The sequence below is a fragment of the Pseudorasbora parva genome, chromosome 4 (assembly GCF_024679245.1).
Source record: "Pseudorasbora parva isolate DD20220531a chromosome 4, ASM2467924v1, whole genome shotgun sequence".
In the NCBI taxonomy this organism is placed as follows: Eukaryota; Metazoa; Chordata; class Actinopteri; order Cypriniformes; family Gobionidae; genus Pseudorasbora; species Pseudorasbora parva.
Window position 1 is genome coordinate 20,930,505 of NC_090175.1, and position 60,948 is coordinate 20,991,452.

At 38.9% G+C, this 60,948-nt stretch overlaps 2 protein-coding genes across 3 annotated transcripts; both read right to left on the reverse strand.

Annotated features, from left to right (window-relative positions):
• Nucleotides 1–34,787: 34,787 nt before the first annotated feature.
• cpz (carboxypeptidase Z) lies at nt 34,788–52,389 on the reverse strand. Of its 2 annotated transcripts, none has more exons than XM_067441252.1 (11): nt 52,036–52,389; nt 51,399–51,428; nt 50,336–50,710; nt 50,037–50,252; nt 47,771–48,006; nt 46,830–46,991; nt 46,442–46,603; nt 46,219–46,354; nt 44,173–44,312; nt 35,884–35,983; nt 34,788–35,753 (listed from the first exon to the last, which is right to left on the reverse strand). In XM_067441252.1, exons 1-11 carry the CDS (start codon nt 52,175–52,177, stop codon nt 35,407–35,409), a joined length of 2,046 nt encoding a protein of 681 aa, XP_067297353.1. In that variant the 5' UTR covers nt 52,178–52,389; the 3' UTR covers nt 34,788–35,406. The 2 variants fall into 2 exon arrangements, with proteins under 2 accessions (XP_067297353.1, XP_067297354.1); XM_067441253.1 differs by having other exon boundaries at nt 47,810–48,006; nt 52,036–52,388.
• A 1,144-nt stretch (nt 52,390–53,533) lies between these two features.
• gpr78a (G protein-coupled receptor 78a) lies at nt 53,534–55,779 on the reverse strand. The gene is made up of 3 exons (XM_067442670.1): nt 54,801–55,779; nt 54,594–54,707; nt 53,534–54,111 (listed from the first exon to the last, which is right to left on the reverse strand). The coding sequence occupies exons 1-3, from the start codon at nt 55,469–55,471 to the stop codon at nt 53,847–53,849; spliced, it is 1,050 nt and encodes a 349-aa protein (XP_067298771.1). The 5' UTR covers nt 55,472–55,779; the 3' UTR covers nt 53,534–53,846.
• Nucleotides 55,780–60,948: the final 5,169 nt, after the last annotated feature.

The window sequence follows — 60,948 nt, forward strand, 5'->3', positions numbered from 1 at the left end:
TCCTAATAGTCTCGGCCAATGTTAACTCATTTAGTTAACAACAGAAAAAAAAATGAAGAAGAAAACAACAAAACAGAAAAAAAATATTACACCCAGCAATCATTCAATTTTTAAGTTTTATTTAAGTAATATAGGCTACACTTCCTCAGCTTTAATCGCACTCCAATTTTCCTTTAATGTTTAATTTAGTCAGCTATATTAAACCAATGGCACAAAAAAATTTTTTTTACTAATTATTATTGTATTATTGTGTTTTATTTCATTGTTTGTACAGCACTTTGGTGAACATCTGTTGTTTTAAAAAGGTTCTCTATAAATATATTTTGATTTGATTTGAAAAGACTGCAGCAAGAGAAAGTACATTAAAGCCAACACATCAGTATCTAAGTGTTTCAGGAGTCAGGTTTTGCCTACAATTGTAAATCACAAAATCACATAATTCCTTTTACTCGAGGAAAAGGGCATAATAAATATCTTAACATCTTAATGAAAATTTAAAAATGGAAAGTCCCCACCATGATCAGTTGTGGGAAATAATGAGAGAGAGAGAGAAAAGGGAAAAAAAGATGGGGAAAGGCATAGTGTGCATCGACGCAAGTCAATGCAGCTCAGACAATTAAAATACAAAGCAATGGAAAGCAGGCGGGTGATACAGCTGGAATGATAATGCAGAATATGAGGTGATGTCGCCAAACTCTGCACAGGCAAAAAGTCAACAGCTTCATGTGGATATGTAAATACAGTATTTTTTTTTATTCTCTTTAAGACACTTGGACACTGTCGAAGAAAACATGGAGCTGTCTATAAAAAAAAAAAAAAACAGATTTATTTTATTTTTTATTGAGGTATATTCACAATGTATGTGTTCTTTTTCTTTTTACCAAAACACTGCAGTAAAATAATTGTTTCACTTTAAGTTACCTTACCATGTTCTGCGATTCATATTATATTACCATATAATTTACAATAAAAAGCGGTAAAGGGGAATTCAAGCCCCTGCAATTCAAGTCCCCCACATCTGATCTGATTTTACATTCTATTAGTTATTTATTTATTTATTTATTTATTTTTCAAATTTTTGTTTTTGGTAATCTACATTAAGTGTTTTGTTTTACATTTTATTTTTAGTTGTTGATTTTTAATGTTGATTTTTTGGCATTGGTCATGATTCATCATTTAGCTTTCTTTTGCGCATGTTTGTATTATTATTCTGGTTATCATCAGTAAATTAACTTAAAAGACCTTTTTGGTGTGTATTATTAGCCTGGATGCCAGCCGAACTTAGCCCCGCCCACAACATTTATAGGTCGGGAAGTTCAGAGGAGTTATTATGCTGCATTCAAGTGCTATTGGACATTTGATAATTCCGACTTCTGAAGACGTAATTACGAGATCATTGCATTCAAGTTTCAAAATGTGAGGCCGTTCATGTGAAATTTTTACCTAGGAAACTCTTATTTACGATAATTCGGAGAGCACGTGAAGGCAGCATAAAATTTTACATTGACCAATCACATTGGCAGGGCGATGATTGACCGATTATCATCAGAAACGTAATCAGCCACGTCATCAAAGAGCGCTTGGGTTGAAGAACTGAGATGTGTAGATTCCGCCATCGCGTCTGTTATAGAAGATATTTACAGCGCATTCATTAAAAAGAGGAACAAAGGACCGCAATCAAGGCGTTTGTCGATGGGAAAAATGTTTTGCTGTAGAGGTCTTCACGGAGCACCCAAGATCTGTGGACCCGGGACCCGTACGGGTTCAGGTCTATATTTTAAATGGTTAGCCGGGTCCAGGTCGGGTCCCAATCTGTTTAACATTATAGGTGCATTTATATGGAGCACTGTAATCGGTTTAAAGTCAAATCCGAATGAAAATACTCCATTATAAACACCTCAATCGGAATAAAAATGCCCAAACCGAATGAAATTGTAATCGGTTTGAGAAGGGTGGGATAAACCTTTACATGACGAAAAATGTAACCATGTAAACGACCTGACCGGATTACTTTTGAGTGCGCGTCCTTATATGGCGTCATACAAACTGTCTTGTTTAATCTTAAAGTTTTGACTCGGCTCACAAAGAGGATAGCAAATAAATAATGCAGACGTCAGCAGCCATGGCACCCAACGAGCAATCATTAGTCCAAAAGGACAAGTTATTATGCAAGTTAAACTGAGTCGAAATTCAAATCTGCAAAGACGCATAAATCTGTCACCGTCGCATAAAGTGGACTTTTACAGCTGAAATGATGAGAATTAAGCATGCTTGGAACAACAAGAGAGGAATATTATACATCACAATCAGGTAAAAGGATGGGGGACAACGGCCATCATATAGCCTTGGGTAGGCTGAGACAAAAAGTTATATTTTTTCGCAGCTTGTTTAATGATTTGTTAAGAGCATTTTATTGTGGAATATGAGACAGATCGGGAACAGTCGGGTCCGTGTCTTCCCACTGGGTTCGGTTCCAGCTTTTAAATAATAGTTTACATTTTGTTTACACTCATCTTCTACTAGTTCCAGGCAGCATGTGTGCAGTTGAGTTCTGTTGACAGCTATGCGTCGCTCAACATACGTCACTTACTCTGTAGCTCTGATTGGTTGTAGGTCTGTCCAATTGAGGAGGTTCCTGTGTCGGTTGAAATACACCCCATAATCAAACCCCAATGGAGCAGTATCAGACTCATATTCTGACTAGAATTGAGTATGACCATGTCAGGCTAATGTATTTTGGTACATATATTAACTTTTTTAAGTAATTAAAAGTAAGTTTGGGAGAAGTATGTCCATAAAATCTTCTAATTATTACCATAAGAGCAGCCTCTTACTTCTTTCCCTCTTCCTCCTCTTCTCCTCCTCTATGTATTTCACCTATTCAATCACCAGTAGTAGTCCAAAGGGGATAAATCAGAAGCTCGAGTAAAATATAATAACTGTTTACCATGTACGTTAATATTATATGGGGTCACAAACTCATTTCTACTTAATGAAATATGCAGTTATAAGTCCTTAAAGGGTTAGTTCACCCAAAAATAAAAAATGAAAATGTCATCAATTATTCAACCTCATGTCGTTCCAAAACCGCAAGACTTTCTTTCATCTTCGAAATACAAATGCTGGAAAAAAAATTACAGTCCACACAAGTACCATTTTAACGCTTCAAAAAGTTTGTGAAGAGATCGTAAAACTAATCCATATGAATTAAACCGTTTAGTCAAAAAATGTTGAAGAGACAAGTTCGCTTTATATGATGGACAGATTGAATTTAGGCTTTTATTTACATTTAAACATGAATCAGCAAATTGTAAACAGAAGCTCAACAACTGTACATGCTTCACAGGCAATAACAAACCTCAACTGGTTCTTGTGGAAGCTCAAACATGCTGCATGAGAATGAACCTCACTGGTTCTTGCAGAAGCTCAAGCGTGCTGCATATAACAAAATATAATGAACCTCATTGGTTCTTCTTGAAGCTCAAGCGTGCTGCATGAGAATGAACCTCAGTGGTTCTTCTTGAAGCTCAAGCGTGCTGCATGACGCGAAAATGAACCTCATTGGTTCTTGAGAAGCTCAAATGTGCTGCGTATAACACCAGAATAAACCTGATGTGCGAGTTGATGAATGTTTGTATAAAAGCCTAAATTCAATCTGTTCATCACATAGCGATTATGTCTCTACAGTCTCAACCACTCAATACATATGGATTCATTTTACAATCTCTATAACCTTTCAAAGTGTCAAAGTGGAAGTTGCTTGGACTGTCAATGGAGGGACAGAAATCTCTCAGATTTCATTAAAATATCTTCATTTGTGTAGAAGATGAAAATGTGTTTTTTGAAGATGAAGTTTTATGGATTTGGAATGACATGAGGGTAAATGATGACAGAATTTTCATTTTTGGGTGAACTATCCCTTTATTACCAGTAAAACTGCCATAGTAATTTAACAGTGCATTTCTAGCAACCAAAGCTACCAGTCTTTTACTATAAATTTAACAGTTTTTATTTTTTTATTTTTTTAAACAGAGTATTTTAGTCAAATAGACATTTTTAAAACAGCAGCACTGCCTCTCTTCCTCATTTTCTGTCTACAGCTCTCTCACCCCACAGAGACACATGCAGCATTTCTAGCAGACACTTGGTGTGAGTTACGCCATGAATAAACTCACTAAATAAAAAATCATCCCAATCTGATCCACTTTCACTCACTAAACCTTTTCATCCAATCTGGGTTGCCATGGGGATGACCAATTGCATATCATATGCATGCCTGAGCTTGGGCAAGCTCAGAGCGCAACACAGAAATGTGTTCTACTTAAAGTGCTAATTTTACATATTTAATGCCAGACACAGCCATTTCCATATGAGAGGGAGATGTAGACAGAGAGACAGGGAGAATAAAAGAAAGATCGTGTTTGAGCAGCAAGTCCTCATTTCTTTATTCCATTGTTGCTTTTTGTGTCTCTTCTGGCCATGTATGGCATTCCATTTTTAGCATGTCCATTTCCTAGAAAAAGACAAACTATATTTCTTTTGACTTGCGTAATTTACGAAGCTCTGAGAATTAAGAAGGAAAAAAGCAATTTGGCCGAAATGGATCCAATCACATCCACTACTAAACCTCAAAGGCAACCTGAAACAAACAGAGATAAACAGAGAAATAACATATTTTGGTGAACTATAGGCCTACCTGCCACCTTTGCTTTCATGGTTGATTAGGGCGATTAGCGGATTTAACAATGTTATTTCAGGGTAGCTAACGTGGGATTAGGGCTAAATGGGATGTGTGTAGTGAGATAGAAGGCGGAGGGGCCGGTCCCAGTTCTCACTGCAAGGAGTTTGGGTGGTACAGAGTGAGTTAATGTGTGTTATTATCTCTCTTCCAGCTGGGGCCTGATTCTCTGTTTCCCTCTCTCTGCATATGTGTCAGCCACACACACACACACACACACACACACACACACACACACACACACACAAACATTTGTTTAACAATGATGCTGGAGGATTTCCATTGTCTTATACCTTTTTATTGTTACACTGAGAAAATGATCATTTCTATTATTAAAGGGATAGCTCACCCAAAAACCCGAAAATGATGTAATTATTTACTCACCCTCATATCATACCAAACCTGTATGAATCTCTTTCTGAACATTCTAAAGAACTTTGGTGTCAAAATAACAATGAATGGACCTCACTGAAGTCCATTAAAGCACAGGGACAAAATATCTTCTTTTGTGTTCCACAGAAGAAAGTCAGCGGCCCAACGGTTTTAAGAGTACATTTTATATAGGCTGGTACCAAAAAGTTTTACTATCCTTCTAGGGAAATGTTTACACGACAATGATGTACTAAAAACAGACGACAATGTTGTCAAAAACATTTGTGAAAATTACTTAAAAGGCTGTATTATGTTAATAGTAAGAAATGTCATTTTGCCAAAATGAACAGCGAATAGATATGCGAGAACAGTGAACACTTAATATGTGCATGATGTCACCATTTTCACAAATTCATGTTTTTGTTTACATGGAGACGGTAAAGGTATTATTTTCAAAACCTTGCACTTTGAAACCAGTTTTCAAAAGCTTTTGTTTAGGGCTGTGTGATATTGAAGAAAAATGCGATATGCAATACCTTGTTAAATAATGTGATATGCGATACAATATTGCTATAAGTGTGTAAAATCTATTTAAATTCAATATATATATATATATATATATATATATATATATATATATATATAGGGCTCAACATTAATGCTTGTCCGCGACAAGTAGATTTTTTGAAGGGACAAGTGAAAGAGAATTTTACTTGCCCGACGGACGAGATCCTGATTAAAACAAAAAATAACTAGCGAACACCAAAATGCAAGAATGATTGTGCATTAATTTAGTGTAAGTGCCAATCGATAGTGGATGATAATATACAGGTGCACCAATCCAACTTTTTCAGTCCCGATACCGATGCCTGGGCTTTGTGTATCTGTCGATACCCGATACCAATCCCCGATACTATTGTTAAATTAATAATAAACTGTGTACCTTCCTTGAAGAGACTAAAGGCACTAGACTTTACTAAATAAATATAATAAGACAAAATAACAGATGTATGCAAAGCATTGAATTCTTATTTATTTAAAAAAAACAATTGTTATTTACACTATGGAAAAAATTACATATTCATTGAGATTACAGAGGGAAATTTTTATTGAAAGATGGGCACCATTAATGACGGTGATGGAAGACCATTAGAATTAGCCGATTATATTTGTCAGGGGAACTTGAATACAACCCATGTTTTGTTTTAAGTTGATGTTTGTTTTGTTCAAATTGTTACTTTAAATGTTGTTAAATATTTTCTTATTTCTTCTTTTCCTTGTACCTTTGGACATATTCTTTTTTACATCAAGCAAGTCACATAAGTAACAGTCGTGTGCCCAGTCTATTCTCTGCTATATGCGTCAACCTAAAACCTACACAACCTAAAAACGACTGAAACGTACACTTTTTCACAATGTTGAAGTAGCCTATTAAAATCCTTCAGATATTGCATGCCATTGCGATATGCATATCGGGATAAGTACATTTGCGATTTACATGTCGATATATTGTACAGGTTTTCAGGCCCCCAAAACACTGTTGAGGAGTAAAACAAAAATGTGTGTGTTCTACCTAATGTAAAAAATAGCATGTGTTTCTAAAGTTTCGCTGTGTGCAGATGCACAGATGGTGCACTGCCTTACACCCCAGTGTGGTCATGTGGCCATTTACTTGTTCCTAAAAGGCTGCCAACTTCAGACACAGAGCCATACGGTTACACTAAATTAGGGGTCCCGTAACTGAAGCCTTCTGGGTTATAGCAATTAGCTTGTATGTGAAGTGGAGTCTCATCGGCTGATTGTTTACTCTTTGACTGGTATTTATTGTTTGTGCATAGGAACTAAAATTTCCTTCTTCTTTCTAGAGGTAAAGTGGCTGATTGTAACAAAAGTAACAGAGGATTTTAAGTACCAAGCCTGAGTTAACTCTCATAAGAGCATTGCATTTGTACTCTTTCTCAATCAAAAAACCCACCTAACCAGCATTGTTTTAATGGTTTAATGTGCATGCTTTACTCTCAACACACTCAAACTCTCCTCACCTCTAGAAAGCTTTGCACTTGTTTAAATCTTTCCTGCTTTTCTCCATTTCAAAGCTGAGCATGGTGACTTTAAACCCCATGAATTTAAACTTCAGTGTAATTAGCTCACTGTGTGCTAGCAGAAGATAATCTGGAGATTTTTTGCTAGCTTACGGGTCACATGCAGGAGATTGGAGGGGTTAGAGTCTGAAAAATTCTGCGAATGATTTGGTACTTTTATTCAGTGTTTGTGTAACAGGCAGTGGAGAGATGGTACGTATGAGTTATGTGACGCTCTGTATCGGTAGTAAAATTACAACTGTCATAAAAATTGAGTGCATTTACATCCACATTCATAACCTGATAATAATCCAACAATGCACGTGATCATGTAAACGCGTTAAGTTAACCCATTTTCCTTTATTGGAGTACGGTCAAACGACTTAAGCATAAACCGATTGTTACAGTTTTTTTGCCTTTACACCAATTTTGCCTATAAGTAAATGCATTAACCTGCAGGTCCACATGTATAATACAGGATTTTGCAGTACGGGAGGAGGAAATATACTGCAAACTCTTTCTTGACCCCAAAAAACTATAAAAGTGCTCTCATCTTGTGCAGAAGTTACTGAACCTGTAACTGCATTAGAGGATTTTTAACCCTTTAAATAAAGAAAAAATCCTCTCATGCAGTTAGGGGTGTTATGCTGTTTCATGCATACTGAGCTTTTTACACTAAGACTTGGATTCCCATCCTAAACATAGACAAAGTTTCAAAAACTAATGTTGGACGTTAGGGGTGTAAGAAAATATCGATACACGTGAATATCGCGATATGTTTGGCGATACTGTATCGATTCTCAAAAACGCTGTATCGATATTTATATATTTATTTATTTACATCCAAGATTCGTGGCTTTGTGTTCGGTTTAAACCACAGACTGTATAACACCCAACCGCTAGATGGCAGTGTTATCTCAGAACGTATAACTGACGCGGAGCCGGAGAAGCACAAGGTAAAAGTCAAGGGGGTAATCTAGCGCTCGGAAAGCGTTCCATAGGGGCTGGCGGGCTGCCATTGCTAACCAAGCCATCACCTGCTGTTAGCATCCCATTGACTCCCATTCATTTTTGAGTCACTTTGACAGTGAATAACTTTACATCTCAGACGTTTAAAGACTCCATTTGTTCATTGTTTATTTATAAAGAAACACGACAATGCATAAAAGGCTCCGTTACCTTGTATCTTACTCTATCGCCCCGCAGAAGCTGTTTTTGTAAAAATAGGCTAACGATTGCGTCATAACCAACGCGACTCTGTCGCACAGTTGAGAAATTACCGTATAGACCTGAGGAGACGCTCGCAGGCAATCTTTTACTGTCTATGAGACAGTCGGGGGGACGTGGAGACAAAGTCTGATAAAGTCAAGGAAGAAGAATGGGGAGAAGCCCATAGTGAGCCAAAAGCAACGGGAGAAAATATTTAAACAACGTGATTCAGATTTCACTTTCCACAACTACTAGAAAACCTACAGCTGTCCGACAGGTTGCTCACGTCACATCTACGTCGTCAAGCTCAGTCTGAGCCTGCGCAGTTCGTTCAGCCATCAGGAATTGAGTGCTCCTTTACTGACTTCACTTAACGCCGTAGAAGTCAATGGGATAGCTCTGTCCATTTCTTTTACTGTCTATGGTAAAAGTGCGTGCGTGCATCACTATTGTTTACATTAGCAAACCCAGCTCTCAAGACGATAGAATTATTCCGCTCCTGCAGTATACAGAGCTGAAGTGTGGACTCATGTTGGCTTCAGCTAAAAAGAAGCCACTAAGGAAATCGACAAGAATCATTTTGTTTGCAAAATAGGCCAAGTTATAATCTAATACTTGGGAAACACATTGAAACAGAGAGCTCGCTTAACATCCTGACGTCACCCGCACTTGCTGAGAAGCATTTCGATAGAATGTACTGCACGTTTTCCTCTCAGTAACAAAATAAACACACTCCAAAACTGACAACGTGGCAGGAGAGCGAAAGATAATTGCAATGTGGATATGGATGCACCAGCTCTGCAGTTCAGTAACGTTACTTGAAATAGCACTTTATACAATAGACTGCTTTATAGAAAACAGCTTTGGGGTCCGATCACACAGAACGCGTTTTTCAGGTTCGAAAACGCGAGGCGCACTGCACTCCCTTTTTTGGTCTGCGTTTTTTCATTCAAAAATGAGCACTGCGCTTTAATGTTTCTAGGCAACCCCCGAATCACCTGTACTGTCAGTCAAATCAATGTAACGGTCAACACAACAGAAGGCCCGCCGCTTTATTAATTCGATTGGACAACAGAAAATAAGCGCAATGATGTTGCACGCTTTTCCGCTCAGAGTGGACTTTTTTTCAACTTCGCTCGGAGCGCTCCATCAAAAACGCAAGGCGCCCAGGGCGCATAAGCAGCGCGCATAATGCTCTCTGCCAACCGAAATCCATTCAATAAAGGTGCCTCTCGCTGCAAAAACACGTTCTGTGTGATCGGGGCTACTGTGTTAAATATAAAACAAACAGTCATTCAGTCATGAAATGGCCTGCACTTTCTGTTGTTAAATAGCCACTGCTATACTGTGAACCTTTAAAACATTTACACATAAAGAATCCTGCAGTCACTTTACATTTCCCTCAACTTAGATTGCACATTGCATATGATTATTGATATAAATTATACTGTATTAAATAAAATACTTTGTCTCGTGTTTTAGGCTTATGGTTGTGTTCTTTATTTTTTTTTAATTATAAAAAACAAAAACACACAAAAAAGAAATATCGCAATATATTGCCTCTCTTACAATATCGCAATATATTGCAATATATCGTATCGTAACCCCTGTATCGTGAAACGTATTGTATCGCCAGAGTCTTGGCAATACACATCCCTATTGGACGTTTGATGGAGTATTTCTGTGTCAAAAATACTCCTTCCGGTTTCTCACAAGTTTCGGAGAGTTTTTTTTTCAAGTATGGCTCAGCTTGACGCCGACAGAGCGGAAGGTGCTTGTATGGGCCGTACGGGCTCTTCTCCTGGAAAGGTGCACGCGCGCGTGACCATAGCGAGAGAGGAAATGTACGCCCATAAACACTCGCTCAGCTGCAGATCCACTCGTCCGTGAACACTTATGTCATTATAGTCCGCGTCGTGCTCCACTTCATTCCTATGGGTGACATAAAGCGACTTCAACGCTCCAGCACAGCATTCCGGGAAGGCAGCGCTGCATTTGAACCGATTTGAATGCAGAAATGACGGGAAGCTTCACAACATCGCTTCAGTCGTGACGCAAAGTGGATTTCTTCGCCACTGCTGTCACAGGACTTCACCAAATCATACCAAAGAAGTGTGTTTTTGACGGAGCGGTCCCAGCGATAAAGGTTCGGTCCTGCTTTGGAAGCAGCCGGTGAGTAAAACTGCTTCAAATGTCTGTGCTGTTGGCTATCGTCGCGTGAGTAAACATCAGTAAACGACACGATCGCGTGCTTCGTCATTTAAATGCGCTACGGACTCTATTGTTGTTCTATGTATTACGTTACACTAGTCTGACGTGCAAAACCGTTTTGCTTGCTACTGCTAAGGTTTAGTCGCATACAATAGTCCATAAACCGAATCATGTCCTCATAAACTGCGAGTAAACACACACAAATGTTGACAGGCCACTAAATACAGTACATACCACAGAGACGGACGTCCTGCTGTTGTTGCTTCTCCTGTTCAATTTATTTCAGCCTCCAGATCTGATTCTGGATCATATCATGTATTAGCTGAATCCGATCGCTAGCCATGAGTTTCTCCACGCTTGAGGACGTCACTGCTTTGCGCGCTCGTCATTCTTTAGCTCCACCCACACGATACGCCTCCAGGCGCTCGTTTTTTTCTGGAAAGACTCGGTACAGCCTATATTTCTTTTATAAATATAATAAAACTAAAGACTTTTCAGAGATATGAGGGATGCAATACTACTCTATAGGCACTCAAGATTGACATGAGATTGACTGAAACTGAGTGTTTCACCCCCCCTTTAACATCACAACCGATATCAAAACAGATGAAATAATATTAAGTCAGATATGTTTTGGAATGCATCAATACAGATCAGTCAATGAAGTAAAAGCTATTTGCATTCTGACTTATTTACACAATTAAAGGGTTAGTTCAGCCAAAAATTAAATTGATATCATTAATGACTCGCCCTAATGTCGTTCCACACCCGTAAGACCTCCGTTCATCTTCGGAACACAGTTTAAGATATTTTATATTTAGTCCGAGAGCTTTTCTGCTCCTCCAATGAAAGTGTATGCACACTATACTGTCCATGTCCAGAAAGGGAATAAAAACATCATCAAAATAGTCCATATGTGACATCAGTTAGTTAAATAGAATCTCTTGAAGATTTGAAAATAAATTTTGGTCCAAAAATCACAAATACTATGACTTTATTCAGCATTGTCTTCTCTTCCGGGTTTGTTTTCAATCTTTAAATAAAGATTCAAACGTTTATGAATCAGCGGGTTGATTTATGATTTGGATTGCGTCTTAAATTAATCCGTGCAAGTTAATAAAGAAAATCAATTGTAAGTCACGGTTATCTTTAATCAAAATCTGAAAAGTAACCTCCGGTCTGGAAACAGCGTTCCTTCTCAGATGACCTCAGTTTGAAGAACCGCGGAGGAGCGCTGAGGTAAAACCCTGCCCTCAAAATTTCACAGCACTAAAGGAAACTCTCTTGCTACTTACGGTTAACTGGGATTTTAAGGAAACAGTGGATGCAGTTTATTTTTCCGAGCAGCAGCAGAGTTCTGCAAGTGTTTGTTTGCTCGTTCATGGTCATGAGTTGAAACCGCAGGTGGTGAGTGTGAAACTGCATCAAATGTTTGTGTATTGGCAATAAGCAAATAATTGCATGTAATGTAAATAAACATGAAAATATATCAGTGGAGTAAGTTAGACATAAAAGTGGAGGATGGGTGGGCCTCTAATAGTGTGGGTGGGTTGGAATATTACCCATTAATGTGTAAGAAAAATCCGATTGTAACATAGCAACACATCTAAAAGTATTCCTTGTATGTTGGACCTTTTTGTCCATTGTTTTTTTAATTTAGTCTACTTCTACATCGAGATGCCTTCTCAAGCCTCCATAAGTCCATTAGAGCTGTGATGTTTGAGAGTGACGCCGGAAGAAACATTAGCAAGGTTGCTTTATTTTTTAAAATTCCGCTAATGTTAGTTGCTGCTACCATTACTTGTGTTGCAGAAACGAAATAGGCCTACTCACTAAGCTCCGTGCGATCAAATGTGAGAGCCTGCAACGTTAAAATAAATTGAAAACAAAAACAAAGCAGGAGATAGACCTATGTTCCGTTAACTAACTTATATCACGATGAGAACACTAAGTCCTGTATCGACAACCTAATTGCTAATACAGTATGTGGCTTATATGTAACGTTAGCCTACATTTCAGAAAACCAGCTTGCTCACAAATATTACATGTAAATACTGCATAGCCATGCCACGGCGGGCCAGACTAAAAACCTCCAATCTTACCTTGTGCTGATGTCTGTTCTTCTAAACAAGTTGGAGTTGACTGAGTTTTGAATTGAGGTTGACAATATCATCATATTCCGTTAGTTCACTTTCAAACGTCATCGCAACCTGTCATCTTTGTTAAGACGTTTTTCTTTCTTAAATATGTCATGAATGGTAGTTTAACCGTTTTTTTAATAAAAAAGGCGCTGCCTGTTTGTTGTAATCGAACTCGAATATTGTCACGACAGCACTACTGGCGTGACGTAGGCCTAACTGACGAAATTAATTAGCATATTTTGATTAAAATTAGAATAGAGTTCTAATGCATGACAAAATAAAGCACATTTAAAATAAATATTGAATTTAAAATAAATATTGAAGAAATGTTAAACGTTAGAAAATAGTAATATATATATCCCCGGATCTGACAGGTCGAGCAAGCTGGTCCCACCCATATCTACGCTGGTGACGTTTAAATGTATCCATTGAACATGGATTTGATATATAAATAGTTATAGTACATGCTACATTTCCATTTATGGTAAACAAGTGCTTTTATTTTTCACAATATATTTATTGACATGTATGGCTATATTGATACATATACAATATTTAGAAATGAAGACAAAAATAGCATTACATGTAATATTCATCAAGTTGTAGGCTATCCTTTATTGTGTACATATGAATTGCCCATATAGGTTCCCATATAATTGTGAATGTATGTACACACACACACACACATATTCACGGAACGAGTTAGCTACAATAGTTAACAGCAGGGAAGTTCTTCCGCTTCTAGTTTTTCGCTTCTGACTGTTAAAGGAGCGTAATTGTAAAATTACATTTTTGTAATTTTTGGGGGTTAAAGAGTTTTTGGGGTTACTGTTGTGCTGAAAAGTAGAGCCTGTGGTCAGGTAGACAATTGGCCAAACACAATTAAGACTATACTTTATTTAAAAAGTAACAGCTGTGCTTTCTTCAGCACAATGATCGTATCTTTGCTAAATACTTTAGTGACTTTAGTACATGCAGGTGTGCTTTTGTAAACTATATATTAAAACGTATTATTAAATATATTACAATATAGGCTATTTGTGTTTATACTGCATGAGTAAATATAAAGCTGCAATTTACACATGCAGTAACACACACACGTGTGTGTGTGTGTGTGTGTGTGTGTGTGTGTGTGTGTGTGTGTGTGTGTGTGTGTGTGTGTGTGTGTATTACTAAATATATAAAATTACATATGATTTATTAGTGCATATATTGTCACATTTTTTAATATGAAAAGGGGTTATTGAAATATACAAGAATATATTATTATATCCTACATTTTTTCTTGTTCGAGAAGTCATTTTCACATGGATTTGATATATAAATGGTTATAGTACATGCTACATTTCCATTTATGATAAACAAGTGCTTTTATTTTTGCAATACTAGGTACTCAAGAGTAACATGAATCTGGCAGAAACTGTGTGCTTTGTACCCTTTAAGCTCACTAAATGATTGGAGAAGTCCAGCATATGTCACCAGTGTGAAGTTTGTCGTTCTCACTTAAGGTTTGAGTTGAAATTTTAAACTCTACAAGGTCAACAACAACAAAAAACCTTGAAAGATGCATAGATGCACTGCTCATACTAAGATCTATAACATGCAATTACAGATTGGGTATGTTTGCTGACTTTAACATCTAAAAGAGCAGCTTGAGGAAATACTTCGCACTTTTCACCCAGAGAACAGAGCAATCAGGCAGACAGATGTGCGACAGCTGAGTGTCTTGAAGCTCAGAGAGGCACTTGCTACATGCATGGCAAGGCTTCTAGAACTCAAAGTGATGCACACAGACAGTGAACGGCAACAGAGGGAGCAGAGCCTTGCTGCCTGTGCATTGCTCAGTTTGATTCATCAGTTAAATCATCTATATAACAGACAGAGTGAGTGAGAGTCGAGAGAGAGAGAGAAATGCGGAGCTTGTAAACCAAAGAGGTGGAAGAATAGATACGGCAAACGGTTACACTGACATATGCAAACGGTTACTGACATATATTTTACGCCATCACACTGCTTTCTAGTCGGGGTTTTGAAACCCTGCTCCGAAACTTGGTTAACTAGCACTCAAATGTGACACTAAATGTGTACAGTGTGAAACTGCAGCAAGCTTTAGCAACAAACAACCAATCATAAACTACCCCAGTGGTCACGTCATTAAATATTCATGAGGTTTGTACAGTCACAGACACTCTTACTCTCACTAACTGCCTTCTGTCAACTTTTCCACTTTTATAAAGCTATATAAAGAAAAAAGCTAAAGGACAAAAACATTCATATCTTAAAAGACAAATGGGGAAAAAAACTGGAAAAAAAAGTTGCATGTTTCAGTTTTGATCAATTTTGGGGCACACAAGTGGATAGGGGATATGAATCTTAGCAGAGTGAAAGATTGTCGGGGTTGGTTCAATTAAAGTCGACACATTCCTTGCCCTTAAGGCTCACCCCCAGTTACTAAAATGAAGTATTATATATATTTAAGGTAACAGAATCCTGCTGAAGACGTTGCTGAGAGTCTTCTCTAGTCTGACCTGAATGGATACCATTGTGCAAGACCTGAAAGAAATAATCAGATAACTGATTCGCTCTATCGTTCACTGGGGCATAGACAATGGCCTCATGAAGAAACAGCAATCTTTCACTTCACTTTAATATCCTAAAACCATCTTATTTGTTGAAAAATAAATCATAATTCAATTTAATCACTAAATAGCCGGTAAGCCTCTCAATCAATAGTTCTTTTGACGGACTGCTTTGAGCATTAGACATGCGATGACAACTAAATCCACAATCATAATCCTTGCTGACAGGAAAATATAAATCTCCACCATAACAATACTTTCAGGCAGCTATTTTACAAACTCACTGCCTTCAACCATCTTTATTTGTTATTCTCTGGGCTGAAGCACTTAAAAAGTGAGTGTGCAGTAATGGATGGACTAGTTCCTGTGAGTTATGTAAGATAAATATGTGCGATGGAGAGACGCAGGAACACTACAGGCCTGAGGGCAGTATCTAATTGAATTGCATTTACTTCACTTGTCCAGGCCGTATGCCTGAGATACACAAACGCGCACGCACACACACGCACATATGCACACACGGGGGGGATCTGTTTTAACCGAATGCTACGGTTGGGGATGAAATAAATGCAATGGAGAAGGAGAGATAGAGTAGGGTAGATAGAGAAAGAGAGAGAGAAATAAATAGAAGCTTCACACAAATCCTGCAGCTTTATAAGGCCAATGACAGAGAAATGCCATAGAAGATGGAGCCCTGCTCCTGCAATGGCCTTTTGGGAAATAGCCCTGCTTCAGCTGTAAAGACTGAGGTCATTTGACATTTACACTCAGAGTCATTCAAACTGCACTTCTCATTGCCATCAAGCTGTCTTTTAAATCCCTATTTCGGTTTTGAAGCAAAGCACATAACACTGAATGACTCCAGATATCACAAGGCTAGTTGAAGCATAACATACAGACTTTTTAAATCAACATCAAGATTTTCAGATAAGATTTATATGAATTTAGGGGTATATCTTAGGTCCTTGCCATTTAAAACTATTATATAAAACCATATATATACATCAATTGGTTTATATTAGTAATAATTTGTTTTAGATGGCATATAATTTCACACCACAAGGCATTTCAATTGCTCAAAGTATTTATTCTCTTCTCAAATCTTCATGACTCAACGATGCCACAAAGACAGACATGCAGACAACCGTTTTGTCATGGTTATTCTTATAGCATTTCTTTAGTAGCCTCTGAAACTCTGCTTCATGTTGTCATCTCAGCAGCTTGAGTTAAATTTTATGTTTGTTTCACTGGGTTTTAGTGGCCTTCGGGCAACTAAACCATTAAGCTATTCAAAGGAGTTAATGCACCTAGAATGAGTCACTGCATTCCCTTACAAACTGTTCATCTGAGTTAACTTGACAAATGCACTTTGTGGTGGAGAACAAAGGATGATACGGGAACACAGAGCAATCGTTTAACTTATTATGGCAAACTGAAGGTAACATAAAAAAATTAAACCATAAATTTAATTTTCTTTACATCCAGATGATGATTTTATATAAGAGAGTCAAAATGTAGACAACAAACTAGGTCACAGTGGGTAATAATACTGTGAAAGTTGTAAATAAAGTATTTGGAATGTTTTACAAGAAAATACCATTTTAGTTTTATTTCACGTTTAGTTCAAAGTGTTGGCAAATCGAAACTATTTTATACGTGCTATGCGAATTGGTGGCTAATTCATATTTTTGTAAGTGATTATATTTTTCTTCTAATGCCGCAGTGGTGTTAGGTTTAGGGGTGGGATTAATCGAGGACCATCATCTTTACTCTTTCCTTAAAATTGCACATTTTCTTACAATTTGCATTGCACAAGTTCATACGAAACTGCACTTCGTAAAATAGTTAGGGTTTCCCTGTGAGATTGGGTTATGCTTGCCGTTTCTTTGTAATTGTTTGAAAATTTACTAGCAAGTTCTGATTTTAAACAATTTACTTCATAAACAAATTAACATTTTTGTACAATTTACCGTCTACAAAATCGCCAGCTTGTAAAATAGTTACGTTTTCCCATGAGATTGGGTCATGCTTGCCTATTCTTTGTAAGTGTTTGTAAAATGTACAAGCAAATTCTTTTTTCCAGTGCTGAGCCTGTAAAGGGATAGCTCACCCCAAAAAGAAAATGATCCCATAATTTACATACCCTTGCTTCAGAAGGCCTTTATTAACCCCCCAGAACCATATGGATAACTTTTATAATGGATCAATGCACTTCAAATTTTGGGCTGCCATTTACAGCCATTATATAATGATCGGACATTTTCTTATATAACTCTGATTGTATTTGTCTGAAATAATAATGTCATATACACCTAGGATAGCTTGAGGGTAAGTAAATATGGGGTAATTTTCATTTTTGGGTGAACTATCCCTTTAAAATGAACATGTATTAACCCAGATGACAGTAAATTCACTAGTATTTAAACTATAGAACTAGACCACCAGTTTACTATATTTCACAATGCGCCTATCTCTATTTTTAGGACATCAAGTAATCAGACGTGCAAACCATTCAAAATATAATCACTTACAACATGTTACATACAGGACTTTCAGTGTAGCATGTTCAGTGTATGCTATATTTTAAAAAGGTAATAACATCATACATTACTTCTTGGGAAAGGGTAAGTAAAGTTAAAGTCAACAACTGCAATCAGTCAGCCAAAAATCTTTAAGGCAGCTTACAACAGAATAAGTCTGTATCTGGTCGAACTGAACATAAAAAAGCTTCACTAGGGAAAAATCACCAGAGCCTCAGTTAAGTAATCCCATGACAAAAGTAAGGGAGAAATTCCAGGAACTTCTTTTTTTCTTCTTAAACCAACCACATCTAGGGGACAACAGAGTGTTAAAAAGAAATCATAACAAATAGAGGGGAAAAGAAGGGGAAATGTAAACAAACACTGTTGGTTGAAACTACGACTATGAAAAGCCTTAAGCTGTCAAATTACTTCAGGGGTCAGAGCTTTAACTACACGTGCTTTGTGTTGGATGACCTGTGAATGTCATGCTGCTACTGCCAAAATCAAATAAAACAATACCCACATTTCAGAGAAATCAGAGAAATTTCTATAAGCACTGTTGATGGCCATTGTGATGTAAGGATGCGTAACCGCCTAAACTGACTTGCACGCACACACACACACGCACACACACCAGCCAAATCCATTACCAGCACCACTTACTGTCTTTTGTGTTGGAGACAGTAACATAACAAAGCCTTGGCATACCTCTAACCTAACTAAACCTGGCTCTGTTAAGCCTCAGGAGGTTTGGACAATAGTCTCTTACGAGACCACAGTGTGTGTGGTCAGATCTATTTCTATTTATTTGTGGTCATGCCTAAACACACATCTGCGCAAGTGACCATTTTCACCTACAGGTGCTTGTCTGTATTTCCATACTTAATCTATCAAAATAAGTCTGAATATTTTTTATAATATTCACAGTTTTGATCTGTTTGCTCTTTTATAGTGTGATATTTTTTTATGAACTGTTACTGTTCTAGGATCAGTTTCACCCACAAACATAACAATTATAAATAGTAGGCCTAATAATAGTGCATAGTACAAATAAAAAACAAAAACATATAAAAATGTATTGCCCCCGCTTTTAAATTCATATGGTGCGTAGCTCATTAAAGGCCGTTAATCAGTATGTCGTGTACATGAAAAGAGGACCCTGGCTCACTACACATTGGGACACTGATGTTGTCTGGCTATCACCAGACCAAGCTCAATTTAAAACTGAACATTGGTCTGGGGAGTCTGCTCTGTATTTTCAACTACACAAGAGGTGTGATAAACAAGCATTATTCAAATGACTCTGTACGCAATTGGATAGTCCTTCAACCAATAAGACCACAAGAGGCGTGATCAGGCAACGACCCATCCCCTGTGTTTGGATCCCGCAAAAGTGGAACAGAAGCAGTAGAAATTAATGTACAGGTTTCCAGACTGAGTGGCAAGGCCAAATCAAATCGCCGGCAGATCAGGCTGGGTTTACCCAGTCTTACACTGATGGTGACACAACAACATTCTCATTGTATAACTAACTACTAACATTTATGAACAACAGCAGAACTGTTTCTGACATTTATATTTGTAAAGGCACATCACATTATGGTATTCAAGGACAAAGTTTGCAATGAGCATTGTTAAATGGGACGGTCCAGCATACACAGGGTTGTTCTTGTCGCAACTGTGTTGTTCTTGGGGCAACTGTGACAGCTGCCCTTGATGAGTGGCAGTTATGTTTGTATACTGGACTTTTTTTTAAAAGTTATAATACTGTCTGAAAACAAAACAGGGTTCACAAACTGTCTAATTTATTCATTTTATGGTCCATAATAAAGAGTATGATGACATCTTAATAAGAAATGTTACATTTGCATCATTAGATATTTGAGTAAGTTGATATATATTAACGTTTAAAATTCAGCAATTTCTCTCCAAAAAATCCTGTCATCACTGGCACGCAAAGAATTCTGGGGTAGTCAAGGCCGCGAACTAAGGATCCATCTGTTGTATCCTAGCCTGGATGCCAGCCGAACTCAGCCCCGCCCACAACATTTTTAGGTCGGGCAGTTCGGTCTGGCCTTGCTCCATAGAGGGAATGCATCGGCGTCACTTTCCCGCCGGAACACGTCCCCTTAGCCGGGGCTGAGTGGCAGAAGAGCTGCCGCATGACCGCAGCTATTAGAGGAAAATGCGAGTATAGATAAATTCTGAATATAAGACCTATTAATAAAAAATAAATAATAATTATATTGCCCAGACAGCGTGCAAAGAGTACTCCCTTTATAATCGCTAAAAGCTGTCACTCATTCAATAAACGTTATCTCACAGATTTCCGCAGTGAAGCTGGTATACAATGAAGCTCTTATTTTCCCAATGTCTGCACTTACAGTGCATGTTACTGAACTCAGTACCCGGACAAACAAACACTCGAGCAGTGAGTGGATTCCAAGTTCAACACCTGTGATTGGCCAACAATAATAATAATATGCTTTTATTACGAATTCTTACGAAGGCTTACATATCCTAGACAGGCAGTTATGGGCAGCGTTTCCCTCTTAAAGCAGAAGCAGCAGCAGGTTGGTGGTTTGAGTGAGAAAATTGCACGCTATTATCAAGTCCGTCTCAAGCTCGGAACAGCGATGTCCATTGGGTCCGCGGACAAGCCTCCGCCTACCTCCCGCCGGGAGGTTTTGTGTGTTTTTGCTACATTCATGCTGTAAACCAATGCTGCCTCTCAGTCTTTCTGCCACTCAGCGGGGCGTAATCACAGTCGCTCCAGCTGACAGTGACGTCACGTGCATTCCCTCTATAGAGGAGTAATTATCTCTGAACAGAAACAGTTCGGACCAATGAAATCATCAGGGCGGGCTTTAGACGATGATGGACAGATGATCAACGTAATCACGCCATCAAAGGGGCTTGGATTATATTTTTTCGAATCCTAAACGAAGAGCTTGTTTCTATATGCATTCACCATCACAATTTCTCTCAGAAATGATGATCATGTTGGGTAAGTACTCTGTGTATCATTAAATGATTTTATTTTTTTACAACACCGGCAAAGATTGTGTATTCCAGCCTGATACCAGCGCATGTGCAGACAGGGTTGCCAAGTTTTTACAACAAAACCCACCAACTACTAGCCCTAAACAATAGCTTCTCTGAGGTTCTCCGGGGGGAAAATGGCATTTGGGGGGTAAAATGTGTGTTATTTCGGCAAGGTTGCCTGCTAAAATTCGCACTCATGGGTCTATATATCACATAATAGTCGCTCAACCCGCGGACATAGAAAACAACCCGCGGGGGGGGGGAAACGCGGACTTGGCAACACAGTGCAGCTGAACTATGTTGACATTTGACAATGCATCGCTTCGTTGCTCTGATTGGTTGTAGGTCTATCCAATTGATGTCTTTCCTGGTTCAGTTGAAACACCCCCCATAATCACAGCCCAATGGAGCAGTATCAGACTCATATTCTGACTAGAATTGAGTATGACCACGTCAGGCTAGTTGTATCCTTCATTTCATGGAAAAGGATGGACACATTTTGGCCTTCGAATGCAGCCTTTAAAAGGATGCAGCAGGGGTGTAGGCAGAATTGTATTTTTGGTCGGGCCTGGGCAAAAGTGAGCGGGCCTGGGCGCACTGTCTATAAACCAAAACTGTAGCTACAATTTGTCATACAAAACATGAGCAGCAGTTACAACAAACATTAGACACTTTATTTCCCCTTTTCAAATAAGTTCTTCATTTTTATTGAAAACAAACACCTTTCCGATCTGATATATTATGAGAAAAGGATGTAGGGGGATTCGAACCGCAACTCAAATTGCGTCAAAATTAAGTGCTGCGCACCTTACCCCTACACTATCATAACTGATATATAAAAGGTAATGGTAATATAAGATTATCCTGTAAATTTCAGAGCTTGACCTTTTTAGTCAAAGAAAAGCTTTTATAGACACCAGGCCCAGAAAACGATGTTTCATAGGCTACATCATCACATGAAAAAACACACACCTCTAAACAAGTCTCAAGTGCTGGATTTGCAGACACAATGCTGTTGCTTCTATATTGGATCCGACTAGCCTAGAAATCTAGACGCATCCTAGCGGCAGCTAATCTAATCTGCCCGCGAGTGTCGTCTAGCAACTCTCAATAACCTTCTGAGCTTGAGTTTGCGTGCTTCTAGTAAACACAGGAACTGGGGAACGGCGGTCTTTCGAATCAGCTTTGACCGCGACTCTGGAAGACATGGAGTTAAGCTTTTCTCTGAGAAAAGAACAAAGAACGGCACTGAAGTCATTCTTAAAAAGGGAAGATGTGTTCGGAGTTTTGCCGAACGGATACGGCGAATGTTTAATCTATCAACAAACTCTGTTTCACCTTCATTGCTCTGGTTGGTGTAGCGCTATCCTATCACGTGTAGAGGAGTTTGAAAGACAACCGTTTATCCCGCCCCTCGGATTGAGTCCTGTCAATGGTGAGTTTCCAGACCAAACATCTTGATGTGGGTCTGGCTTGTCAGGCTAGGATCCAACAGGAATGGTGCATTAATCTTATGTGAGTAAAATGTCTTTCTTATATGTAGTAATAGTAGTCCGGGGGCTGTGTGTTTTCCAGATGACGTGTCGGCAGAAATTATTTTTTTATCTGGTTGTGCATGTTGCACACGTGGATATCTGGTTGCGCGCGTGGTTCGCGCTTATATCGACCGATCGTGCGGGCCATGTTATACAGAATATTCCAATCAATCGCGGGTGAATTAGTAATAAATCATTGTGTTTGCTTGATGAAGACGTTTACGAGCCCTTATGTGATCGAAAGAATCTTTGCAGTTGCTGCTTTCAAAATAATCTCTCCCTCATGTGAACTGACAGGGGAGCTGAAGCTCATTAAATATGCAAATCTTATCCAATCCTAGCCGTGGGCGTTTACTTTGTTGTCTCCACTGCCGGACGCCCATCAAAACCCAGCGTTCAGGAGAGACCCTCGAAACCAGTGTAGAAAATAGCCTATTACTTATTAGTTATGATGTTTTTGAATGTAAAAAACACACAAACGTCATTAGTTGACCTCAGGCAACAGTATGAGAAGAAAAAATGCCAGTTCATGACACCTTAAAAGCAGTATGAGTGTTGTTGCCACCTAGTGGCCCCCCATGCATTCAATTACAAGCACATGCGCGCAGTGAGGGCTGTCGAATTTTACAGAGTAAGAGTTGATGGTAGAGAAACAGAAAAGGGGATTCTGAAATGCGCTAAGAATGCACCAACAATTAAAAAATAGCGCATTTTGTATTTGTGCTCTTGTGCTTGTGTTTTGCTTATTCTGGACTGAGTGTGTTAGCATTAGCTCTGCCTCAGAGCTCAGCTGGACTTCACTGACGGTGAGAGGGAGACTGGGGACCCAGAAAGAGAGAGACAGAGAAGGCCCCTGTAATTACTGCCACTGAGCAGCAGGACTCAATTGAAGACGACACTGGACCTTTATTACAAAATCAAGTGCTGGTTTTGCAAATTATGCTGGTTTGGCTGAACACAATGAATCGGACCCATTGAGACTTAAATCGTTCACAAAGTGCAAAGGGCTCGCCTTCTGCAAACTCTGACCTGAACAATGGCCATTTTTCTTTCTTTTTCTCTTTTTACACAGGGTGGGGGGAGAGTGTTCGGACATTGAACAAACTGTGTCTGAGTGACTGGATTTAGGAAAGCTACGATGTGAAGAATTCATGGCTCAGATCCAAATTGTGCTTGTACAAAGATTAATGTTTTGCTCAGGAATATTATAATGAAAAAGACAACGATTGACACATAATAGTTTATATAAATATTCAAAACTTAAATAAAGTGCTTATATTTAATTAACACATTTAATGATAACAAATCCAACAATATGAAAAATGTTAATTGTCATGTTAATTTCTACATCAGAATCAAACCTAGTTTTCTTGTGAGATATTGTTTAATTCTTTATACTATAATAATAAAACATGCTATGGTTTTTACACTCTAAAAACTGCTGGGTTGCTTTTAATGACCCCTTGACCCCTATTTGGGTCAAATATGGACAAACACAAATTTTTTGGTTAAAAATTTAACCCGGTTGGGTTTGTCCATATTTGACCCAAATTATTATTATTATTATTTAACAGTTTTAGGTTCTGTTTTAGCTTAGTTTTGTGCTCCCAGCTTCCTTAATTGACCAGGGCTGTGTCCAAAATCGCCCCGTACCTTTAAAGGTGTTGTGCGTACTTTTTTGACTGTATACTAATGCATACAAATGCCATAATATGTTTGCAGAGATTTAGGAAACATTCTAAGTTCAAATACATGTTTCTCATGAAAAATAATGTAACTATCAGTTATTCTAATTTGAAATGTGTGTTCCATGTTGGAACATCTGTTTATATTTTGGCCTGTGTAATTTTACCCAATAGTATTTAGATACCCCAGGTTGCCAGTTAGTGGGAAAACAAAGTGTATTGCAGCCATGGAAGCCAGCAAACAAACTGAGTCAGAGATTTTAGATTCTACCCGACCTAAAAAGCCTCAAACGTATACATTAGCTGACTAATAACAGTGTAAGGCTCGGCACTTTCCATTGTCATCTTCGCGTGAGGAGGAGGGAGCGATAATTTTGAATTTGGACTGCAATAGCCATTTCAACCACTAGCTGTCAATGTTACATACTGCACCTGTCACATGCCTGTCCTGTCTTGTGTGCACATGTGGGTTTTGTTATGTGAGCATGTGCTCCTGTCATTGTCTGATCCCTCCACCTTGTTATCTCATTATTGGTTTCATCCCCACCTGTGTTTCCTCGTTCCCGGCCTGATTTGTCCCCTTTTATAAGCTCCTTGTGCAGTGGAGTAATTTAGAGAATCATGAATGAAAGAGTAGACAGCCATTTTGAACACAGCTTTAGTTTCCTATATGCCTAGTTATTACGATAGTAACCTCCTGTGTATCACAAACCAGTGTTGATAACTCACGAAGAAGAACTAGGAACAGGACTTTAATATACAAATCTTACACAGAATACTCACACACTGGTATACATAGACGTGTATAGAGACGTCGACGGACAAAGACAGAGTGAAACTGAGGAACTAAATACACACACTGATGACAGACATAACGAGGGGGACAGGTGACAAAGATGATAATTAATTAAACACGGCTGGACTGGACTAAACTAACGCGGGATGGCGGTGGCAACAGACATACATGTGACACTGTGTCCACCTGCCCCTTGTTATTGCACTTATTTAGTCCACTTTTAATTCCGTCCACTCCACTCCACCCCCCACCCCACCCCACCCATCTCAGAAATCCTCTCATCTCCGGCACCACATCATGCTATTCACCTGAGCCCATCAAGCACTTCACCACTCCCACCAGGGTCCCACAAGTCTGCGGTTTTCCCGCGGAATTGGGCTACTTTAACACAGTTGCCACGGGCTGTTTTTCATGTCCGCGGGTTGAAGTGACTACAATTATGTTATATTTAGAGCCGGAAATACTCATTTTAGGAGGGAACCCTGGCAATAAACATATATTTCACCCTCCGGAATGAATTTTTTTGACCAGGGAACCCCTATAAACGCGATTGGGCTTGTTTTGGGCTAGTTTTGAGTTGCAATTGGGCAGGTTTTGTTGTGAAAACCTGGCAACCCTGGCCACACCCATAATGGACATCATGCCTGAGCCTACTGCAGACAGAGAGCCAGAGCCCACCTCGAAGCAAGTGCCAGAACCAAAGCCTGAGCCAAATCATGCCCAAGAGCCATGGCCGTCAGAAGCTAATAAAATGTGGGTGGGTCCTCTCTCTCTCTCTCAGAATGATTTTTTTTACTGGAATAACAGTAGATGCCATTTACATTAAATATAAATATACCGCTGTTTACTAAACAATTTATTGGGCCAAACAAAATTATGGAAATCACTGAATTATTTACCGTGGCATTCATCAGGTTTTGACACAAATTGATCTGAGGTTCAAATCCACCTTTAGTCGAGGTCGTTGTACTCCCCTTTCCCATCACATATCAGATTGGAAAGGATTTATTTTCACTAAAAATGGAGAAAATATTAGAAAAGTGGACATAAAGCATCTAACATTTGTTTAATAATAAGTGTTTATCGGTTAGGGGTAGTTAAACAGACATATGCTGAATTAGAGACGATAAAAGTGAATGGGTCCAATATCATGGGTCATAAAAAGTGGGTGGGTCTTGTCCCACCCGCAAACAATGGTTCCGACGCCTTCATATTATAGCACCTCATCTACAAAAACAGAGTTAAGATTTTTAAAATAAATTACTTTTTCTACATGATCCCCTGAGTATTTTGGTTTGTTATTAAAATGATTAGCTCAACTAGTTCTTGGAATTAGTTTGAATTTGTTACAATGCTTTATGTATTAATGTTATTAATGTATGTCTGAATTATTATTATGTTTTATGTTAATCTACAAAAACAGTTTTTAAGATTTTTTAAGAGAAATTACTTTTTCTACATGTAAGCGGTTTGAAATGCATTCTGCATATTGCATGACTGGCCTATAACTCAAAAGATCCACTGAGCTGTAGTGAGGTCTGACTTCCTACCTATGAGCAAACAGACATTAATTCAACATGGCAGCCGTGGGTTGGCCTCTGCAACTTTCTCAGCCTCCCCAAGTAATTGGTGACCCCTGAACTCTGGCTCACATGGGGAAGCTGTGTGTGTGTGTGTGTGTGTGCGTGTGTGTGTGTGTGTGTGCGTGTGTGTGTGTGTGTGTGTGTGTGTGTGTGTGTGTGTGTGTGTGTGTGTGTGTGTGTGTGTGTGTGTGTGTGTGTGTGTGTGTGTGTGTGTGTGTGTGTGTGTAAAGTTTTTTTTCCAAAGTTTTTTATCAGCGAGTTTGGTGTGTTGATTTATCTTGCAGTGCAGCTGACATCAACTTATTAAAACACTTTCCATTAACAGGGAGCAAAATAGAACTGAAATTCATTTCATTTCTCTCTCTCTCTCTCTCTCTCTCTCTCTCTCTCTCTCTCTCTCTCTCTCTCTCTCTCACACTTTTTCTTTGTATTTCAAGTTAGCTTGTCATTATAAGCAACGCTTATGTTAAAGAGGCAGCGTAACATAAAAAAGTTATAATTCTCTGTTTAACTAAGTTTTTATATAAAACAGAAATAAACTTTTTTGTTGAGTGAATCACCTTTATTTCTCTTCCTTTTACCGCTACTTGCACCAAACAGCCATTGGTCAGTTTTTTGTGGGCAAGTTCACTAATGTAAATTAATTTAGCCAGCAGTGGCCAGTTATTTTCCCATAATCCTTTGCTGTTTACAGTAATGTACTGTATAGACATTGGTCATAAATGATATAGTAACATGATAGCCTATAGATGTGTCCTTTTATTTTCTCTTAACTTTATTAGCAAATGTTAGCAAAATTTGGAACATGGTTAAATATAGTTTAAAACATTGCTTTTTGTATATCTTTGTCGTTTTTATGAAGCTTCACATCATGGAGTAAATGTAAATAAAACGCTGTACTAAACCGCAGCAGATGACCTATAGACAAAATTATATTTGACATGAAGGAAACAAAAAATCCAAAGAGCCCTTTAAAAGCTCTGTGAGCTTTGTCAAATAGGTAGGATTGTTTTCACAGACTCTGTGAAACAGCATGTGTTCATTCTTCTGAAAGAGCAGTAAACTACTAAATTTACCATTGGGGTTAAAAAAAAAGTTATTATTTTTGTAAATGCATCTGACTGTTAACATAAGCATTGAATTGAGCTAATGCTGACACTATGACATCAATCTGAAGCAGAATAAAATCTGCCCTTGTCAAGGAATGCAGTTAAATTTTAAAATGCAGTATTTCTTTCAATTAGAATAGTTTATATTGCATTGACATTACTGGCTCCCCCATTTTAAACTTTCACATATTTACTTTTCAGAAAAAAACTTGCGCAACCTAATGTTTAGGAATTTGTGGCATAGGCTATATCTGTCCAATTTTTCCTCAGAAAAATGAATCATTTGCATGGAATGTTACATGCAGATTAATGGAAAACTTTGTCTGGTTATCGTCTTGCTCTGTCATGCAATAATAGAATAATGATGCGTACCACGGGCTTGGAACTTTTATCATATACTGTGACTGACTGATTTTAGTGCATCACAATTTTTTTTTTCTTAGGTGCACCAACTACTGTGTTCAACAGAGAGTGAATGACAGGAACAGTGCCATTGTCTGTCAGACTTTAGCATAAGCAAGTTAGAGCTGATCTGTCTGAGCTGCTTATAGTGCACTACACTCTCACTGTCGCTTTATGCTGTACAAATCAATTTGTCTCCACTGATGGAAAATAATTGCAAAGCAAACAAATTATCTCTGCCACATTGAGCACACCTCACCGCCGGGAGAGAGAGAAAGAAGAAAGCATGCTACCAAGAGAGCTCATGGATGCATAGGCCTTAACCACGGATTCCACACTGACATCCAACTGAAGCTGTATTGTTCATGTACTGTGCCTCCAATTATATGGGTGGGGGGAGGTTTGAGTTGCACGTCCAACGGATAGGATAATAAAAACTGAGAACGCAGAAAGAGGTCTTAAAGATCTGACATTGGAGACAGCAGAATATATGAGAGAGAAAGATGACAGTTGATTTTAATGATACCCTCATTATATATATGAGAGAGAGAGTGAGAGAGAGAGAGAGAGAGAGAGAGAGAGAGAGAGAGAGAGAGAGAGAGAGAGGGTTAACACGTTAATGATATAAGAAAATCAAGCTAGTGCAATTAATCGCATCTACCGTTTTTTATATTGTATTAAAAAATTGTGTTGAAAATTACATTTCCTTAATTAACTTTTCTTCATTGGATGCACTATAATATTTTCAGCTCATTATTTTAGAAGTCACTGTAAAAACACATGTTTTTTTGGTTACACTTTGGGGTGTAAAAAGTGCTTGCAGAGTGATCCATTATCATTATTATTCATTATTCAAAAAAATATGTCTTCTTAAGACATGTCTCTTATTCACAAACTGATATTATTTTATAAATTTCACTATCATATAATTTTTTTTTTTTTAAATATAGGCCTAAATAATGTAGTATTTGTATTTTATGAAATAATTTATTACGGTTTTACATATCAGTGGTGTTTTCTCTTGTATGAACTCATTGATCATGATTGAATAAAACCATATTGCGCTGTTAGTATTTATCATAGTTGTGATAAATAGTTTATCAGAGTTTGTATGTAAATTATAAAACTTGTTGGAAGCGTGCTTACAGAAGTAATTGTATATGGAAGCAAACTCCTTAACTTTTTAAATAGTAATTAGTCACTTGTTGTAATTTTGCTATCACTGCACTGTATAAATTTAGTTGGTTTAACTTAAAAAACTCAGTAACCTGGTTGCCTTAAAATGTTGAGTTTATTGAAATAAAACATTTGAGTTGATACAATGAAGGAAATTGGTGTAATCAATAGAATTTTAAAATATTATTGTATCTGAACCACATAAAAAATTTGATAAATCATGAAAATAGCACAACTTGGCATATTTCACTCATCAGCACAAATAAAACACGCAATTACTCAATATTCATACAAAATCTTTTAATAATATTTATATAAAAGTTGTCAATTCTCAAAAATGTTCATTGTATTCACTCAAATTTTAATTTCAATAAACTCGAAATTTTAAGGCATCCAGGTAACTTATTTTTTAAATATTTTTGTAGAGTGTACAAAAGAAAGGACGGTGCTCACACTGTAAAAAAATTACATGTTCAATAAGTCATGACAACATATGTTTTAACATTGTTTTAACTCATCAAAATAAGTAAGGAAACTTTTTTTTATTAGATATACAAGATGTAACTCATTTTTTAAAAGTCAGTTTAACATAATTTAAGTTGAAATAAGTTCAAAATGTGCCTTTTTTATTTTTATTTTTTACAGAGCAGCAACTTTGATCTTATATCTGTTGATATCATTTCTCATTGAATAAAACATCAAGGTTTGCAAATTTGCTGAATTAAAAAATGTTGTTTTTTAAATCAACTTAACTTTTTTAGGGTTTATGTAAGGGGAAAGTAATATGATGATTTTTTTAAGCCCAACTTAAAACTTTAAGAACGAGTAAAGGGTAAAAAGTAATAATAATATTAATAATAATAATAATAATAATAATAATAATAATAATAATAATAATAATAATAATAATGAGGTAAAAGGAGACATAAAGGGATAGTTCATCCCAAAATTGAAATGATCTCATGATTTTTAACCCATGATTTAGAAACCCTCAAGCCATCCTATGTGTATATGACATTATTTTTTCAGACAAATACAATCAGAGTTGTATTAAAGAATGTCCTGGCTCTTCCCAGCTTTAAGAAAGTTGTGATGCTGGGGGTGTCCAAATGTCTTTCTTTTAGTCTGATGACAAATTCAAATTCAGAGGTAAAGTAGCCTACATCAGGCTATGTAATTAGTCCTGGGGGTTTGTAAAGCGCTGAATATGTAGGCTACTGGCCACAGGAAAGAAAGACATGCAGGCATATAGAGTGCAGAACTTGACAAGGCAGTGTGAAAAGGCACTTGCAGCGGCGCCTTTTGTTGTGATACTTTGACCCCACTATGATTATTCTTTAGGCTAATGTGTCAAAACGGTTTGCTGCAATAAGTACAGCCAGCGTGATATGCATCCGGGGCACTTACAGAATCGGGTTAGGATGTTTGCTCCGTGTAAATTCCATCAGCTTGTGTATGCAGTCGTATTACAGGCCTTTGGAGACTTTGTTTACAAAGCCACTGGGACAGGCACCTGCTCAACTGTAAAGAATACTGCTGCAGCTGCGGTGTATGACATCAATTGTAATTTACGATATGGCCGTGCTATGCTCTCAACATCTTATTTGGTGTTCAGAATAGCCTATAGGTAATATTCTGAAATGACACTATAATAATATAGCCTAGCCTACTGTAGCCTTTAACTGGAACTTTATGGGTGCATTAGGCTAGGCTACTATATAGGTCTTTAAATTGAATGCGACACTGGATTAACCCATGCCACCAGTTCAGTTATGGGTCAGTCGTAAAGTGGTTTGAAGGCAAATGGAGAGTTGTTGTGCTAAATCTGAGCTAACGGACCGTGATTGCTGAGACAGAGGCAGGACTGATGCACAATTACCATTTCCTTGGATTTCCTCGTGGATTTTACACAACCATCAGGTTCATGAGCAAACTCAAAACAGAAATTGAATGAATCCTCTTAATAATATTACAGTAGCACATTAACACAATGATGTGCAGCATTTAGGCCTAGTATATTATTTGTACATCTTACACAGTGATGTGTATAGCCTACTATATTATTTGTGCATCTTAACTGCTATCATAGATAGATAGATAACGTTAGATAGCCTAGATTAAAATTAGATAGCGCTGATTCATCATAATACAGACTTTGTTGCCATCTAATGGTTCAAGAAGGTACTGTAACCTCTTAACTGCATAAAGCATTGGTACCATGATATTACTAAATGTTTGTAAAAAATAAAAAAGGTTGACAACAGGTGAAAAAAGAATATTCCGACCACTTTATATTAGGTGGCCTAAACCAGGGGTTTTCAAACTTTATGATGCCAAGGACCCCCAAATATGATGAATATTTTATAGGGACCCCCTTCCTAAAACCCATCTATTTTTATGTAGGCTTATGAAAAAAACATTTAAACTGTTAGATAAATTGTGTGACAATTTGACTACAAAATATTGTTTCCAAAATGAATAAATTGTTCGTTGTAAAAACCTTAAGAACATTTTTTTCAATTAAAAATGTTTTTGTATACGCATCTTTCACAATAAATTATTATAATTCTTAACACAGCAGCTTACATACTGTGTTAAGAATACTGCCTTACAATCCCAGTGAGCAAGATAAAGGGGACTCACAAGAAAGATACAAAGCAAACATACGCAATTCATGAAAGTAGCCTATATGGCAAGAAAGGAGAGAAATATTTAGAGTTGAAACAGAATAGAATTTATGAATTTTTGCTGTCTTTTTAGTCTCTGAAATTTTCTGGGGACCCCTTAGGACCATCTGGAGGATCCCTGGGGGTCCCCAGACCCCAGTTTGAAAACCCCTGGCCTAAACTACATAACATTTACTCATTTGATACAATCGTGCACATGTTTTATTGTAGCCTAAAAGAATTTCTGAGGTTATATGTAGTTCTAATTGTTGACACTTCCCTTACACCGACCTAACCCTACCCTTAAACTCACCCATACCACCACACCTGTCCCTAACTTTACACGGATCCCACCTCAATATCAGCAAAAGTGTTTTGCAATACTTCTTTTTTGGGATGTAAATAGTTAAGGCCACCTAATATAAAGTCTGGTCAAATATTCTAACATAACAAATGTATGCTATATATATACCCTACAATTAATGAACTACAGCAGTGTTTAATGGTATTCCTTGATTTGCACAATTTGAAATGAATAGTTCAAAATGAAAATTAACTTTTTATATACTAATCGCTGAAGTAACCCTTTAAGTTACCTTTCCTGGTATTATTACGGTAACATAATTTTTTTTAAATAAAACTCAGAAATTGCACAGAAATTTGTTCTTTTATTTATCTTGCACATCTGATGTTCAGTCCATGTTTAAGATAACATCTTAGCAACAAAAAAAGTGAAATGCCTTAATTGTTTTTTATGGCTAATTAAAACAGTAACACTTTAACAATTGTAACATTTTAATGACAGCCTCAAAAGTTATGCACTGAACATACTTAATGTGCTAGAAAAAGATGAATATTCAATATATGCCCTGATAACAGATAACACTGCAAAAGCCCCAGCAATGCTATCATTTATTAACTATGCAATGCTATCCATCCCATGTCTAGCTGCCGATCTTTATCAGAATAAGCTGTTTATTGCTGCATTTGGGGAATTTGATCTAGTGCTGAACAGAAATAAAAGAGAAAAAATTAAAGCCAATACTTCCTCTTTACAGGTGAATTTTGTTACTGATGCCAGTCTGATATACACTATCAGTCAAGAGTTCAGAATTCAGATTTTTGCCTGAAGTGCTCTTATGCTCACAGAGGCTGTTTTTATGAGATCAAAAATACGGTAGCTGTCATATTGTAAAATTGTATTAAAAATTAAAATAACTATTTTAATACATTTTAAAATGTCATTTATTACAGGCTTCAGTGTCACATAATCCTTCATACATAATTTTAATGATTTGGTGCTCAATAAACATTTTTTATTTATTTAAATATTAAAAACATTTTTGTGGAAACCATTATGCAGGTGCTGGTCATATAATTAGAATATCATCAAAAAGTTGATTTATTTCACTAATTCCATTAAAAGTGGAACTTGTATATTATATTCATTCATTATGCACAGACTGATATATTTCAAATGTTTTTCTTTTAATTTTGATGATTATAACTGGAAACTAAGGAAAATCACAAATTCAGTATCTCAGAAAATTAGAATATTGTTAAAAGGTTGAATATTGAAAAAGCCTGGTGCCACACTCTAATCAGCTAATTAACTCAAAACACCTGCAAAGGCCTTTAAATGGTCTCTTAGTCTAGTTCTGTAGGCTACACTATCATGGGGAAGACTGCTGACGTGACAGTTGTCCAAAAGACGACCATTGACACCTTGCACAAGGAGGGCAAGACACAAAAGGTCATTGCAAAAGAGGCTGGCTGTTCACAAAGCTCTGTGTCCAAGCACATTAATAGAGAGGCGAAGGGACGGAAAAGATGTGATAGAAAAAAGTGTGCAAGCAATAGGGATAACCGCACCCTGGAGAGGATTATGAAACAAAACCCATTCAAAAATGTGGGGGAGATTCACAGAGTGGACTGCAGCTGGAGTCAGTGCTTCAAGAACCACTACGCACAGACGTATGCAAGACATGGGTTTCAGCTGTCGCAGTCCTTGTGTCAAGCCACTCTTGAATAACTGACCATGTCAGAAGCGTATCACCTGGGCTAAAGACAAAAAGGACTGCTGAGTGGTTCTCTGATGAAAGTAAATTTAGCATTTCCAAAGTCTGGAGGAAGAGAGGAGAGACACACAATACATGTTGCTTGAGGTCCAGTATAAAGTTTCCACAGTCAGTGATGGTTTGGGGTGCCATGTCATCTGCTGGTGATGGTCCACTGTGTTTTCTGAGGTCCAAGGTCAATGCAGCCGTATACCAGGAAGTTTTAGAGCACTTCATGTTTCCTGCTGCTGACCAACTTTATGAAGTTGCAATTTCTTTTTCCAACAGGACTTGGCACCTGCACACAGTGCCAAAGCAACCAGTACCTGGTTTAAGGACCATGGTATCCCTGTTCTTAATTGGCCAGCAAACTCGCCTGACCTTAACCCCATAGACAATCTATGGGTTATTGTGAAGAGGAAGATAAGACATGCCAGACCCAATAATGCAGAAGAGCTGAAGGCCACTATCAGAGCAACCTGGGCTCTCATAACACCTGAGCAGTGCCACAGACTGATCGACTGCATGCCACCCCGCATTACTGCAGTAATTCAGGCAAAAGGAGCCCCAAATAAGTATTGAGTGCTGTACATGGTCATACTTTTCATGTTCATACTTTTCAGTTGGCCAAGATTTCTAAAAATCCTTTATTTGTATTGGTCTTAAGTAATATTCTAATTTTCAGAGATGCTGAATTTGGGATTTTCCTTAGTTGTCAGTTATAATCATCAAAATTAAAAGAAATAAACATTTGAAATATCAGCCTGTGTGTAATGAATGAATATAATATAAATATATAATTTCGCTTTTTGAATGGAATTAGTGAAATAAATCAACTTTTTGATGATATTCTAATTATATGACCAGCACCTGTACACTACCATTCAAAAGTTTGGGGAAAGTAAAGAAAAAAAAATACTTTTATTCAGCAAGGATGCATTATCAAAAGTAACAGAAAATACATTTATAATGTAACAAAAGATGTATTTATTTCAAATAAATGCAATTCTTTTTAACTTTTTATTTAAAGAATCCTGAAAATGAATCATGGTTTTCACCAAAATATTAAGCAACAAATAAACTTTCAATGTTCCAACACTGATAATGACCATAATAAGAACCATTATTATTAATTGAGCACCAAAACAGCATATTAGAGTGATTTCTGAAGAATCATGTGACACTGAAGACTGGAGACTATTATAAAACATATTCAAATATAAAACAATGGTTTTAGATTGTAATAATTTCACAGTATATTACTGTTTTAACTGTTTGTAACTAAAACAGTTTGTTTGATCAAATAAATGCATCCTTTGTGAGTATGAGACTTCTTTCAAAAACGTAAAAAAATCTTAATTATTCCAAATGTTTGGCTTGTTTATAAGCGGTAATGCTTCACCATTCCCAGTGGTTAGCTGCACATCTATCATGCTACTATCATGATGGCTTGGGTGCGAACAGGATCAGGTTACTCTCCAAGGGTGTCCTAAAGGTCCCTAGTAGTTCCGCAGGAGCCAGGTAGGTGCAGATATGCCTAACTGGCTGAAATAAGCCCACCACCAGGGCTTCTCAGTTCTCTCCTCCCCATTCTCTCCCAGCTCCCGCTGGCTGTACTGCTCAAACTGATTAAATGGGTCAAAGCGCTCATAATTGTCCAGCTCAGGGATGTTAAAGTAGTCAAGAGAGGGGTCTTGTGGGACCCTCTTCAGCACAAAGTCCACTCTGCCCACCTGCGTGTTCCTTGGTAGGTTAATGCGCTTAGATACTTTAGAGAAGCCAGTGGCAGCTGCTGTCACAATGTGGACACCTGGATTCAACAATCTCCAGTAATCACCATCCTCAGCTGTAAAGAGAGACAGAGGCTGTCAATACTCATTTACATCGGCATTATTCATTTCAGGTCAATGCAAAGGAACACAAGAAGTTTGTAAAAGTGTTGAAGGTTGCATTATGATTTTACTATAAATTGTTACCTGTAGTGATGTCATGCCGCATCCCCCTAACAGTTATTGTAGCTCCTTTAATGCCATTTCCATGTTCATCCTTCACAATTCCCCTTATACCTCTATGGACCTGCAAGTAACAGCTCAGAGTGATGCAGTTCTTATTACCTCATCTGTTATAGATGTTATCATCTGTTGTACCCTTTCTCTCAAATATAGAAAGAAAGTACCAGTGTAGTTAGAAGAGATCAGGGACATGACTATTGGGGTCTATAGCCCCATAGAATGTTTTTCTAAGTGTTCCAGGTCTAGTTCTTTATTTAATAAATACACTGCAACAATTAAGAAGAAATTTAAATAATTGAAACAATTAATACAAAAAATGACATTAAAACAGTCATCCTCTCTTATGAGATTGGATTAGTCCAGTCTGTTGCTTGTTTGGCTATCACCAACTGGATAGTCCTTCAACAAATAAGACCACAAGAGGCGTGATCAACGGGCAACGACTCATCGTTTCTCTATCTGTCATCGTGTTAAACCCGCCAATAGCGTGCCAGGTGGATAAGCCGGTCTGTGATTGGTTCCCGCAAAAGCGTAACAGAAGCAGTAAAAAAAAAAGTACAAGTTTCCAGATTGAGTTGTCGGGCAAAATCAAAAAGCCTGCAAATCCGGCTGGGTTTACCCAGTCTAGTGTGTTGCTGCATTCAGGGGCAATGTTCATTTATGTTCTTGATATCGCGGAGGCATTGAATGCATAATTGAGAGGATCAAACTGTTAGAAATCCCAGAACATGCGGCAGGTGATCAACATATGGAAGCCTGTAAGGTTTATAGGGGTACTTCAGCGCTATGAAGATGAATCTGTATTTAAACTGGGTCATTAATGTAGTAGAAATGTGAAATTATTTTTGAATTTAGTGCCTAGACTGAGAAAAGACAGAAAATGTATTTTTGTTTCATGGGGATGAAAGACTACAATTTCCACAATGCTTCGCTGCCCTGTGAGGCCATTCCCAAAGCCACTGCTACTGGATTACTGTGACTGAGTTCAGAAAGTACAATTAAATACTGAACGTGTCTGTTCAATATAACGATCGAGTCGCCGCGTGAGTCTCACAGCACTAACTCAGATTAGAAGTCAGATTACATTTAACGTCATACCTAAATGAGCTGATGAGCCCTCGTGATGAGAGCTGAGGAAATCACGTCCACATTCGTGGCAAACATTCACAACGCGATTTCAGTCTGGCGTGTTTCAGTTCATGCATTTGGAAGCTTAACTTTCATAGAAATTAATTAACACATTTACATTGCTCAGCATCCGTTTAAATGAATGCCTGTAGCTGCCAGCTGAGCTGTAAGTGTGATCTCCCATTCCCCATGCGTGAGTTGAAAACATGTGGAAATGGCTCCCTCTGCTGGCTGTAGTCTTTAGCTTCTGGGCAAACATTCCAAAGATGACGCAAATATCGTCAATTTGCGTCACGAGAGGAATTTTTCCAGAAATAAAATACATAAATCTCTTGTCTCAGGGGGATATAAGAGGGGGGAGATCATTTGAATATACTCCAGGGTTTCTACTGATTCAAAGCCATATGCTAATTGCTGAAGTAACCCTTTAAACTTCTCATTCTCACTTAAGTGATTCCCACTGCAAGCTCGCAAATCTGTGGCAGTTGTGAAAGTAAACAGTTTTCCGTTTATTTTGCCCCTTTAGTGTTTAAAAAAACAACATGCATTTTGCAGAAGAACATTGTTTTGGTTGTGCTTCGGCTCTGCGTGACTGTGCGCATGAATACACAGGTAAATATCAGCTTCACGGTCTAGATTCTTCACTGGGAACCGAAAGTAACTCACTCCCGCTAAACGTTTACCCTTTGAATTCTTGTTAGGTGCACTCACGCCATGGCGTATTTAACCTATAGTAACTACAAGATTTACAGTAAAAAGCGGTCATATCCTCATATAATTCGTAATTATAACTTGTAAGCTAGACTTTTTCCGACTTGTACCATGTGAATGCTGTACCACTTTCCCGCTGAAGATTAATTTAGGCTGCCATAGAAACCCCTGATAGTCGTGCCATAGAAGTGCATAATTCCCAATCGAGGACTGAACTGCTCAGAGTTAAACGTCTTGTGTTCTCATCTCAAAATTACACTAATTACGACATAAACGCAGCATAGCCATAGCAGACTGGTGGGAATGGCTTTGGACAGCAACATGCCTAGTGCAGTATGGTATGTTTTCCAACCTATTTGGTAAAAGGGAAGGCAACAAGTGTCATTCTGTTTTCTCTAGTCAGGTAGATTTAAAAAATACTTTTAGCCCATTTAATTGAAAGTTAATTAAGCCGGAGATGAAGTACCCGTTTAAGAGATATAACAAGTTAAGATGACAAGGATCTCAAACTGACTAGCTGAAGATGTTACCATAGCTATATCCATTACAAGACACAGTACTTCCTTAAAAATAAATGTCAGCACAATGTTACAACAACCATGCAATGACCCTTTACAATATAATACATTATAATGCACTCTGTTAGAGGGCAGTTTATTTGTTAAATTAAATACCTTACCCACCTGTTACGTAATTAAAAACACCATCTCCACAATGCTTTTACAACATTATAAATCTCTCTATTCTCGCCCAAAATATCTCCAATATATATATCTCCAAAAATTCAAGCCCATGTTGATTCTGGTTTTATAACGAGCTCAGTCGCATTCTCTTTTTACAGACTCTCCTCTTTAGGATTTTTTTTTAAAATGGGGGATTCCCCGGAGGTTGGAGATTTAGCTGCTCTGTATCAAACCTTCTCGCTTGTTGTGACAACTTATGCCCCTCCCACAGCAAACATGGTTCAAAGTAGCTGAAGCAACCTTTCTCTACGGATATGACAAGACACTCAAGGGTGAGTGATGCACGTAATTTCCCACTAAAACAATATTGTCAGGAAGGGATGATGTATCAACTAATTTAAATTTGTAAAAAAAAAACTTTTTATTACATAGTGTACCTTTAAATATACAAACAAGGCATTACTTTAATTAATTTCAAGAACAGAAGAAATTAGAGAAAATGAAACCAGGGTGTGGCAAGGGGGGCGTGGTTCAGCGAGGTCTGCAGCGGGAGAGAGAGCCGCGGGACGAGCGGTAAGTGAGTGGGTTGGAAGCAGATTAATAACACCTGTCTCTCGTTCCAGTAATGAGCGCGGAGAGGGGATAAAACCTCGGTGGAACCGGAGACAGGAGAGAGAGAGTCGGACTGTTGGTGCGAGAACCCCGAGACTGAGTTGACCCGGAAGCCGGAAGTGCCGCGAACCGGAAGTTATTGTTGCTTATGAGTTTGACTGAAAACACACGAGGAAGTGTGTTCTTGACATTGATAAAGAGAAATAAAGAATACGCATCAACAGTCCAGCCGACCCCTGCGTCCTCTTCCTTCCTTACTATATCGAACTTGCTACACTGGTGCCGAAACCCGGGAAGGAAGTAGGACAGCGCCGCCGCCATGCAAACGCCCTCCGCCTCGCCGTTTGCGGACATCATCACCGCTCTCGCGGCCCTCCATCAGGAACAACATCAGTCCATGCTGGACCTGCGGGCAGACCAGGAGCGCCGCTTCGAGGCCATTGTCCGCGGCCAGCAAGAGGACCGCGAGAGGTTTCGGAGCTGGATCGACCGGGAGGGTCGCACCGAAGCCGCCGGGCTGATCAGCGCACCGGTCCACGTGCCCCTGCATAAGATGGGGCCACAGGATGATCCTGAGGCTTTTATAGACCTTTTTCAGAAGGCCGCGGAGGCCTGCGGGTGGCCCCGGGCACAGTGGCCGGTGCGCCTCATACCACTGCTTACAGGAGAAGCCCAGGCGGCCGCCCAACAACTGCCGGTGGCGAACCTCCTGGAGTATGAAGACCTCAAGAGGGCCATCATCCAGCGGGTCGGCCGGACCCCAGAACAACATCGCCAGAGATTCCGCTCGCTGGAGTGGGGCGAGGCCGGCCGACCCTTCGCGATGGCCCAACAGCTCCGGGACTCGTGCCGCAAATGGCTACTGGCCGGTGGAAGCGACGTGGACCACATCGTCGATCTGGTGGTACTGGAGCAGATTATCGCTCGGCTACCCCAGAAGACCGCCGAGTGGGTCCAGTGCCACCGGCCCACGTCGCTGACGACGGCCATCAATCTGGCGGAGGACCACCTGGTGGCGTGCCCGGGGGTCGGCGAGCCCCTATTAACCTCTCCCTCTCCCCCCTCTGTCTCTCCCTCTCGCCCTGTCCCTCTCCCCAGGTCCCGTCCTCCAGGCCCTCCTCGCGTTCCCCCCAGAGGCCGGGGTGGGATGGGCCCAGGACCGTCCGGGAGTTCGCGGGCTCCGCCCAGGGGGGCGGGGCCGCTGGGGGCGGGTGGCGACAATGGCTCCGGTTTCACACCCTCCCCGCGCTCATTTTCCAACCCACTCCCCGCCGCAGGGGTGGCGGGTAAGCCTGGGCTGGCCTGCTGGCAGTGCGGTGATCCGGATCATTTTGTGGACCGATGTCCGAGGATGGACATCGGGACAATGATCCGGATCCCGGACGTCCAGCGGACCACCCCCGATCAAGCAGGAGAGTACCAAATTCCTGTAAGTATCAAGGGGGGTACATATCAGGCCTTGGTGGATTCAGGATGTAACCAAACCTCGATCCATCAAAGTCTGATGCAGCCTGGGGCATTGGATACAAGCCGCATGGTTAAGGTGCGGTGTGTGCACGGGGATGTGGTGGAATATCCGGTTGTCCCAGTCACGATACAGTTTAGGGGGAAAAAGCATAGTGTTGAGGTGGCGGTTAGTCCCCACCTCCGGCATCCGCTAATTCTGGGGACGAATTGGCCCGCCTTTCCGGCGTTATTGGGGTCGTTATGCGCGGATGCCGCTTGGGAGAACAAGGCTAGGAACGGGGCGGCGCGAGTGCAGGTTGGCGAGACTGATACGGGACCCTTGGGAACAGCTTCAGAGGAACCGAGCGGGGTCGAGAGACTGATTCTCTCGGACCGCGATGACTTCCCTCTGGAGCAGTCTCAAGATGGGACCCTAAAACATGCATTTCAGCAGGTCCGCTCTATCGACGGTCAGTCTCTCCAACCCGCATTGCCCGTCACGTATCCTTATTTTGCCATAATTAAGGATCGGTTGTATCGAGTGACCCAAGACACTCAGACAAAAGTGGATACAACCCAGTTATTAGTACCAAAGAGCCGCCGGGAAATGCTTTTCCAGGCGGCTCACTCGAACCCGATGGCGGGCCACCTGGGGCAGGCGGCCACACTGAATCGCTTAATGACCCGATTTTTTTGGCCAGGCATTCATGACAATGTGCGCAGGTGGTGCGCGTCTTGCCCTGAATGTCAGTTGCTGAATCCACTGGCCGCCCCAAAAGCGCCATTGCGCCCCCTTCCATTAATGCAGGTCCCCTTCGAGAGAATTGCGATGGACCTCATCGGGCCATTAGAGCGATCCGCACGCGGACATCGTTTTGCGTTAGTCATCGTGGACTACGCAACACGATATCCGGAGGCAGTGGCTCTCCGCAACATCTCCGCGAAGAGTGTTGCGGACGCACTGTTTCGTCTGATCTCCCGAGTGGGGATTCCGAAAGAAATCCTCACTGATCAAGGCACGGCGTTTATGTCATGCACGTTGAGCGAACTCTACGGATTATTGGGCATTAAATCCATCCGAACAAGCGTCTATCACCCACAAACGGACGGCTTGGTCGAACGGTTTAATCGCACTCTTAAATCCATGATCCGTAAGTTCGTACAGGAAGACGCCAAAAATTGGGACCGGTGGTTAGAACCCCTCTTATTTGCCGTGCGGGAGGTTCCACAAGCCTCCACGGGGTTTTCCCCCTTCGAGCTTCTCTACGGACGACAGCCACGGGGGGTGCTGGACGTCCTACGAGAAACTTGGGAGGAGGGACCTTCTTTGGCCAAAAACGAAATTCAGTACGTCCTGGACTTGCGAACAAAACTCCACACCTTGGGGCGGCTATCTAGGGAGAATTTGTTGCAAGCCCAGGACCGCCAGAGCCGGTCATATAACAGGGGTACGAAACTACGCAAATTCACACCGGGAGAGAAAGTGCTCGTATTACTCCCTACATCGAGCTCTAAATTAATGTCAAAGTGGCAGGGGCCGTTTGAGGTCGCACGACAGGTGGGAGATCTCGATTATGAAGTGATACGATCCGATAGGAACGGGGCACGTCAAATTTACCACCTCAATCTCCTGAAGAAATGGAATGAGGTGGAATCAGTGTTGTTGGCGACGGTGATCGGGGGAGAGGATGATCTCGGGCCAGAGGCGAGCATCAAAGCACAATCAGTCGCGCTGGCCCCTGAGGGAGATCACCTCTCACCGTCCCAACTCACTGATTTATCAAAACTACAGGCGGAGTTCGCCGACGTGTTCTCGCCCCTACCGGGACGTACCAATTTAATTCAGCACCATATCGAGACCGAGCCGGGCGTGGTAGTTCGCAGCCGGCCGTATCGCTTGCCTGAACACAAGAAAAAAGTAGTTCAGGAAGAATTAGGGGCAATGCTCGATATGGGAGTAATAGAGGAGTCCAACAGTGACTGGGCGAGCCCGATCGTTTTGGTCCCTAAGACCGACGGCTCGGTCAGGTTCTGTGTGGACTACCGCAAGGTGAATGCAGTGTCGAAATTCGACGCGTATCCAATGCCGCGGGTTGACGAGTTGCTTGATCGGCTGGGCACGGCTCGATTTTATTCGACATTGGACTTAACGAAGGGCTATTGGCAGATCCCCTTGTCTCCATTGTCCAAAGAAAAGACAGCTTTCACCACGCCGTTTGGATTACACCAATTCGTCACGCTTCCCTTCGGGTTGTTCGGGGCGCCCGCTACCTTTCAGCACCTCATGGACAGGATTTTGCGTCCCCATGCCGCATATGCTGCTGCCTATCTGGATGATATCGTGATTTACAGTCACGATTGGCAGCGGCATATGCAGCATGTCCGGGCGGTCTTGAGGTCGCTGAGGGGAGCGGGGCTCACGGCCAACCCGAAGAAGTGTGCGATTGGGCGGGTGGAAGTAAGGTATCTGGGCTTCCACTTGGGTCATGGACAGGTGCGTCCCCAAATTGATAAGACCGCCGCAATTGCAACCTGTCCGAGACCCAAGACCAAAAAGGAGGTAAGGCAGTTCTTGGGGCTGGCGGGATATTATAGACGGTTTATACCAAATTATTCGGACCTCACCAGCCCTTTGACTGACCTTACTAGAAAGGGGCTACCAGATACGGTCCAATGGACGGAGCCGTGCCAGCAGGCCTTCACCCTAGTTAAGGCTGCTCTATGTGGCGGGCCGCTTTTACACTCCCCTGACTTTTCTCTCCCTTTTCTGTTGCAGACTGACGCGTCGGACAGGGGGCTGGGCGCAGTCCTGGCCCAGGAGGTGGAGGGGGGAGAGCGGCCGGTGCTGTACATTAGCCGCAAGCTCTCAAAGAGAGAGGCTAAGTACAGCACCATCGAAAAGGAGTGCCTTGCCATCAGGTGGGCCGTTCTCACCCTCCGCTACTACCTTCTGGGGCGGGAGTTCACCCTCTGTTCGGACCACGCTCCTCTCCAATGGCTCCACCGCATGAAGGATACCAACGCGCGGATCACCCGTTGGTATCTAGCTCTTCAGCCTTTTAAGTTCCAGGTGGTCCACAGGCCGGGTGCTCAGATGGCTGTGGCCGACTTCCTCTCCAGAAATGGGGGGGGGGGGGGGGGGGGGGGGGGGCTGCAGGCCGGACGGCTCCCCGGCCTGAGTCGGGCGGTGGGGGTATGTGGCAAGGGGGGCGTGGTTCAGCGAGGTCTGCAGCGGGAGAGAGAGCCGCGGACGAGCGGTAAGTGAGTGGGTTGGAAGCAGATTAATAACACCTGTCTCTCGTTCCAGTAATGAGCGCGGAGAGGGGATAAAACCTCGGTGGAACCGGAGACAGGAGAGAGAGAGTCGGACTGTTGGTGCGAGAACCCCGAGACTGAGTTGACCCGGAAGCCGGAAGTGCCGCGAACCGGAAGTTATTGTTGCTTATGAGTTTGACTGAAAACACACGAGGAAGTGTGTTCTTGACATTGATAAAGAGAAATAAAGAATACGCATCAACAGTCCAGCCGACCCCTGCGTCCTCTTCCTTCCTTACTATATCGAACTTGCTACACAGGGATATATTTAGCATGTGAGGAAATTAAAAAACATAGAATCACTTTTATACTTGCAATATATGCTTAACTCATTGACCCAACAGAAGAGTGAACTCACAGACTCCATGAAGCTGAGCAGTGCCTCCTTATTCCTGAGCCACTCTGGGTAGAGCTCCACCTCAGAGGGGAATTTATCACAGCCCAACTCCACTGTGATCTCATAACAGTTACTATGCAGGTAGTTAAAATCTGACATCCCTGATACAATAACACATAGACAGACATGAGAAATAGAAAGTGGCATTTGTGGACAACATTGGATACATGAAAAATGGCAAAATAACCTTATAAAGTGTTTATGGGAATGTCTCACAAACTGTACAGCCAGATGGAGATTTTACATGAAATATTGTGCCTTGCGAAAGTATTCTGCCCCCTTGAACTTTGCGACCGTTTTCCACATTTCAGACTTCAAACATAAAGATATAAAACTGTAATTTTTTGTGAAGAATCAACAACAAGTGGGACACAATCATAAAGTGGAATGAAATTTATTGATTATTTCAAACTTTTTTAACAAATCAAAAACTGAAAAATTGGGCTACAAAATTTACTTTACTTTCAGTGCAGCAAATTCTCTCCAGAAGTTCAGTGAGGATCTCTGAATGATCCAATGTTGACCTAAGTGACTAATGATGATAAATAGAATCCACCTGTGTGTAATCAAGTCTCCGTATAAATTTACCTGCACTATGATAGTCTCAGAGGTCAGTTTAAAGCGCAGAGAGCATCATGAAGAACAAGGTACACACCAGGCAGGTCCAGAGATACTGTTGTGAAGAAGTTTAAAGCCGGATTTGTATACAAAAAGATTTCCCAAGCTTTAAACATCCCAAGGAGCACTGTGCAAGCGATAATATTGAAACGGAAGGAGTATCAGACCACTGCAAATCTACCAAGACCTGGCCGTCCCTCTAAAACTTCAGCTCATACAAGGAGAAGACTGATCAGAGATGCAGCCAAGAGGCCCATGATCACTCTGGATGAACTGCAGAGATCTACAGCTGAGGTGGGAGACTCTGTCCATAGAACAACAATCAGTCGTATACTGCACAAATCTGGCCTTTATGGAAGAGTGGCAAGAAGAAAGCCATTTCTTAAATATATCCATAAAAAGTGTTGTTTAAAGTTTGCCACAAGCCACCTGGGAGACACACCAAACATGTGGAAGAAGGTGCTCTGGTCAGATGAAACCAAAATTGAACTTTTTGGCAACAATGCAAAACGTTATGTTTGGCGTAAAAGCAACACAGCTCATCACCCTGAACACACCATCCCAACTGTCAAACATGGTGGTGGCAGCATCATGGTTTGGGCCTGCTTTTCTTCAGCAGGGACAGGGAAGATGGTTAAAATTGATGGGAAGATGGATGGAGCCAAATACAGGACCATTCTGGAAATACAGGACCATTCTGGACTCCAACCTGATGGAGTCTGCAAAAGACCTGAGACTGGGACGGAGATTTGTCTTCCAAAAGACAATGATCCAAAATATAAAGCAAAATCTACAATGGAATGGTTAAAAAATAAACATATCCAGGTGTTCAAATGGCCAAGTCAAAGTCCAGACCTGAATCCAATCGAGAATCTGTGGAAAGAACTGAAAACTGCTGTTCACAAACGCTCTCCATCCAACCTCACTGAGCTCGAGCTGTTCTGCAAGGAGGAATGGGCAAACATTTCAGTCTCTCGATGTGCAAAACCGATAGAGACATACCCCAAGCAACTTACAGCTGTAATTGCAGCAAATTGTGGCGCTACAAAGTATTAACTTAAGGGGGCCGAATAATTTTTCAGTTTTTGATTTGTTAAAAAAGTTTAAAATATCCAATACATTTCGTTCCACTTCATGATTGTTGGTTCTTCACAAAAAATTACAGTTTCATATCATTATGTTTGAAGCCTGAAATGTGGCAAAAGGTTGCAAAGTTCAAGGAGGCCGAATGTATTTTCAATGGCATATAATAAACTTACGAGAATTCTTTATTACTTGAAAGGAGTAAATATACATTAATGAGCACATATATTTTTGAAAGAACTAAGTGTTTTTAGCTAAGAGTAAACTAAAAAAGTTACACAGTATAGCTTTAAGGAAAGCGTTTACCTCCAGCAAAGCTATACCACTGTGCTCCATTGATTATCCCTCCTTTATTGCCAAATGAGGCTCCACATCTCTCTGTGTCATTGTTGGACATAGTGGCATGGGCATCTGCATATGTCCTAGCCAACTGCCTAAAGACCTACACACAGGAAATGACTTTGTTATACAAAATAAGTAAGTGCAGGAGCTTCGCCTGCAACAGTTGGAGGACAATACATTTACTCACTTGTTCATCTGGTGTGGGTGAGTACATCCTTTCTTCTTCAGGATGTCTAGAGAAGTCAAAAGGGTATGAGATGACCAGTTCTCCTCCATGCAGACTGGCAGATATAACAAAAGGATAGGATCGTATCCACTTCATTACAGCATAGGTCTCTGGTGCAACTACCTAAAAGTAAACAAATTTGCATAAGATGTCCAAAGGTTCCTCCATGCTCTCCTCTAAATCATATTCAAGTAGTCTTACTATATTGAATCACTATATTGAACATTATAATAATACAGTACATTCAAATGAATGTATGTAGGGATTGCCGAATACATATACAAAGGATATTCAGTGTATTTTTGTTAAACAACTGTATATTTGATAGAGATGGCTATGCATTCTCTACCTTATTTAACCAGTAGGATTCAGGGATGGGGATGTGGTGATTACGGAAATGTCTGAAGCGACGTCGATTGTAGAAGATGGAGGTGAGGTCAGGGAAATTGCGGTTCAGATCGAGATTCTGTGCATTGGCCCGACCACTGGTCCATCCGTTGTACTCATGACCCTAAATGTTACAAATCCCACCAAAAAAAATAAAACATCTAAAATCATGTGCAAATTTTAAACAGGGTTTCAAAGAAAGTCACTACATATGTAAAAACATTTGTAGGGCTCTTTTTCAATTCACATGTAAGACATTTGCTACACATCAAGCTAAATTACTAATTAAGGACTTCAACAATTTATCACATTGGATGGATCAGAAAGCCAAAATGAAAGTAAGACATTAAGAAAGAGGGGAAATGTTAAAGACAACATCAGAACCAGGCAAAGATATGTCTGTTAGTGTTAAATGAGTAGACCAACACGGTTTTTTCCTCTTATTTAAGATTACATTAATCGTCCTACAATTGGCTTCCAACAAAACTAGTTATATTCTTAAACATCACCCGTGGTGATCAGTAAAGAGATTATGAGAAGATTTAGATGAATATACTATTAGTTTAACAAGCTATTGTTAAAATACTGCCGTGTTATATGACAAAGAAAATGCGGGCAATGGTCTATTAGAGTGGTTAGTCAAGGCCTCCCTCTACCAGTTGTCCTTTTTAGTTCACAGCTGAATCACTGGACAAATTTGACCTTTTTTAATGTTTGTTTTGCTGTTTTCATGTCCCGGACAGTAATAAACTGCCAACATTGAAACACAATTATTCCACAATAACATGGACTTCCTCCGAGGCCTGACCTGTTCTGGAGGACACTCTCTGGTGCAGGGAGCTTGGTATGGTCAGTCAGCCGACAAACAGACAGGCAGACAGACTCAGACAACAAAATATTTACTTCCTGGTAGATGTTTTCGGGGTCGTTCCTATCGGCTACCTCAGAAGCAGCAATCTCATAGCCGTCGGGATTCATGGAGGGTAGGATATGGATGCGTGTGGTGTTGATGAGTGTCTGAATTCGCTCATTGCCCAGCAAATACTCAGAGCACAGATACTGAGCCAGGTATATCAGCAGCTGTCGGCCGAGAACCTCGTTTCCATGCATGTTCCCAATTAATTTTATCTCTGGCTCCACTAGAGGATGGTGAAAAGACAAATGGGAACAGGAATTTAATCAAAGCTGAATTCAGAATAGTATACTAGAATAGTAACCTATTCTTAATATTTTATAGGGCAGAAATGGGTAGGAGATTTAACAGGGGATGAATAGGTTTTTTTCTTCTTTTAATATATTTTAAAATGTGATTTATTACAGTGATGGCAAAGTTGAATTTGTAGCCATTATTCCAGTCTTCAGTGTCAAATGATCCTTCAGAAATGATCAAGAAGCATTTCTTATTAGTATCAGTGTTGAAGCAGCAGTGGTGACTGGTGGGTTTTAAAAAAAAGAGGAGGCACACTAAAAAATATATTATTATTATTATTATTATTATTAATACTATTTTTTTGCTTGACTGCTTTAAAAATAGATTTTCTGGTCACTATTAGATGGAAAATGACGCATATACAGCAACACAGTATAAATATAATTTCACTCACCTAGCCTAACACTGATAAAAAGAGCATGTTCAGCCATTTAGTGAAGTAAAAATAGTTTCTGCTAAATTAATATCACATAACTTATGTCTCTCTATGATGATTGGTTAATATACTTAATTTAAACAACTTTTTCCCCCAATTTTTTACCAGCTAGTTCCCCCGGCTATGGCTTTTGCATCCGCTGTCATAAAAATTGGGTCCTCCCTTGAAATCGGGTCTTCCAAAACTGTCAATTAATGGTTGTAAAATATATACAAATTATATTGCTTTAAAATATGCATTGTTTACTATATAATGTGTACGAAAACACATAAGTGCATAAAAAAATTTAACTTAATTTATTACACTTGAATAACCTTAAATGAATAAATAATCATAATAATAGCTATTTAAGTGAATGATTAAACATTAAGTTGGACATTTAACACTTAATTTAACTCATAATTACATTAAGGATGAATATATGTAGGGTAAGTGTAAATGTGTGTATAAAATAAGCTATCAATTTGTCACTACACCGCCTCCCGTTCTCTATCCCCTCAAATTTAGCAAAAGGCGTTTTGTGGCGTTACAGTGGTGAAATTACAAACAAATTCTGAGACATAAATTGAATAACTGGGAATTTTATTAACAATAAATTGTCCTTTCTCCAATTTTCACCTCAAAATTTTGGGGTTTATAGGCTGTGCCTCCATTCGCTGCCCTTATGAGCCACCACTATGAAACAGTTGTACTGCTTAATATTCTTTTGAGAATATTTAAAAGAACTGCATTTCTGTCATGACAACTCTTGAAATGTCTGGCATGATAATGGATATGACGATAATATGTTTGGTCTTGGCCGAATAGATCTGTTATGCTGATTATTGCTGCAAGTATGGAAGCTTGTTTCTGCCAAAGAATGGAAGAAGAAAAAAATGTAATGGCAACTTTTTATTTCGCGATTCTGATTTAGGATTTTTTAAGAATTCAGAATTGCTTAAAATAAAGTCGTAATTGCAAGTTATAAAGTAAGAATTGCGGGATATAAAGTCAGAATTGCGCGCTATAAAGCAATTGTGGGTTTATATCTCCCATATAAAGAGACTTTTTTCCTCACAATTGCAAGTTTATATGTCCCAATTCTGACTTTATAACACCCAATTGTGAGATGAAAAAGTATTATCTTTTCAAATGTTTTATTCTGTGGTGGAAACAAGCTTCCATAAGTACAGGACTTGCTACTGCCAAAACATGTATGGCACGCTGCTGTGAGCAAGACATGCTGCTGCTACTCTACAATATAGCATACATAAATTACCCATCGCAGTAGCAGATGTGTGGATGTGGACTAGTAGCAGATGATGTGATTACAACCAGATTGAGTTAAGGACCTATCAGCCTGGGCCATCTAGATTTACATGACAGAACTTTGTATTTCTCTGAAATAGAAATCTTTTGTAACATTACAAATGTCTTTACTGGCACAGATGCAGTTTTTAATGCATCCTTGCTGAATAAAAGTATTAATTTCTTTGATTAAAAAATAACCTTACTGACCCCAAAATGTTAAACTGCATACTCACATAGGTCATGTTGTCCAGGGTTATTAGAAAATTCAATAACTAGTAAGTTTTTTCCTTCCACACTGCGTCCAATGCTGTACGTATGTGCGATATGGGGGCATTTCACTGCTGTCTTCTTCAGGATGCTGAACATCTGAGAGTTGGAGTGGTAAGTGAATTGAAGGATAGTGGAAAGACCACCATCAGATATGTTGGCAAAGGCCACTTCCTGCTTTTCTGAGGAGAGAAAGTATATATTTTTCTTAATACATATACATCTTTATTAATACTTTTTACTTTAATCACTCCACAACTCTTACCTCTTAGCGCTGACAATGGGTCATAACAACCCTCCTCCCTGCCAACAAAGAATCGGTCACAGTCCAGGAAGTAAGGCCATGCCATTTGGATGGCCTCAAAGGCATGTTTGCAGCTTTGTTTCACCATTTCACACGTGCTACGGCACGGCTTCATAAGTCTGCCATCTTGACAACGTGGAGCCAACACTGAGCAGCCCAAAAGACGGATGTCTGGAGAACACTCTCCCTTCAGCAGCCCGTGGATCACGCTCAAGAGAAGGTACTCCGCACCCATCTCTAATTCCTGCCGTGTACGATGACCAACAATGTTGGGGAATGTGGTGTGGCTGTAAGGCACATCCTGACAGTAACCAAGCACCATCTCTAGGCACTGCGCTAGAGACAGGACATAAAGGATTTTCATTTAGAATCAGTTTGAGACTGGTGGAGAATGAAGAATGTGTCACAGGCAGTGTAGCACCATGTTTAATTTAATATGGAAACTAAAGAGTTTTTCTCACTCCAAGTTCTTGGAATGGAACATTTTGTGGAATGTCATCTGCAGTGGAATGTTTTTAATACTAGATTTTGAAGAGAGAGCTTAGTGAATCAGATTTATGGAATATTTTAAAGTTTTGAGAAAGAAATGCTTGGCTCCTTCGCTTTTTCAGCTTATTAGTGGCAGTTTTGAAAAATAAATACCAGTCACAATGACAGTATGTGACACAGACATTACTGCCTGTTTAATATACCAGATTAACTATTTGTCATTTTAAAGAATATTATAGATTGCACCTTATAAACTATCTCAAACCTCTTACTAAATAACCCTAAGGTCTTTAAATCCATATCACGTCTTTCCCTTTCTTCAGTGATGTAGACAAGTCCCATCTTGCAGTGGTGTTTGGTATTCAGAGTACCTTTTCCCCCAATACCTTACAGGCTAGAGCTGTGGAAAACTACAAATTTGTACCCTCCATTTTAGAAAACTAGGCAACATTCATAGCAATTGTGTAATACATATAATAGGTACCATTGCAGTAAACTGACTCACCATGCACAACGGAATAAAATGAATACTTACGCCTCTCTTCTGCAGGTGTTCTGCATCTTCCTAAAAAAACAATTAATCATAAAGGATGTTACTGCTGAACTCAGTGCAAAGCCTAGTCTCTGAAGGCTAGATGGCAGTAGAGTACACAGTGGAAAGAAATCTTTCTGCACAAAAGTTGCACAATGTCAAAAACGCATTTGTAAATGCACAAAGTTATTTGACATTTGAACATTTATACTGCTAGTCAAATTTTTGTACACACCCTCTCATTCTTTTATTACTATTTACACAATTTAAATTAATAGTACAGTTAAACTTACATTTTATTATGCATATGTTAAGCTAAGATAGATAGATAGATAGATAGATAGATAGATAGATAGATAGATAGATAGATAGATAGATAGATAGATAGATAGATAGATAGATAGATAGATAGATAGATAGATAGATAGATAGATAGATAGATAGATAGATAGATAGGCTACTTTAAAAAAATATATATATTAAAAATGTAAGATAATGGGAAACAAATTCAAAAGAGCGTACAGATGTATGAATATAGTGTAGTTATATTGTAAACTTTTCCAGTTTCCCCTCACATTAAAATTGCAGCTAACTGTAGCCTACTAAAATTGGTGCAACGCTGAATGAATGTATAGGTTACCTATTGCTGCTGCTTCCGGGGAACATCGTTGTGGGACAGTCAAGCATGTCGCCAGTGCGCTTAAAACAATTAAAAACGTGAACATTTTGTTATCCATAGACTGAATGATGTGGCAGTAGCTACGACGTACAAAGTTGATCATCTTCCGAAAAGTCCCGCTACCCCCATCGCTTAAGGGAGAGCCTGCACGAGCACCGCTGCCAAATGATCAAATTACAACAAAAAAATAAAAGCTTCTCCCGCGGTAGGCGGCCTCTCTTCTGTGTCTGGGACCCACTGTAATTACAGTTCTTTCAGAAAGCCTGACTTCACATGTACCCTTTTTGTGGTATAGACTTTCAAAACCAATTCCGGGTTTCTTTTTTTTCCCATTCCATTTTCGACTAATGTCGAAACCTCCGTGTGTGTATTTACTTGCCTGGACGGAATTCAGAAAGGCAGGCGCGTGTCCGCCTTGCTCTATTAAACTACTCTTCATTGTTTTAGACTAAAATCTCAGTTTATAAATAAAGTAACTCAAGACATGCACAAAGCCATATATCGTATGAGTTAAAAAAATAATTATAATAAAAGAATAGAAAAAAAATAAACACCTTTATATTTTATTATATATCACTTTATATCACTATAGCTGATGAGGAGCCTTTGGAAGTTAAGACTGTATTTTTGTGTAGCCTACATTACAAGGACCATGAAAGTTATATATTTTGTTTTAAACTGCTCATATTTCCTTGCTTGTTGTGTTAGTATCATATAATAGGTCAAAGGACACAAGGGTCAAAGGGTGCCCAATCTATACTATACAACTGCACATTTCTTTATCTTGAAATTCCAAACATACACTGTAAAAACTAGATAAAATAATGATGAATTCCATGTATTTTAAAAAATGTATTTGTATACAGTAATTTGTGTGCAATAACTGCATTGAAAGCTTAGCATTTCAGTGTGTTATGATTGTTTTAAAATGTACATTTTTCATGTGACTGTCAACTGTGGGCTACTACTGAAAAAAAATCATTACTGGTGTGAATCTTGAGACAAAACAATAACACTGGCCTATTTTAGGATATGTCAATGATAGTAGCTATCAGTTAAAACAGCTCAATAATGCATTTTAGTCTGGGCCTTGTGTGTTAAACCAGCAAAAGACAGACAAATAGCAGTTGCAACCAGAGTGATGATGGCAGTTTGATAAGGAAACAACTGAATTGAGAATATTGAATCAAACAGAAACAAATTTTCACCTTTCAAGACAACACGGGAGTGATTTTAGGACACATTTTAATATTCTTGTGGCCCTGCCACAGACTGCACATCAGAATAAGGCTCTGAATATTTAAATACATGAGAGATTTAAGTTCGTATTCATGCTATTTAATTTAATATGAGGTAATATGTGTTGAGAGATGTCAAGAAGAAAAAAAGTTTATCCATATATATATATATATATATATATATATATATATATATATATATATATACTAGGCAACTAATATCTATACAATTCTTGCTATTCCTACTATATTATTTCAGAATGTACATTATAATCCACATTATAGGTCTATGTTGTGAATAAAGAGTCATGTCACAGATGAGTGTGCAAATGGTCTGAATTCAATAAAAGATAATCCAGTGACTGTCCAACTTTGTGGCCTGCCAAGGTTTCAACAGACTTAGAAAATATACAGTATAAGCCATTATTTCCGAAATTATAGGCAGTTTGTTTTGGCATTTTGTTTGTTTTGACTAACCAGAGCCCACTGCTGAGCAAGTATTTCTGAAGGTGTCAGTTGTCTTTTTCACCTGCTCTAGTGACAGTTATCCTTCAGCGTGTTAACCCTTTGTGAGTAGCATTCGTTTTCCTTGTCTGACCAGACAGTGTGTCTGTGACCAGACAGTGTGTATAAGTTCCGTCCCAAAATCCTGTTGAACACTCCAAAAAGGGCCTTCTTATATTGTTGCCGTAAGAGGGAGTAGACAAAAGGGTCAGAGGCAGCTTTGCTGTACACCAAGCACTTACTCATGATCCCCCAATAACGGTCGATTTTTACTGAAGGAGTCAGTTCAGTTAATCTAGGAGAAAAGAAGGGTGTATATTAGGCTATTATAGAAACATTCAATATGGCACTGTATTGAGAAAATCGACATATGCTCATGCTGGAATCAAATTACAATAAATGAGTGCTCTTAGTAGGCCTATTTTCTAGTCTGCAGTGTGTTAGGATTATTACAGAGGTTGATTTAATAATCATATTACATATAGGGCCCACATGCAAACTGTGTTTTCTTTGTAAATGTTTGATATTGTAGCAAGACATTAAGATAAACAGAAGTTGACCTTTTTTTTTTTTAAATAACCAAGTCTAAAAATATGGAGTAAAAAATGTTGACAACTAGCCCCGGTCTCACCTTACCGCTCATTGACAACTACTGACATTGAAGCAATAGGCTTATCTGTTCCTGTATATTATTGCAAAAGTATGTGCACTTTTTTTTTTTTTTTTTTTTGATAATGATTATTTTATGAGCTCCTACTAAAATATATAAAGCAATACCGTGTTATGACATAGGGGGCGAAGCACAGGACGAACGACCCGATGAATATGCAGATTTTCTTGGTGGCCCTCTGTCTCCTTTTCTTCTGCTCCAGTAAGCACCGTTGTTTCACACTAAGAAGTTCAAAGAATACGTCAAGAACACACATGCTTAAAATAAGTAAATTATTCTATGTAACAGTAACTTGCTATAGCTATGTAGCCTACCTTGGGTGAATGTCGACAAGTAGCATAAGCGTCTGCACCGTTATAACGTCTATCCTCTTACAATGGAAGCGAGCCACTTGTAGTACTTTCAGGTAGGTAAAGCACAGGATGAAAAGCGAGAGGGCGAAAGTACACGCGTGGAAAACTGTGGTGAACACCACGAAGTGACCACGGCTCCCATCATCGACTCTCAGGTGCACGGTGCATGACGCGTACGCGGGACTATAGTCGACCCACGACAGCAGGACAGCAGTAAGCGCGAATGCGAGCGAGTGAAGCCAGGCATAGCTGACCATCAGCGCGGCATTCTTGAGTCTCATTTTGCTGGAATAAGTCAAAGGAAAAACCACGGCTATCCAGCGGTCTATGCTGAGAGCTGCCATGCTCAACATCGTGTTGGTAGTCAGAAACGTATCCATAAAGCTCAACGTATAACAAAAGTGGTCGCCAAACGGCTTTTGACGTTTTACGACCCCAAGCAGTGTAGAAGGCATGTTGAGAACGGTAATGAGGATGTTGCAGAATGAGAGGTTCATGATGAAGATCCCTGGCACCTGTGCACGAACTTGTGCGCTGCAGGTGAAACATACTAACACTAGCAAGTTCGCCACGAGTGACACAACTACAATTACAACGATGAGTGACTCCAGAAATATTTCCATTAAGTTCATGTCTCTTTCTAGATTCAATAAAGGCTGATTTGTTGCGGGGTTTTGCCCGTGATCTCCCCATGGGTCCTCGGTGGCTCATCTTTGCCGCTTTCCATTCTGCTTTGGTAAAAACGAACGGTCACTGTCGGTGAGTGCTGTCCAGTGTGCTGATGTAATCTCTGAGTGACTTCATTACCATCACGTCCTTTAATTTAGCTCAAGCCTGTCGTCCACATTGACTGAGTTAAAATAATAATATATGTATGATTTTATATCACACGTTCGAAGGTTAATTGGGAGCGCGCAGCCGGAGCGCGTGCTCATGCACGTTAGAATTATTCTTCTCTGAGCGCTCCGGCTCACGTGCAGCCAGTTTATTACATGTGACGTTTGCTTGATAAACACGCGGTTTGGCCAGCGGGAAAGATGGATCAGATACACGTTTTTAGCCTAAGGAATTGCAAAATTCTGTTAAAAAAATAAAACAATTCATGTTAAATATCTTTTGAGGTCTGTATTGTAACATAAATAAATATATATTATATTAAGCGGACCACACTGTACTGTGGAGCTTACAGAGACTTTCACCATCAGCTCTGTTTTCTGTTCAGAAGAGCTTTTTATATGATAATTGTTTGTATTATTCTATATTTTTACTTTTTTTGTTGTTGTTGTTATTTTTCCCTTTTTCATTGTTGCACTTTGAGATTCTTTGGAACGAAAACTGTTATAAATAAAATATATTCTATATATCATATATATAATATATTCTATTATATTTATAATATATAATATAATATATATATATATATTATATATTCTATTATATTTATATTGTAATATATATATATATATATATATATATATATATATATATATATATATATATATATGCGTAGCCTTTGTTACTAAATGTTACGATAAAGACTTTTTAATATTTGATAAATCCTAGGTACACAACATTTTCTGTTTTGTTCTGCATTTCTGTCTTTCTTGGGAGAACAAAATGTTAAAATGTTAAAAACCCAGTGAATAGACCCATTCAAACAACCCAATTTCTGGGTTTGTCCATTTTCAACCCAACTTGGGTTGTTTTTAACACAATGCATGGGCTCTTTTTCCTTCTTTTGAGTTTTTTCTACTTTAAACATATATATATATATATATATATATATATATATATATATATATATATATATATATATATATATATATATATATATATATATATATATATATATATATATTCATATATTCTTCTTCTTTGTGGTGTGATGTGTGTCCTATGTTGTTTACTGTTTTATGCTTTTGTGTATTAAAAAATAAAAAATATTAATATTTAAACACTAAGGACAATTTATGAAACATGCCTGTAATTGTAGTTTGAGGCAGCTGATCGGTACAGACCCCCTCAAGGCACAATACGTAAGATTTTGGATTCAAATATCCAAACATCACTAGAACAATGTTATATTTTGTGCTGACTTATGTGCTTATGATTTTAATTTTTAACTAGAATGTTTAAATCCAGAGAAATAAGCAATTTTAACCATGCAGGACACGGACCATGTCTTGTGTCGCCTATCAATGACATCATATGCGTTACCCACAATTTTTAATTTCGTAGAAACCATGGAAACACCTAAGACGCTTTATATGTGTTTTTATTGGACAGGTGAGCAACTGTTTGAATACATTCATCGACAAATAACTAATTGTTATATAGCTCGAAATTAGTCTTATTGTTTAAATCTTGTTTTGATTTACCCCGAGTACCATTTTACCATGCCTATAATTTTGATCTAATGTTAGCTTACTGCGGTGTGCAACAAGTGTCTCATAGCCGCCGAGCGAACACACAGAGAAGCATTATAACATAACTTTCAAAACACTCAAATAATGTATCTAATAACCTATGATAAAAAAGCACTGTGTACGCAGGGGTCCAGAAAAAGTGGAAGCGGTAATCTGCGGCATAATAAAAGCTCCGTAAAAATCCATGTATCATCAAACTATGCCTTTGTTTTGAATAAGCAACCTCTAGCGACGAAAAATTACATATTGTGGCTTTAATGATTTTCTTTTTGGTTTGATGATCAAAAAAAGTATTGATTTAATACTGAAAGAAAACCAATACCTGAACTCCAAATCACATAAACAAAATACTGGCATGACTGCAGATGGCTCTAAATACTGTACATCCAATGCTAATCTGAATCATACTTCATTTTCCCTCCTAGTTTGGTTAAATTATCTGTATTACATAAGATAAACTCAACCTTTGTCTATTATGTTTTATTTAAGAGGAGAGTCCTCTGCATGTAGAGCTCGGTGGTGATGACGATGAGCATGGAGTTCAGGTCAAATAAAGACTGTGTATACCTACAACACTGTTCATCGCTTCATTTACAAACTGGCTTTGGTAACACACCATGGTGTCATCATACTGTATAGCATTATATTAAATTGTGTAGGGAAACAGGATGCAAATGAAAATGTCTCTGCTGTGATTCAATTTGCAGATAAACAACAACGACAACAAAAATGAAATTTTACATAATAGAGTCTCTGACAGCACTTCAACAGTTTAATGTCACATATTGAGATAATAAATGATCACATCAGTTAGCCATTAGCTCTGATTATGGTCATTTTAGATGTGTTGCCAGAAAACCTCTTTAGAGTGCTAGGAAGTGTCCTGTGGTAAAAAAAGGAAAGGAAAGGAAACCTCTTTGTGTCCACATGTTCAGACCCTGGAAGGATGTTACGCAAGAAAGTGCTGATGACAAATCCACTTAAGATGTCAACAGTCAGGGTGCAACTCTTTCTTTCCTTCCCTCTCTCACTCTCTTCATACTATATACTGGATATACATACCATACAATATAGTTTGAAGAGAGAAGTCTCTCTCTCTCTCTCTCTCTCTCTCTCTCTCTCTCTCTCTCTCTCTCTCTCTCTCTCTCTCTCTCTCTCTCTCTCTCTCTCTCTCTCTCTCTCTCTCTCTCTCTCTCTCTCTCTCAGAGAAGTCAGGATTGTATGCTGCTCTATACGTTACTGTACTGACATCCACATGGACACCTCTAGCCATTTTTTGTCCCACATAAAGTAGGCTACAGCTAGATATTTCTTAAACACACACATTTGATTTTCTATCATGGTGGGCAATTTACATCTACTACTGTTTTTATACCGAGATAATGGCGTATTCTATTCCCTACATCTCATAAGATTTTTAAAAAAAAAAATTTGCATATACATTAAAAAGGGTTAGTTCACCCCAAAATTCTGTCATTAATTACTCCCCCTCACGACACCCGTAAGACCTCCGTTCATCTTCAGACACAAATGAAGATATTTTTGTTGAAATCCGATGGCTCAGAAAAGCCTTCAATGACACCAACGTCATTTCCCCTCTCAAGACCCATAAAAGGCACTAAAGACGTTGTTACAAAGTCCATCTCACTACAGTGGCTCTACAATAATTTTATGAAGCGACTTTATGAGCGAAATGAATCAGTGTATCGAATCATGATTTGGATCGTCAAAGTCACGTGATTGCAGCCGTTTGGCGGTTTGACACGCAATCCGAATCATGAATCAATACGCTGATTCATTACGCTCTGAAGCTTCAGGAAGCAGTGTTTTGAAATCGGCCATCACTATATAAGCCGTTATTTAGTTGTTTTTTGCGTATAAAAAAAATTCTCGTCGCTTGTAGTTAGATGGGTTTTGAAACGGTGCATTTAGTACCTTTTATAGGTCTTGAGAGAGGAAATTACATTGTGGCCAATTAATGACAGAATTTTCCTTTTTGGGTGAACTAACCCTTTAAGAAATATAATGTTTAATGAAGAGTTTTGGTGAATGGTGGTTGGTGGTTGGTCCCCACAATGGTGAATTATGACACTGGACCACAAAACCAGTCATAAAGGTACTTTTTTAATTTTTATTGAGATTTATACATCATCTGAAAGCTGTTTGTTTTTTTTTTTTTGTTTTTTTTTTTTTATTGATGCATGGTTTTGTTAGGATAGGACAATATTTGTTCATATTTTACATTGTTCGAAAATCTGGAATAATCTGAGGGTGCAAACTAATCCTGAATATTGAGAAAATTCCTTTAAAGTTGTTCAAATTAAGTCCTTAGCAATGCATATTATTACTAATAATGCATTTTTGATCAATTTACGGTATACTGTAAAAAATGATTTAGAAAAAAAGTTACCTGGTTGCCTTTTTTGAGTAAATTGAAATTAAAATTTTGAGCTAATACAATGAACATTTTTTGAGATTCGACAACCTTTATTAAAATATTATTAAAAGATTTTGTAAGCATATTGGATAATTGTGTGTTTTATTTCTGATGACGCAGTGAAACATGCCAAATAGTGCTATTTTCATGATTTATCACATTTTTTAATGTGGTTCAGATACAATAATATTTTGAGTTTCTATTTATTAAACAAATTTCCTTCATTGTATCAACTCAAATTGTTAATCTCAATAAACTCTTTTAAGGCAACCAGGTTACTTACTTTTTTAAGTTAAACCAATAAAAACCAACACATTTTTTCTACAGTGTAGGAAATTTAGGCGCATGATCTTTACTTAATATCCCAATCATTTTTTGACATAAAAGAAAAATCTATCATTTTGACCCATACAATGTAATGTTGGCTGTTGCCACAATATACAACTTATGATTGGTTTAGTGGTCCATGAAGGACTGGAAACTGAGATGTATGTATTGGTGCTTTTGAGTTTCACAAAAATGTAGGTAAAGGAGGTAATGTAGGTAAAAAAAAAAATTCAATGAGCACATGTTGCGACTTCAGGATAGACTTTCCTTGTGGGATAGATTAGAAAATTAGAAGACACACACACCGATTTGTCATATATTGTGTCAACAACAGTAACAAACCAACATTTGACCCAATCCAGGATCACATCTGCCGCTATATTTAGGTCTTTATCAAATTAAGCATACAGTGTCATATAATCAACCGACTGTTTGCAGAGCTAATCTAACCAAAGTAAACTGTCACTTCCAGTATTACACACCATATTTATCAAAGGAATGATAAAGGCACAGTGATTATTAACAATTTCATTAGTAAAAACAAGTAATGTAATAGACATGGAAACACATATATACGAGAAGAACAGGAGTAGAAGGGGAAGAGAAGACTGGTGGTTCTGCTATTGCTCCAGTTATATTAATATGATAAGACAGGTTGACCATCCACTGCCTTCAGCTTCCCTGCCGCGTGCGCGCGCGCACACACACACACACACACAGCAGGCTGGCTAACATTTGAAATAGATCAAAACCTTTCCATCCCCTTAGATGTAAAATAATGCTTTCAGTTAAGATCAACTTCTGCAGACATGTTTATTTTTTCCAAGACAAAATGACATTGTGTATAGTGGACTAGTTCAGTAATTCTGTAAATGGCTGTAGTGTATATATAATGAAATGGACATTGTGCAAACAGTGT

What these genes read in the sequence shown, in the direction of transcription:
- cpz (XM_067441252.1), bottom strand. Translation starts at nt 52,177, where the DNA reads ATGATCAACTTTGTACGTCGTAGCTACTGCCACATCATTCAGTCTATG. An exon ending in CCCGGAAGCAGCAGCAATAG is followed by an intron (nt 51,429 to 52,035) that starts GTAACCTATACA and finishes TTGTTTTTTTAG; the next exon opens with GAAGATGCAGAACACCTGCA. An exon ending in CACCCACACCAGATGAACAA is followed by an intron (nt 46,355 to 46,441) that starts GTGAGTAAATGT and finishes TCCTGTGTGTAG; the next exon opens with GTCTTTAGGCAGTTGGCTAG.
- gpr78a (XM_067442670.1), bottom strand. Translation starts at nt 55,471, where the DNA reads ATGAACTTAATGGAAATATTTCTGGAGTCACTCATCGTTGTAATTGTA. An exon ending in CTTGTCGACATTCACCCAAG is followed by an intron (nt 54,708 to 54,800) that starts GTAGGCTACATA and finishes TGAACTTCTTAG; the next exon opens with TGTGAAACAACGGTGCTTAC. An exon ending in GCCCCCTATGTCATAACACG is followed by an intron (nt 54,112 to 54,593) that starts GTATTGCTTTAT and finishes CTTTTCTCCTAG; the next exon opens with ATTAACTGAACTGACTCCTT.